This window comes from Patella vulgata, chromosome 6, assembly GCF_932274485.2.
Source record: "Patella vulgata chromosome 6, xgPatVulg1.2, whole genome shotgun sequence".
In the NCBI taxonomy this organism is placed as follows: Eukaryota; Metazoa; Mollusca; class Gastropoda; family Patellidae; genus Patella; species Patella vulgata.
In genome coordinates, this window is record NC_065884.2 from 62716860 (window position 1) to 62788948 (window position 72089).

General features: G+C 36.2%; 3 protein-coding genes across 4 annotated transcripts; 2 read left to right on the plus strand and 1 right to left on the minus strand.

Annotated features, from left to right (window-relative positions):
* Window positions 1-1099: 1099 nt before the first annotated feature.
* LOC126825632 (pescadillo homolog) lies at window positions 1100-14798 on the plus strand. Of its 2 annotated transcripts, XM_056101802.1 has the most exons (16): window positions 1100-1200; window positions 2186-2265; window positions 2420-2573; window positions 2964-3073; window positions 3800-3927; window positions 4415-4458; window positions 5064-5153; window positions 5880-6062; window positions 6784-6870; window positions 7436-7569; window positions 8020-8145; window positions 10032-10216; window positions 11348-11497; window positions 12483-12550; window positions 13058-13225; window positions 14173-14798. In XM_056101802.1, exons 1-16 carry the CDS (start codon window positions 1183-1185, stop codon window positions 14242-14244), a joined length of 1797 nt encoding a protein of 598 aa, XP_055957777.1. In that variant the 5' UTR covers window positions 1100-1182; the 3' UTR covers window positions 14245-14798. The 2 variants fall into 2 exon arrangements, with proteins under 2 accessions (XP_055957777.1, XP_050411313.1); XM_050555356.2 differs by lacking the exon at window positions 14173-14798 and having other exon boundaries at window positions 12483-12549; window positions 13056-13222.
* A 2495-nt stretch (window positions 14799-17293) lies between these two features.
* On the plus strand, window positions 17294-33643 carry LOC126824467 (Fanconi anemia group J protein). Its single transcript, XM_056101788.1, has 19 exons — window positions 17294-17409; window positions 18365-18476; window positions 18968-19015; window positions 20001-20111; window positions 20789-20862; window positions 22180-22376; window positions 22873-22962; window positions 23157-23250; window positions 23780-23902; window positions 24789-24884; window positions 25368-25503; window positions 26782-26828; window positions 28289-28438; window positions 28932-29092; window positions 31080-31122; window positions 31566-31602; window positions 31773-31828; window positions 33068-33205; window positions 33620-33643. The coding sequence occupies exons 1-19, from the start codon at window positions 17308-17310 to the stop codon at window positions 33641-33643; spliced, it is 1839 nt and encodes a 612-aa protein (XP_055957763.1). The 5' UTR covers window positions 17294-17307.
* An 11122-nt stretch (window positions 33644-44765) lies between these two features.
* On the minus strand, window positions 44766-53352 carry LOC126825647 (cell cycle checkpoint protein RAD1). The gene is made up of 8 exons (XM_050555393.2): window positions 53190-53352; window positions 51719-51874; window positions 51241-51335; window positions 49517-49628; window positions 48884-49006; window positions 48248-48312; window positions 47446-47590; window positions 44766-46913 (listed from the first exon to the last, which is right to left on the minus strand). The coding sequence occupies exons 1-8, from the start codon at window positions 53298-53300 to the stop codon at window positions 46872-46874; spliced, it is 849 nt and encodes a 282-aa protein (XP_050411350.1). The 5' UTR covers window positions 53301-53352; the 3' UTR covers window positions 44766-46871.
* Window positions 53353-72089: the final 18737 nt, after the last annotated feature.

A 72089-nucleotide genomic window follows, 5' to 3' on the forward strand; every position in this document is an offset into this window, starting at 1 on the left:
GTGAAAAAATATTTGCTTTCCAGTATTGCAAAGTTTTCTCTACTACAAACATTTCTCTATAGGGACAATTCACGTGATAATAATCTTTTACTTTCTTTTGCATGAATTCGGCGAACCTGTACGTATTGCTTTATTGCCACAATTTCGGGAATCGACCATTATTTGTTTCAACAATTTTCCGGCAATCGAAATTCTGTCTTGAGAAAAAAATACTCTCTATCTAAACCAATATTAATTTACTATCCTATTAAAAAAAAAGTGAGTTTAAGAGAGGTTGGCGGGGTGGGATGGGTATGGTGTTATTTTTTAAAGTTTGTTTGCAAGAGACATACGCGATTTCTGAAATTAAACTACTTTCACGTTTAGGAGGCTACGATCAGTCACTCATACAATAATTGAATTATCTGAATTTATCAATATGTGTCTATTGCTTTTGGCCGTCTGGAAGTGTACAATTATTTTAAAATGCAAAGCCAAAAGGTATGTGGGAAATAGCTTTATTTAACATCCGCTTTAACGTGATATCGCGGTCAAAGCAGTGGCGGATTAAGCTCCACCAAGGCCTGAGGCGGCAGTTGCTGGAGGGCCTATTTAGTTTTTAAAGTTAGAGCCAAGGTAGTTGCTAACATTAAAAACGTAATGTAACTTTATATGCCCATAAATGACGTCACGTGGATACAATATATTAAGCAAGACAACCGAAAACTTACAAGGATTTAACGTACATTGTAGGCCTACGTTTAAAAAATAAGATCAGATCTCCAAACAATAGGGCCTATTTAAAATGGCGTGGGTCTAATTAATTTCGGGTCAGGGCCTATGTTGATTCCCGTTGGGCCTAAACCCCACTCCCTAACATTCATTGTCTATGCGATTTTAATCGTATCAGACAAGTCTAAAAAATTTTTTTTTTACAAAATCTTTGGCCTGAGGCTGCAGCCTCATCAGCCTCACTGATAATCCGCTACTGAGTCAAAGGGTTTGTTAGTTAGTTGTTAGTTGTGTGAGCAAATAAAGGTTTTATATGAAAATCGTATGACGCGCTCTGTTTTCGAATGAGTTTAAACCGGTCTAAGTAATCGAGAACAAAGTCAAGAAACGGAAGTGGTTATCTCCCTTTACAAAAACACGTGTGTTGAAGAAAATAGAAAACAAACCAAAACATAATAAGTTTCTATCAAGATGAAGAGAAAACGAAAGGTTTAATAAGTTATTTAATGACTACATTTAGAAATATATTATCTCCAATGGACTGGCGTGGACGTAGGAAACAAATCGATCTTGGTCTTCGTTGATCTGTATAAAACATCGCCTAAACCATTACCGAATTTTTCATTTCACTTTCACTCAGCGCTAGCATTTCTTCACTTTCAATTTTCAGAAGCAGTTTTGGTTCGATTTTAGCAGAACATAAAAGGCAGAGTTTAACAATAAAAATTGACTTTCCACAATAATAAATACAAATGTGGGATTGGTTTAATTTATCCTTCAGTCCATCATCTATAATTTGCCTTGGTGGAGTCTATTAAAATGGATTTAGAACTTCTGTGTTTCTGATATATATAGTTTTATTGTTTTGATAGATACATTTTTTATCCAGAGCATTACGTAATGCAGCAGAAATGATATCTGAATCTCTGTTGCCGTTTAATGGAAAGGGGTAATGATATTAGCCTTTCAAATTCGTGGTTCTGCGTTGCACCCTCTTCATAAATTACAACTGTAATGGTGTGAAAAATCGTTATTTGACTTACTTAGTTAATTAAAATAATATGAGACAGTGGTGTCTTTTTTATAGTTTGATACTTTGAGTAAGTTACGTTTAAATTGGTGCTGTTGTAAAAATTCATTTTTAAGAATGAGAAAAATGAGTGTGTATGATGATGGGTACATTAAATGGCTCAAATTGAAATAATAGTAGTTAAAATACAATCCACTTCCGATTGACTAGCCTTTTTAAAGGTCTTCATATAGTATTACAGCAGTGAGCTCTGAACATAAGTCTCGTTACAGGGCTAGTATTACAACAGTTCATTAAAACCTGTTGCTAGTATTTTCTAACAAAATGATGAGATTACCGGTTATCTTCCTGAATATAAGGTACATGCTATCTTTCTACCAACTTATGGTTGTTTAAAAGGTTTGTAAATTTAATTTTAACTTTCACATCATTTGAATATTTCAGTACGAATCAGGTTCAGCCACTGCCTTCATCACCAGAAACCAGGCATTAAGAAAATTACAGTTGAGTCTCAAGGATTTCAGGTAAAAACTGGGCATATATTTATTGCCTTATCATTCTAAAGTTTTAAAAGTAGGCTTAATTAAAATGTTTATGGTAAACTCATGCTTCTGTTGCTCTGAATAATCTTCTTTGATTGTTTTTGTAATCTTGTGTCCTGTTTCTTTTCTTTTTTAGGCAGTTATGTATCTTGAAAGGGATCTACCCGCAGGAACCAAAAAAGTTGAAACAAGCGACAAAAGGAAGTGGAATAACTCGGACATTTTATTTTGTTAAAGATATTAACTATCTCTCTCATGAACCATTAATTGTTAAATTCCGTCAAACCAAGGTACATATTTAGTTCAATAGAATAGTGGGATTATAACCCAGTCACATGATTTCCACCAGAGGCACAGGGCTCTAGTTTGTCATATTGGTCAGTCACACAATTTCCACTATAGCTCTCATTTCAGTTATAGTTGATTAACTTGATTAACTGGCAGGGAAATCGACCAGCCTTAGAATTAATATTTCAAATAGTTTAACCTTAAAACACAATAAATATATAGTCTTTATGTGTAAAACACTTAAAATTGGCAAATTCTTTGGAAAAAATGCATCAAACTGGCAAAATTTTGAAATGAAATCTCGGTCTGCTAACTGATGCCATTTGCTGAAAAGCTCTACATACTCCTAACCTTTCAATTAATTAATTAATTCCTTAAAAACTTTGTTTCAGCGATTTATGAAAAGATTAACAAAAGCCATACATAAGAAGAATGATGATGCTGTGGCCAGAATTAAAGCCAGTCGACCTAAATATAAACTAGATCATATTGTTAAAGAAAGGTAGATAAACTCAGTTATTCGTGACATTATATTTAACCCTTTAGTTAAAAAAATATAAAAACACAACACAATTTATATGCAAAACAATCACTGGTTTGTACACAGATTACAATGTTTCCACAAGTCTTCTCTTATTGTTATCAAGCACAAATCCCCTCCGGTTTTCCTCCCACTGCTAAAGACCCCTACGTGCAAGCAAATTAATGAAATAAAATTGAGCCATATGTTAGTCCCGAAATGACCTAGTTTGTGTTGAGTGGATGTTAAACCCCATTCTCTCACTCCCATATAAATTGTGTTGTGTTGAACCAGTTGAAACTAGTGCTTTAAGCATTGCAGAGAATAGTTGTGCCACTGGATTCAGCATAGCGAAGTATACAACTATCAGCCATTCAGAGCCTTACATGTATCTCCTCTATGAGGTGTGGCATGGCGTGAGTGACTGCTAGAGGTTAACGCACACGTTACTGACTTGATTATAACCCCTTTGTGTCTGCATTTCACTTTTTGATAAGTTGTCATGGCCATCATTTGTGGTTGTTGAATTTCTTATGTTGTTGCATAAATACCAGAAATTACATTATGTTTCATCAGTACTTCAATCAAATCAGTGGTGCATTTTCATTGCATCTCAGTATATCCAACCTTAACTGAACCCTCTTCCTTTCTAACGATTGACCTATTATATGTGTGAAATATATTAAATTTAAATATTGTTTATTTCAGATATCCATCATTTATTGATGCTGTTCGTGATTTAGATGATTGTTTAACCATGTGTTTTCTATTCGCTACTCTCCCCACGTCGTTCACTGTTAAAACTAGATCCGTTCAACTCTGTCGTAGGCTCACAGGTAGGCCCAGTATTTATAACAAATCATCAAATATTAATCAGTAGGGAAGTCTGGACGAAGGAGTCTAGTAGCAGTGTAGATGATTATACACAGTAGACAATAACGTCCAGCACATCTCTTGTTGATCAGACCATTAGGGCACTTGCTGAAAAACTTATATCCTTAGTGTTACAGAAAGAGATATATGAGGTTTAATGTCCACTAGACACAAACTAGGTTATTTTGGGACATGGGAACCACTGTAGCTCAGTGGGTAAGATGTGGGCTTGCTGTCCTGGAGGTCCTGGGCAAAATTTCCCTTATAGCACACTGTATGGCGTATACCGGTTCCCTCCTTTAGCAGTAGGAGGGAACTGGATAACCCGGAAAAAAACCTACAAAGTCAGGCAGGTGACGTTACTCTTTGTCACATACAAGCTTGGGTTCAAACATATCAATATCTTTATCTCTCAATTTCTGTTAATAATGATTTATTTTTATTTTACAGTTGAATTTCAACATTTTGTGATAACAAGTCAAGCTCTTAGAAAGGTGAAATATATTTCTTACTTTATTCAATCTTTTTACTGGATGCTACTAGATCTTTTAGAATTACTGGCAAATGTAACAATTGGTTTCTTCGTTTGCAATATTTCATCAAAATACTGAAGAGTTCACATGTAATACTTAATCATTTTAGAACACCAGATACCACTTCTCATTTGAGGAATTCATATAGTATACTTATTCTTTCTAGATCACCTGATACCATTTCTCATTTGAGGAATTCATATAGTATGCTTACTTTTTCCAGAACAGATATCCATTGAGTTTACTTAGTGGGCTTACTCCTTCTAGAACACCAAATACCACTTCTCACTTGAGGAGTTCACATGGTATGCTTACTCTGTCTAGAACACCTGATACCCTCTCATTCGGGGAGTTCATATAGTATGTTTACCCATTCTAGAACATCTAATACCTTCTCATTCAGGGAGTTCACATAGTATGCTTACTCCTTCTAGAACACCAAATACTAATTCTCATTTGAGGAGTTCACATGGTATGCTTATCCATTCTAGAACATCTGATACCACTTCTCATTTGTGTAGGAAATTATTAGATTTAATAAGATAATTTTACGTTATTTATTGCAGGTGTTTATTTCTATAAAAGGTATTTATTATCAAGCTGAAATAATGGGACAGACGATTACCTGGATTGTACCTCATAAAGTTGGTTATCAGGTAATATATTAAATATACATATTATCTAATTCACAATTTGTATTGAATGACCCTTGGAATAGAAAACTGTCTATGTTTTGCTGATAATTAATGATGAATGTCTTGATTCTATTCTTTGGAACATTAAAATAGACCAAAATGGGTCTGTTATTTCTTATCAATTGTGTTCGTTGAAGGGGAGTTACGGTGGTTAAGTGGGTAAGACGCTGTCTCTCTAGCTTAGAGGTTGGGTGTGCGATCCCTGCATTGGCCGAGAAAGTCCATCCCAATTTTCCAGCATGGTTCACCCTTGACAGTGATGCAGAACAAGGACAGCTGTCTAGTCGTTCGGATCGTAGGAAAAACCATGGTTCTGTGTACACATTGCTCACGACCGGGCAAAATTTCCCTCATAGCACACTGTATGGTGTATGTCCGTCTTCATTATCACAGTTTGGAGCAGAACAGCAGGACATTAAACCCCATTTCATTTTATTTCATGTTCGTTGAAATAAGTGAACAGTCCAACCTGAAAGACAGTTGTTTAAGCCTGCATAGTCAATTTTACACGTTTTTTGCAGGATATTGTTTTCTTTGTTAATTACACATGGCGCCCAACGACAAAGTGGTATACATACATGAATTCATAATACCATGATTAAAAGCATGACCCTCAAAAGTTTGATGTGGAACCATAAAGAACGAAATTTTAAATTTGAAACTTAATTTTATGATTTTATCTTTCAGCAACCCAGTGATATAGATTTTAAGATAATGAGAACATTTGTTGATTTTTATACGACGCTTCTTGGATTCACCAACTTCCGCTTATATCATTCATTAAATTTACACTATCCACCACAGCTCCAACTGGCAGGAGCAAAAGACGAGACAGAAACAAAATGTCTGAAATCAGAAGCTACAGAAGAGGTATGGTATAAAAGATTATGTTAATTTTAGAGGCTCAATTGTTGTGGTGAGAGGAGAAAAACAGGGAGAGCAGTATAAATTGTGCACAATAATGTAAAACTTAATTTCTTATTACTTTCTGGTTGTCTAGCGTTCAGGTTCGAATCCAACTGTGGGCCACGATAAAATTCTATTGGGTTGTAAAGTGTATAATTAGACTGTGAAAAAAACTGGATAAGCACTGAAATGGAACAAAAGTATGGGAATCAATGTCTAAGTTCGTCATATGCTCCTGAACGTGTGTTCGTTGATGCAAGGGAAACCATAAATGCATTAATTCAATAAGTTGGAAATCATGAAATATGAAACCTGTTATTAGACTATTAACTTGGACGAGGGAAACCGTAAATGTATTAATTCAAATGAATAGAAAGTCAATAAATGGGAAATATTAAATTCTATTAAATTCCTCATACACGAAGACACTGTTCTATTAAATTCCTCATACACGAAGACACTGTTCTATTAAATTCCTCATACACTAAGACACTGTTCTATTAAATTCCTCATACATGAAGAGACTGTTAAATTCATCATACCTGAAGCTGTTCTATTCTATTAAATTCATCATACATGAAGCTGTTCTATTCAATTCCTTGTACATAAAGACACTATTCTATCAAATTCCTCATACATGAAGCTGTATTATATACGTTATCTTTTTTTCTTTTGTGATTATCAGAGGTTAGCAGCAATGACACAGACGTTAAAAGCCATGGTAACAGATAACATTGAAGACGCAGATGTTGATGAATTTCCTGTTGGTAATGTAAGTTACTTCTTTTTATTGTAAATTCACAAGAAGTCAACCTAACCCTTGTAGTTTTTCTCTGGGGTATAGAGAATTATTAAAATAGCAAACATCACAGTATGTTAGTCCCGAAATAACCTAGTTATGTTTTGCTAGATGTTAAACTTGAGAACCGAGTAACTATGAACCAGGAGCTGTTCAATCCCAGTGTTAGCAGAGACAAATTCTCAGGTTTTTGCAATTGATTTCTCCATGTCATTGCTTCAGGACAAGGGTGAGGGGAGAGTAGGTGTCAGGTAGGGAAAACTTCTGAAGATCCCTTGCATACAGCTGATAGCACGTTAAAGATCCCCGTAGTTGAAAATTTAAAATATAAGTAGGCCCTAACAAATTTCCATTATGGCACAATGTATCGCATATGCCCGTCTACGTTTGCTCGGTTTGTGCAGAAGAGAAAGACGTTATCCCCCTTTCCATTTCATTCTTTGTTTATTAACAGGACGGTCAAAAATTTAAAGATTCTGTTAGGAACTGATGCGTTACAATTTATTAATTTAGTTATTTCTATTTTATTTGTTTACAGCCTGATGATCCAGATTTTATAGAAAAAGCAAAACTCGAATCAGAAAAATTGAACCAGTTCCAGAATTTATTCAAAGGAAAGAAATTTTTCTTAAATCGTGAAATTCCACGGGAATCCATCACATTTATTATCAGGTGGGTCTTTCATTCAAATCCTTAGAACAAATTGAATATTTTACAATATGACTTTATTTCTGTATGTGTTGCTTTCTGTACATTTAACTTGATTGAACTCATGCAATTTATGCAGACTGCTTTATATACACATTTCGATTTTCTCCGGGTCATCTGGTTTCCTCCCGGTGCTAAAGACCTAAAGATCCCTACATGTAAGCGAATTATTGAAATAATATTGAACAATAGGTTAATCCCGAAATGACTTAGTTTGTGTCGAGTGGATGTTAACACCATTTCTCTGTCTCTTTTATTTGCACATTTCAATTACTTGATGCAATCTTCCATCATTTTCTGGATATTTTTCTCTCCTCAGGAATAATATCGTGATTATTATTGAAAACTGGGTAAAATCGGTGGGATGGTTTATCTCAAGTATTTGTGAACAACTTGAACTTTGTTTTTGTACAGGTCATTTGGAGGTGAAGTATCGTGGGATAAATCGTTAGCCGTTGGCGCCTCCTACCAAGAATCAGATGAAAGTATAACACATCAGATAGTAGACAGACCAACAGTAGAGAAACAGTTTTTATCCAGGTAAGTTGTAACCATTGAAGAGGTTAGGAAACTGGACTCATTCATGGAATCTTCAGGAGTTGCTGGGATTTCTAGGACCCAACTAAATGGCAGTTTGAAGTATAACACATGGATCAATATGGCCCAGAACAGTGTTAGGCTACACAAAATAAATGTCTTGTTTCTCGGGCAACTGACAGCTGAAACTGTAGGGGGGGAGGGCGGTTTATTTTTTTTTTTTATCTCATTTCTGGCTAGAGGATGGTGCAAAATAAAATTTGCCTATTGTTGAAAATTGTTGGGGTGGGAGGGCGGCCTTGTATTTTTTTTTTTTTTTAATGAGAAAGTCATTACTTGTCTACGGTTTTGCTTTCAGTTATATATTATACATACTTAGAACATAAATCCAAAAATCAAGTCTACTCAAACACTGAACACTGACTGAAAGGAAAATAATTTTCCATATTTAATTCACGTAATGTAGCTTACTAATGGTAATGGTGACAACCATAATTGAAATTGGTTTAAAATAAAATTCCGTACGACTATTAATAGCCGTCCATAATAACGACAATATTTTAAAGAGTAAGCCTCTGTCAGCATGTGTATCAAAAATAATCATCACGGTAAACGACACTTCGATCTAAATCTAGTATCGCTGGTTTATAATGATTGACCTAATTCCAACCAATGCATGTCACGTGTCATCGGGATTCGTGAAATGACTGTTTCTCAGGATATTTGGTGTGTTTCTCAGCATATTCGGTGTTCTATCTGGGGTTTATATCGAATGACTATTTAAATTTAACTAACAACTCGTCAGTAAAACCATCAAATGTGTAATCCAATTATTATTTTCCGGATTATCAAAACTACCGTTAAACGTGCTAATGACCCAGATTCTGACTAAGGATATGGTGACTATCATCGTATCGTATTCGTAGCCACAAGTTATAATAATTAACCTGTTCTACGATATCTGAATCAGTTTAATACATTTGAATGGATATTCACGAATGGGGCATGTAGATACATGCGGCATATTTTTTTTATGACTTGCTTATCGATGTTCGGGCGGGCGTTACATATTTTTTATTTTTCATCAAGACTAATAAATAGGCCGCAAGCGCAACCAATTTTGCGTGCGGGCGGTGCCCGAGAAACAACTTATTTTAATTGTGTTGCCTTATAGTGAAGACATTTAGTAGGATATATAAGGAACTGACTATAACACAGGTTATATAAGTGGACACTAATGATAGGTTCCACTGTTGGGCAATGTGTTTCGATAGGATTGTCCCTACTGAGTCCATGATCTGGTACGTCAAGATATGTTTGGATAATTTCGATACGATCAACACAATTGCTACGACAGACCACTATTATGATAAGACCTGATAGGATCACCAGGATTACTACACGATTAAAACTACAATTTTCAGTCGTAGCGCGAATCAGGATAGTGGGAAAGTAGCATTACAACAGTGTTATGCTGGCTCGCTAGCCTGGAGGGCGGGTGTTTGATCCCTCCATTGTCCGAGAAAGATCATCCAGATTTTCCGGCGTGGTTTCCCCCATGTCAGTGATGCAGGACGGACGACCTGACAAGGACAGCTGTCTAGTCGTTCAGATGGGACGGAAACCCGATGTCCCGTGTACATATTGTCGTGCACGTAAAAGATCTTTTAACAGTTGGAATTCGATATGAGTAGGCCGTAGTGCCGCTGTCCGGGCAAAATTTCCCTCATAGCACACTGTATTGCATATCCTCGTCTTCATTAGCCCAGTTCGGAGCAAAACAGTAGGACGTTAAACATCATTTCATTTCATTTCCAATGTCTTCATTCCTCCATTATCTTCCTGTAATTTCTGAATATCATGTGGTTTACTTTTGTCTGTTTTTTTAGATATTATATACAGCCTCAGTGGATATTTGATTGTGTTAATTCTCAGATGTTGATACCTGTTGAAGATTATTTCCCTGGTGTTGAACTTCCACCTCATTTATCTCCCTTTGTTAAAGAGAAAGAAGGAGATTACGTACCGGCAGAACGTAAACAACAGATGCGACGACAACAAGGGATAGATTCAGGTAGAGTTTAATAGGGAGTGGGGTTTAAAGTGTTGGGGTGGTGGATGAGGGAATTGGGTTTAAAGGGTTGGGTTAGATGAGGGTCTGAGTTGAGTTGGATAAGGAAGTTGGATTTAAAGTGTTGCGTTGGATGAGGGAGTTGGATTTAAAGTGTTGGCGTGGATGAGGGAGTTGGGTTTAAAGGGTTGGGTTAGATGAGGGTCTTAAAGAGTTGTGTTGGATAAGGGAGTTGGATTTAAAGTTTTGCGTTGGATGAGGGAGTTGGATTTAAAGTGTCAGGTTGGATGAAGGAGTTGGGCTTAAAGTGTTGCATCAAATAAGGGAGTTAGGTCAAAGTGTTGCGTTGGATGAGGGAGTTGGGTTTAAAGTGTCAGGTTGGAGGAGGGAGTTGGGTTTAAATTGTCAGGTTGGATGAAGGAGTTGGGTATAAAGTGTTTGGTTTGGTGAAGGATTTGGTTGGGTTTGGTGTTGTATTGGATGAAGGAGTTAGGTCTAAATGAAGAGTTCGATGAGGGAGTTGTGTTGGATTAGACGAGTTGGGTTTAAACTGTTGGGAATATGGTCACCTGCCTACTCGTGTGAATTAACTCTGGGTTTTAGCCATCCTTTGAAAGGCTCTTGTGAGACTCACCATACAGTTGAATATCTTCTATACTAATATTTGTGACTGTCGTTTGTCTGTCTGTCTGTTCGGGGTTGGCGGCTACACTAGGTCTGCCCCGAGTCTGAAATTTGGGGTATAGGGGTAGCTCGTATTGGGGAGTAACATAGGCCAGGTGGCGTTAGTCTAACACTTCCGGTTTCGGGGTTACGACACCCTTGCGAAGCCGGGCATTCTTCTAGTATATAATATTTGTGACTGTTGTTTGTCTGTTCAGGGTTGGTGGCTACACTAGGGCTGTCCTGAGGCTGAAATTTGGTGTATAGGGGTAGCTCGGACCAGGGAGTAACGTGGGCTAGGTGGCGTTGAACTACCGCTTCCAGAGTTAGGCTACTTTCAACCTGTGCAGTGCCAGGTCATCCGCTAGTTATTTTATATTTAAGAAGATTAGAACAAATTAATTAGGATATTTATTCTTGTGTATGGATTTAAACTGTGTATTTAATTCAAAAATATTGTGTGATCTATAGGTGTGGAAGAAGATGATGGTTTGATGGAGGATGAGGATGATGATGATGAGGATGAAGAAGAAGCTGTTGAAGAGGAGGAGGATGATGATGATGAGGAGGAGGAAGATGAAGAGGAAGATGATAGTGATGAAAATAGTGATGATGAAGAAGGTAATTTGTTTAGTAATAATCTATTCCTAGAAAACCTGATACCACTTCTCAGCTCAGCTATTGTAAATTGGTCATTTTGTCAATCTTGCCTTACAGCATGGTTTTCCCTTGTCAGTTGTGCACATTGGCGTGCACGTAAAAGATCCCTTGGCAGTTGGAATTCAATATAAATAAGAGTATGCGATAGTGCCGCAGCCCGGGCAAAATTTACCTCTTAGCACACTGTATGGCTTATGTCTGTCTTCATTAGTCCAGTCAGAGCAGAACAGTAGGACGTTAAACCCCATTTCTTTTCATTTATCAACCTTACCCAATTTGTTCTCTTTTTCCATTTGTCTGAGTGTTAGAATCATTTGTACTACTCGTTTATTACAAGATTAGTTCCTCAGGTATAGCAAAATGAAATCGATTCAAATTGAGATTAATATCCTATTTTTCTACGTCAACTGGGCTAATTTTGAGTGTGATATGAGGGAAATATTGCTTGGACAGTGGTGTCTACACTCAGTCTTGGGGATCACGTGGCTAAGTGGGTAAGACGCTGGCTCGCTAGCCTGGAGGTCGGGTGTTCAATCCCTGCATTGGCTGAGAAAGTTCATCCAGATTTTCCAGCGTGGTTTCCCCTTGTCAGTGATGCAGGACGGAGGGCCTGACAAGGACAGCTGTCTAGTCGATCGGATGGGAGGAAAAACCGAGGTCCCGTGTACACATTGGCGTGCACGTAAAAGATCCCTTGGCAGTTGGAATTCGATATAAGAGTAGGTCCTAGTGCCGCTGCCCGGGCAAAATTTCCCTCATAGCACACTAAGTCTTAATTGAATTCCAATGGTTAAGGGCTGGACATGTGGGGCCACAGATTAGACACTGTTTCTTGCCAGGTCCTCTAACTGCACTATTGACTGAGGGAAACAACTAGTCTGAAAATCCAATATGATCTTATCTCTACATTGTATATTGTATTTTGGGGAATATTTTTTTTTTCCAGAAGAAACACCTAAAAAGAGTAAGAAGGATGTTAAGAAGCCTGTTAAAACACCAAAACCAGCAAAAAAGGTAAATATACAATTAAACTGCATTATTTGATTAGATTGGGTGGTCGGGTGGTTTAACACGTGCTTTAGATCATACGATCTGTCATTGAGTCAAGTGGGTTGGTTTCAATCCAAAACTTGTATGTGACAAGGAGTAGGGTCACCTGCACAACCATGTGGCTTTTCACCGGGTCCTCTAATTTCCTACCCCCGCTAAAGACCTTTACATATAATAAAGCAAATAATTGAAATAAATAATGACTTAATTTGTGTCAAGTGAACGTTTATGATTAATATCCTTATTTTTTTTTACGCCAGCTGGGCTAATGGAGATGGATATCGCCAGCCAGTGTGATATATGAGGGACATTTTGTCCACACAGCAGCGTTTTATTTTAAGAATAGATTTCAAACCCCATTTTATTTCATTTCTTATGTAAACACAGTACCTTGTCCGGAGATTTCCAGAAAGGTTATTGTAGAATTAAATAATCATTTATTATGAACATGTTTCTTTATATTTTTAACAGCCAAAAGATATGGCCGTTACACCAGGATCGGTTGAGAAAGTCAACGTAAATCGTAAAGTTCAGCAGCAAGAGAAAGAAGAAAAACGATTGGCTGAAATGATGATACCGAAGAAGAAGAAAAGATTGTATGAAACTATCGTAAAATCTCAGACTCGCAGAGATACTAAGGTATGCAATAATAACTCATAGCTAAATAACGTGTATTACACTGATAACTTATAACTCTCACAACATAAAATCTCAGACTCGCAGAGATACTAAGGTATAGAATAATAACTCATAGCTAAATAACATGTAATACGCTGATAACTTATAGCACTCACAACTGAAAATCTCAGATCGTAGAGATGTTAAGGTATGCAATAATAACACATAGCTAAATAACGTGTAATACGCAGATAACTTATAGCACTCACAACTTAAAATCTCAGATCGTAGAGATTCTAAGGTATGCAATAATAACTCATAGCTAAATAACGTGTAATACGCTGATAACTTTTAGCTCTCACAACATAAAATCTCAGATTCGTAGAGATACTAAGGTATGCAATGATAACTCATAGCTAAATAACATGTATTATGCTGACAACTTATAACTCTCACAACATATTTGATGATATTGATGTTACGATACTGTTCGAGCCGGGATTCATTTTAGGAAGTGGGGAATGTAGACCATACTGCCTGTTATCTATGCAAGTCATGGGTTTTATATGGGTACTCCAGTTTCATCCCACTTCGAAAGACCCAGACAAGTCATATGTTAGGCACAAAATGACCTCATTAGTATCGATTGGAGGATCGAGAAATTAAACGCTTGTAAATTGGACACTCATTATAAAATTTGAATGGTCAGCTTTAAACTAGACACAAGAACAAATTAGATAATTTTTGGTGATCTTGAACGATTTTTACAATTTTTTAAACAAAGATTTGATATTGAATGAATGTGAAATAAATTAGTGCTAAATACACAAGATTAAACGATGCCTGGGTTACAGTGATTACAGTCAAGCCAGGACCTTAACCACAGGGCCACTGTGGTTTCTTTACCTGAATACAACTGAATTCTGACCTTTTTCTTAATTTCATGATATTTCTGTTGTATTTTACAGATTCAACAATTGAAAGATAAACGAAAAGTCATCAACAGAAGAAATAAACTTTCTAAAGCGGGTGGGGAATGAAAAAACTGTATTTAAAATCACCAATAAAGTTTTAAAAAACTGTGAAAAACGTTGATAAATTGTGAACTCAATAGTTCCATCAATACCAGAAGTTGTTTTTTTCATGCTGAATACATATATATACAGTCGAGAACATCAAGAACATCGGAACAAGAATATTAGTGATTATTTATGATCCCAACAACAGAAATTGATGGATTTTATATTTTTATCATGAAGAAGTCAAGAATAATACTGGACTATAATTTCCTGGAATACTGGGACTTGAAGGCCACATAAAATTATTGTTTGAATTTAAGAAAGTAGACAATTATAACAATTATTGGGCCTAGAACATAATCCCAGCGTAGTTGGAAATTTAGCCATTTATTTTTTTTTGTTGCCGCACGGCGCACACTATATACATCTCCGAAGAATTGTGTATATTTAAAATTTTGAAAAGAAATGTATTTTGATTGTAAACAGCATAGAAGAATAAATTGTAAATACATGTTCAGTATGTTTTCAATGTTGTGATCAGTATTTCCTGTGTCACCATTAAACATTTACTTCTACTTTTATTTTCTTGTTGCTAAAGGTGGGTTGGGGGTGTTCGAGTGGTCTGAAGCCAGGCCTGTAAATAACTATTTTAGTTGTACCTGACAAAATGTCCGATACTAATGAACTGGTACCAGACATTTTGAACTTTGTGCCTGACGTATTGGGCCATACAAATAAATATTTTGGTTCTTCATCAAAACGGAGATTAGGTGGCCGAAAGGTTGACGCGTGCACGTTGGATCATAAAGTCTGTCATTGAGTCAAATGGCATGGTTTCGATTCCTCGCTTGTGTGTGACAAAGAGTATGGTTGCCTGTCCAACCTCATGGGTTTTCTCATGGAGTCCTCCCACTGCTAAAGCCCCCTGAGCACCAGTGAATTATTAGAATAAAACTGAACCATATGCAAGTCCAGAAATGACCTAGTTTGTGTGTGTGTGAGGGGGGGGGGTATTTTTGTGTTTTTACTTTGAAAAAATGAAATGAAATGGGGTTTAACATCCTACTGTTCTGCTCCGAACTGGGCTAATGAAGACGGGCATATGCCAAACAGTGTGCTATGAGGGACATTATGCCAGGATAGCGGCACTGCGGCCTATTCTTATATCGAATTCCAACTGTCAAGGAATCTTTTATGAGCATACCAATGTGAACACGGGACCTCAGTTTTCCGTACCATCCGAGTGACTAGTCAGCTGTCAGGCCCTCTGTCCTGCATCACTGACATGGGGGAACCACGCCGGAAAATCTGGATGAACTTTCTCGGCCAATGCTGGAATCGAACACCCAAACCTCTAGGCTAGCGAGCCAGTGTCTTGCCCACTTGGCGACCGTGACCCCCCTTTATTTTGAAAGGTACACTTCTCACTTATCTCATCATGTTGTTTGTATCAATGTATAGATACCCAGACCTGTTTATGATTGCCAGTAACATTTATCAGGGTTGGGTACTTGATAAATTAACCTGTATTATAGTCATTCAGATTTTAGAAAGTTGCTTCCTGTCTGGAAAGAATCTTAACAGAAGTGATTGATGAGATAGTTTTTATTTTTTTAAATATTTAAAAACCAAGTCATGCAGTCCTTTTAAAGTGATATGGGTATATTTGAGCACCAAAATATTGTTTATGGCCATATAAATATCATCAAATCAACTGATAAAATACCAATCAGTGCTGGACCAGGAGGGTTGTGGCTTGACAGAGTCTGTGACAGGTGCTTGTGACAATGGTTGTGACAGGTGCCTTCTTGCCTAAAGTGTGCTCTGTCCTTATGTCAAGTGGACTAGTGTCACCTGTCCAACCTCCTGGGGTTTCTTTTGAGCAGCTCTGGGTCTTCTGGTTTTCTCCCACTACTCAAGACCCCTATATGGGCAAAATATAATTGTACCATATGTTAGTCCTGAAATGACCTAGTTTGTGACAAGTGGAGGTTAAACTCTCTCTCTCCCTCTTTAATAGCTAAGGGTGATCACATGATGGGAGGTGGATGAGGGAAATTTTGCCCAGCTTTACCGCAGCATTTCTACCTACTCTTCTTGGATTCCAGTTGCCAAGAGTTCATTTATGTGCAAAGCAATGAGTACATGGGTGGACTAGATAATTTTTACTTGTCAGAAAGTCTGTTCTGCATCACTGAAACCGATGGGCCAGAACATCTTGATTAATAAATAATGTACATTCAAAAATTTCAAGCAGCTGGAGGTCAAAGGTTACATGATTATTTTAATATTACCATTTTAAAAATGAATGTATAGTGTACCTTTGCAAAAATAACACGACTGTATGTGATGTTGGCAGAAAGTTTTTGTAATAAAAAAATCAGTGGGCTTAACCCCACATTTATTTCGTTTCGTTTCCTTAACTAATAAATCCATTCCGAAATTTCTTAACCGGAAGTGAGAATGTCAACGAGAAAAATATGGCGCTAAAAACGAAAGAAAATTATTAGGAAGTAAGGAAAGGGAAAATTACGACCCTGTTGATAGTAGTTTCACAATCCATGATTATTTCCCCCCGTTACTTTGAATGGATACTAGGCAGCGAAACCATTTAACCAAATCTAGGGCCCAATCAAGGCGGAGGACCATCAGAAATCATAACATTGCATTGAGTCAACTGAAACTGAAAGTAGGCCTACTGAAGTCAATGAGTGACTTTTTTTGTCGATAAGTGATATGAAGCTGTTATTACCACCCTAGTGGACATCAACAGCTAGGTAGATGAGTTGATTGTGGGTGCGGTGACTGTGTTGACCAGTCATTGACTGATTGAGTATTGACCTCTCTCTTGCTGAAAAAGTTCGCTCTTGACGCCTTCCGCACTTCCTTTTTTTACAAGTTTTAGTGAGTTCCCGCGTGTGACTGGTATAATGGATGGGGCTGAGACTTCACTTTGCAGCTGTAAGTGTGGTCTGTTGACGTTGTATTTTCCATTTAGAAACTTCCAACACTCGATCAGTTTTTCATTCCAATTCCTGCACATTTATTTCAGATACTGTTGTTATATAGAAAGAAGAAAACATCATGGCGACTGTGAGTGGTCAACATTCAGTATACAAGATTGCTGGGGTGTCTGTTTATTTCCCGTGTAAACCCTACCCCTCACAGTTCAGTATGATGGATAAGGTGGGTGCAATAATATAAAGTAATCTTGGGTTTTCTTAGATCAGAAAATGTTAAATTTTTAATAATTTTATTTTTGTATGTACATTGTACATGTATTAGGCCACAAAAATGAAATGTTTATCTTTGTCTTTACCCATTATACAAGATTAAAAGACTTTCTAATTTAATTTGCATAAATAAATAAAATATACGTCCAGTTAAAATGTTCTCCACTTCACTTTATACTGACATGAAATCATAAAGGCTAGCTGTCTGCCCTCTATAGGCATCTTCAGATATTAATGTATATATACATGCATGCGAAAATTTAATAATCAGTATACGGTATGCAAATGAACAGGCCTGAGAATAATGATTTCAGTTGTTTTAGACACCAATGAATTACAACCTTATATTTTGAATTTATGCCTAACGATGGGTAACATATATTTAAGGTATTAATATAAGAATCCGAACTGTGCCAGACAAATTAACAGGGACCAAATGAGTTGTGTGCGTTGGCAGGTTGTAAATGTATGCCTGCTGATAATGTCTTTGGCAAATACCTTTTCTCCAGGCTTGCTATAAAAAGTATAGTGATGTACATTGTACAGTACAGAGTATACTTCAGAGTACAAATAACACTTCTATTTGCCGTTTAACCTATACAATATAATTATAGATCTGTTTGTACATATACTTGGTATATATTTTTTTAGGTTTTACTAATATTTTAATTACATGAAAGATATCAATTTATTCAATTGCCTGCTCAACATTTTGGGTTGTACTTGTAAAATGCACTACATGTAGAATCCTTACTGGACATTGTTTTGTTATTTGTAAATTTTGGTGTGTTCCTGACAATTGTGGAATCAAATTCACCAAATTTTAACGGAATTTGTAGCTATAGAGAAGTCTTGGTACAATCTTTCTTATGTTATTGGTTCTTATCCTGGTAATTATAATATTACAGATTATAAAAGGTATAGAAAGGGGACAGAACTGTTTATTAGAGAGTCCAACAGGAAGTGGTAAAAGTCTGGCCATGTTGTGTTCTGCGCTCGGATGGCAAGCAGAACAAATTGGTAAATATAATTGTTTACAATCTTCAACAATGCCATCAATTTGACGGATTCAATGTGTTTTCTATACATGCTCAATAAACGGACTTGCAGTACTTACTCTCAAATTTTGCACAAGTTACTGCCTGATATTTTGCAGGCTGTGGTGAACCCACTAAATATCAACCAATCTGTCTAATTTTTTGCAAGAATTTTTTTTTTTTTAAGAATAGGAACAGATTAGAAAATGGATGAGGCCCTCGTACATGTAACTAAATATCATTTTTGCATGGATTGTTTTTTCATCAATAGAAACAGATTAGAAAAAGGGCAAGTGCGTCTGAAAATTTTTTTATACATCGAAGGACAGTCTAAAACTGAAAACGTCCTCGACTTGAAATAAGATATGTTTTTGACCTTGAGTTAATTATTGTTTCAATTCCTTTACCATTCACCATGGAAGAATTCTGATAGCTGATAATTAAGACATACATGGATTGTGTTGTTCTTTTCAGCAAAGAAAGAAAAGGAAGATGAACAAGATGCGTTAGATAATTTAACACGTAAGTAAACATTGGTATATTGACTGCCCTGGTGTCGCATTGTCTTGAAATGCTTGTATTTCTTGTCATTTTGGGGACCTTGTTTTGTGCCTTAGGTCATACAGCTTGTCATTGAGTAGATCGTAAAGTCTGTCATTGAGTATTAGATCATAAAGTCTGTCATTGAGTCGAGTTGGAAGCTAGGATCCTAGGCTTGTACTTGAAAATGAATAGGCTAGGCTGGTCTGTGTAACTTTGTGGGTCTCCAATAGTTTCCTCCCATTACAAAACACCCATGTGTGTAATGGAATAATTGCAATAAAGATATACCATGTTAGTCTCTCTCTCTCCCTTGCTCTCTCTCTCTCTCTCTCTCTCTCTCTTGCTCTCTCTCTCTCTCTTGCTCTCTCTTGCTCTCTCTCTCTCTTGCTCTCTCTCTCTCTCTCTCTCTCTTGCTCTCTCTCTCTTGCCATTTAGATATAGTATTCATGTTATATATAAGTCATTAAGAAGAAGATTTATTACATGTAATGGTACAAATGTTGTCTGTTTTCTACAAGAATATCAGGAATTAAATTATTGTATTTAAACATGATGATAAACCATTGTCTATAACAGTGGAGCTGGAACGCATGAAAAAATAGCGGCACACCTGGCTAAATATATATGAAAAATATCTGAATTTTGCAAAATAAAAACATGGTTAAGTCAGACGGCATACAACCGTAGACAGAGACTCGTCATAGACACATAGAATTGCTCAAACTGAATAAAGAAAAACACAGCATGTACGAACAACAGTGAATACTCAATTGGGATCACATGGTTTTTCACATTTTCTTAGTGTGTCGTTCAAAATTTCATGACAGACTAAGGAAAATCTTGCGGCACACTAGTTCTGGTCTTATAACAACCTGTATTTTTTCTGTAGATTATGCTTACTCTTTCTAGAACACCAGATACAACCTCACATATCTAAAAACCTTTTGTTATTCTTTTGTAACAGGTGAAAGTTGTTGTTGTCAGTGTCATCAAGAATTACCTAAACCAATGAAACCTTCACCACCTGTTCATGAAGCTGTTCCATTTACTCCCCCTACAGATAAAGTAAACATTGGTATGTTTCCCTGTCAGATCTAAAATTTCAAACCCCAGCGATTTTTTGTGTCTGAAATTTCAAACGCAAATCGTTTTTTGTGTCTGAAATTTCAAACGCAAATCATTTTTGGAAAATTGCCCTGTAGGAGTTGTTGCCAATGATTTTAGAGCTAGAACAGACGACTTTGTAGCATGTGTTTTTTTTTAATGGGGGGAAGGTGGGGGGGGGGGGGGGTTACCAATTACTTGGTATTCTTAGTAAGTTGTGCTCTGAAGTATAATTCTTTTTTTTATTTTGAGGGGGGTTGGTTGGTCGAATGATTAGCACGTACGCGTTGTATCATAAGGTCTGTCATTGAGTTAACTAGTGTGGTTTCTATTCTCGGGATGTACATGACAAGGAGTAGGGTCGCCTGTCCAACCTTATGGGTTTTCTCTGGGTCCTCCAGTTTTCTTCCACTGCTAAAGACCCCTATGCGCAAGTGAATTATTGAAATAAAATTGAACCATGTGTTAGTTCTCTCCTCTCTCTTCTGGTTTTCTCCCACTGCTAAATACCCCTACACGCAAACAAATTATGGAAATAAAATTGAACTATGTGTTAGTTCCAAAATGACCTAGTTTGTGTTGAGTGGACGTTAAATCCCATTTCTCTCTCTCTTTTTCTTATTGACATATTATTTTGTATTTATAAAGATAAAGATGATGGTGATGAAGATGATGATTTTAAAGATAATAATACAAGTTATAGGACTCCTACTCTACACAAGGTAAACATTCTAGTCTCTAAATCTAGTCCTTGTATACAAGTTATAGGACTCCTTATATACACATGGTAAACATTATATTCTAGGTTTAATATCTAAATCTAGTCCTTGTATACAAGTTATAGGACTCCTTATATACACATGGTAAACATTATATTCTAGGTTTAATATCTAAATCTAGTCCTTGTATACAAGTTATAGGACTCCTTATATACACATGGTAAACATTATACTCTAGGTTTAATCTATAAATCTAGTCCTTGTAGTCCTTGTAACATATTTGATCTACACTAAATCAAGATCAAGCTACTTCCATAATGAATTCTTGGTTTACTTTAATGTAAGCTTTATTCAATGTGATTGTCTAAAATTATTTTGTCCAAGACAAGGTAACTGTTTATTGACTAAATTAGGTATGCTGAAAACAAAAGTAATTTAATCATTGTCTAATTTTAGTTATAATAGATTAAGCACATGCAATAGAATTTGTTTATGAAATTATCGTCTGAGTGTCTTGTTTAAGTATTGATGGACATTGTGTATGTCATCAGATATACTTATTCTTTCTTTTGAATATTTGATACAAATTATTGCTCCGTTGTATTTGTCACTTTTGAAGAAATAAATGAAATGGGGGTTCAACATACTTCTTTTCTGCACCAACTGGACTAATAAAGACGGCTATAAGCCATGCAGTGTAGCTATTAGGGAAATTTTTTGTCGAGCAACAGCACTACTGCCTACTCTTAATTGGAATTCAAACTGTCAAGGGCTCTTTTAGAGCCTTATTTTTTTGTCCCATATAAACGACTGGATGCTGTTCAGTGCAAAGCCCTCCAACCTGCACCACTGTCCATGGAGAGACAGAAAATTACCAACATCCCACGTAATCAATCCCAACATATTAATATTATAGATTAGATAAAGAGCTGGCAGTTCTCACTATAAAAGTTAAAAACTAGATAATGTAAAGGGAATTTGATGAAGATTTCAGTCAAATTGATCCACTCTGAATCATGATTTTAGAGATTGGATTTTCGGCCTAGCCTCGATCATCATTACTAAAGTCGGTACGATAAAAAACATAGTCTCGTTTATCCATTTCATGATTAAATTATGAATGAAAGTTAAGCAGCAAATGGGATCCTAATCCAGTAAATATCGCAGGCTAGCGTTGACATCAAGAGTTAATTATGGTCTGGATAAGTTAATTAATGTCTAAATAATAATTTGGATAACATTTCAGGTCTAAAGAAAGACCTGCAATAGGCAGATTTAGCTCTTACATAATGTATGGTTAATTGAGTTACTCTTTTTTAGGACCTTAAAAAACTACGTAAACATGTATCTATTAGTTACGAAGATGATTACACACCAGTTAAACAGGGAGATAACTCTACAGTAGTTAAACAGGGAGGTAACTCTACGACGTGTTGTGGGGACGCTGTTCAAGAGCAAACAGTGACAGAGGCCAATGATTGTGGTTGCTGTTGGAAAAATACAGCCCCAAGAACCAGGTAAATACCAATTTCAAATATCTGCATATTTGGGAAAGGATTTTAGATTGACGTACCTTATTAACACTTTCATAGCTAAATAAGAAGATTACTGTTTTTACGTGGGGTTATAAGTACGGAAATCTTCTGTTTTGTAACATGGTCACAACAAACAGCCACTAATATATTTGGGCAAGGTTTGACGAGTATTCGCTCGAAGTTATCAATCTAATGCAACGATACAAAATATCCGAAAAAACGTACATGACAAGGGACTTGTTATTGGTATGATGAGAATATTGTTTCTGCATCACAAATTTACCCTTCAATCTGTTAGTTTATTACTCTATCCAGCTATTAAATGCCTCAAAAATATTATGAATAACATGTTATTTGGATATACACTGATCTTTATATTTATTCATATACCACATTTCATAACACATACTTGAATATATCTAGAAGTCACATATCCATATAACTGTGTTAGTTACAAAATGATTTATTGATATTTCAGAGTACCTAAGATTTATTTTGGTACAAGAACACATAAACAAGTTTCACAGATTGTTAGAGAATTAAAGAAAACAGCTTATCATGATGTCAGGTAGGATACATGTTTAATACAATAACAGCTTATGTTGATGTCAGTTACTCCTTTTCACGTAATAGCAGGGAATCGAAACCTTGCCTCTTGACTCAATGACATACCTAGTGATGCAACAGACACGCGATAACCACTCGCGGTCTCTCCCTCCCCCCGTGTAAATAGGTGTATATTACTAAAATGTTGTATTTCAGAATGACCATATTAGGAAGTAGAGAATATACATGTATTCATCCAGCTGTATCAAGATCGTCCAATAAGAATGAAGGATGTGCAGAACTATTGAAGGTAGGCAGACTTTCTATATAGAGATTTCTGAGAAATGACACTTTTACCATTGTAGCTCATTTAAGAAACCGCCCGTCAACAACAGAACTTGTATATTTTTAAGTGGGGGAGGGGGGGGCAGTAGTTTCTAATGGTTCAATTACTAAAGGGTTAATGATCCTTGTGACCATTAAAGATGCATAATAATCCTCCACACTTACAAGTGCATCATCTACTGATCAAAATTGGAGAAAGAACAACTCGCTTCACATCAAAAGACTACCCCAAACTTTAAAGGAAACCAGAACATCAGAGTCCTTTAAATCATGCCTGAAGACTCGCTTATTTAATTGTCAATACTAAAGGCCAGTGCCATGGAGTAGAACAGTTCTAGATGAGAGGCGCTATATAAATTCATTATTATTATTGATGTCGATTTATTCTGACCATTAATGCGCTGTTGTGGCAACGGCAACATTTTAGACCCCACGTGTTAAAGGATTTCTGTCTATTTTGACTGAATATTATTAAATTTTATTATGTTTATCAGGGTCCTGGTTGCAGAAATTATGATAGAACCAAACGAATGGAATCACAGAGAACAATAAAAACAATGGGATTAGACTCCGCCTGGGATTTAGAAGATCTGGTTGGATTGTGTAAAACTGCTACGGTAAGGGACATTATTGAAATGGTCAAATCTACTTTTACTGTAGGTATATACACTGTAACCTGGATATCATTCAGTCTTGTGTATTTAACACTAATTTCTTTCAATATCAAATCTCCGTTTAAAAACTTGTAAAAATCATTTAAAATCACCAAAAATCATCTAATTTGTACTTGTGTCCAGTTTAAAGCTGAATGATTAATTTTGATAATGAGTGTCCAATTTTCAAGTATTTAATTTCCTGACCACTGTTCAAAAATTAATCATTATACATCAATAGTCAATTGGGTTGTTTGTATTTTAACAATGATCGAGAAATTAAACAAAGATTTGATATTGAATGAACGTGAAAGAAATTAGTGCTAAATGCGCAAGATTAAATGATACCCAGATTACAGTGATAACTGTAATGGAAAATCTATACTAAAATTTGTGACTGTCATTGGTTTGTCTATCTGTTCATTTTAAGCAGCTACACTAGGGCTGTCCCGAGGCTGACATTTGTTGTATAGGGGTAGCTTGGACCGGGAAGTAACATGGGGTTTAATGTCCTACTGTTCTGCTCCAACTGGGCTAATGAAGACGGGCATACGCCATACAGTGTGCTTTAAGGGAAATTTTGCCTGATCAGTGGCACTACGGCCTACTATTATATCGAATTCCAACCGCCAAAGAATCTTTTACATGCACACCAATATTGGATCCCGATTTTTTGTCTCATCCAAATGACAAGACAGTTGTCCTTGTCAGGCCCTCCGTTCTGCACCACTGACAAGGAGAAACCACGCCGGAAAATCCCAATGAACTTTCCCGGCCAATGCAGTTTGGATCTGTATTTTGATCAGTTCGATCAAGTAATAAATTTCTTGAATATTTTATCTTTTTTCAGGCATGTCCTTATTTTTTAAGCCGTGGATTGAAAGCGCAATCAGAGTTGATCATCTGTCCATATAACTATCTTATTGATCCTCTTATACGAGACAGTGTAAGTAATTATATATATAACTATCTTATACGAGACAGTGTAAGTAATTATATGCTCAGTAAATGGGTTCATCTGTTTTTTGTGTGTCATTTTTCTTTTCAATTTAAAAAGACTGCTAAGTAGTTTAGTTATTAGATTAAAGGAGCCCAAACTCTGTACACATTTGTGTTCAAGCATAAATATCCTTATCAGTTATATTCTGCTGAGATCCAACATTGATTTGCAACTTAGAACGTGCTATGGGCACTATATCTCTTAAAAGATCACACTCAATGATAATATGTCATTATTGACATTACAGGAATGGCTGCAAATTATCTAATAACATATCACAATATATTAAACTAGTGCAGTACATGATTACAATATATTGTAAACAATTTTGCATATATTTATGAACTTTTTAGATCAAATATTGGAATAAAAATATTTAACATATAAATTTAACTTGGTTTAAAAGTTTTGTTTATTTAATGTTGATAGATGGAGCTGAATTTAAAAGACCAGATAATGATTTTAGATGAGGCCCACAATATAGAAGATTCGTCTCGAGAAGCTGCCAGTCAAACTGTTCATTTAGAAACTCTGGAAAAGATGATTCGGGACATAGATACACTTGGTAAGGATTCACTTGGATTAAACATACATTATGCAAGAGCTAAATCTGCCTATTGCAGGTCTTTCTTTAGGCCTTTAACATACATTATGCAAGAGCTAAATCTGCCTTTTCTGTTATGTCTTTATTTAAGCTTCAGATGTTATAGAAATTATTAATTAGACCTTTATTTACATGACAAGCTCAAAATCCACTCTATAGACCTTCGGATGGCTTGGATACAACATGGATTTAGACAGTCGTCCATTTAAAATTAAATCAAGAAATGGCCAACTAAGCTAACGTTTACCTTTAGTCACTGACGTCACTGCCGGAAATTTCCAATGAAAGGCCTGCCAAGCGAGGGTACCATAGTCATTGAGAATGTTACTTGATAATCAAGGATATGTGGGTGGAGTTATTGTCTGTCAATCAAACGATCATGGATTTAGACAGTCGTCCATTTAAAATTAAATCAAGAAATGGCCAACCAAGCTAACGTTTACCTTTAGTCACTGACGTCACTGCCGGAAATTTCCAATGAAAGGCCTGCCAAGCGAGGGTACCATAGTCATTGAGAATGTTACTTGATAATCAAGGATATGTGGGTGGAGTTATTGTCTGTCAGTCAAACGATCGGCAATTCTCGTAGACGGTGCGGACACATTTGATGCCTATTTCTAGTCCAAACTTCCAACAGTGACAACTGCGTTCAGAATAAAGTAATTTGACTGAAATTTTTAATATTTACTTTTTTGATCATCTATTTTTTGAATTATTATAGCAAGAATGGCCAACTCTTTATTAAACTCTTAACTAATGTATCTTTAAAGAGATGATTTAATTAGCTCAATCCCTCAAAAGGTGGCAATCATGTAAGCAGCGCAAAGAAATAAAATGGGGTTTAATGTCCTACTAATATCTGGACGAACCGGACTAATGAAGATTGGCATAGGCCATGTGGTGTGCTATAAGGGAAATTTTGCACAGACAGTAGTGTTTCCGTCTAGTCAGGGGGGTTGGGTGGCCGAATGGTTAACACGTGCACATGAAATCACAAGGTCTGTCATTGATTCAAGTGGTGTGGTTTTCGATTCCCCGCTTGTACGTGACAAGGAGTAGGGTCACCTGTACAACGTTGTGGTTTTCTCAAGGCACTCTGGTTTCCTCCCACTGCTAAAGACCCCAACACACTAGCGAATTATTGAAATAAAATTGAACCATATGTTAGTCCCGAAATGGCCTAGTTTGTGTGTGTGTGTTATTGATTTATTACAATAAATTGTTGATTTGTTTTTTCAGTTGAATTAAATGTTAAAGTTGGTGACCATTTGAAATTAAAGAATATGGTAAGTAAATTTTGTTAACAGTAGTAGGCATTAATGTTACATCTGAAACAATAGTAGGGGAAAAATTTGTTTTAAGGCAGGACACTACCTAAGAATTTTACATTGATAACAGAAACTTGCCATTTAGTGTAATATTAGTATATGATGTCCCAAATCAGATTTGATAATTTGAGCGCAAAATGTTTATTTGTTGTCATGGAAATGGTGGCCATTTTGGATTTTTTTATATATTCACGGTGGCTATGTTAGGAAATCAAAATCTTCAACAATTTTATTGAAACAAACTATTTGTGATTTGGAATAACATATATAGGCATTAAAGAGTGCAATAAGGCATAAATTTTACTATTTGAATGTTAATAAAGAACATTATGCATCCCACATAAAACAAGTGGGTGTGGCCGAACACACCACTAAAAGGATTTTGTACTATAAAATGTCCAAATGTATAACAAACACTTTGAAAATCACCTTATTGCAAACAGTAGCTATAGCACTAATCGTATTCCAAAGATGAGACCATTATCTCTCATAGATTTTGAGAATTTGATTTTCTAAGACCTGATATGGGTGAAAAATTGAGTACGGAAAAAAGCAAGTTAAAAGTTAAAAATTTGATTTACCTATACAAATGACTAAATATTTAACACTATATAATATAAAGGCTGGACACGACTTGAAAAATCAACAAATTTTAATTATTTTGGGCAATTTTAGCTGATATCAAAATTTGACAGATCAATCTATACAGAGTGTTTTGTAAGGTAGTGTCCTGCCTTAACTGCATTTTTATGGACAATTGTGGTCTTTATATGAGATCTCCTGTTTTTTTGGTGAAGCTCCATAGATCATTGGTGGATAACATGCTGTATAAGTGTTCATAATATTAAAGTAATGGTTCGTGAATTGCATTTTGTCTTGAATCATTAGAAATTCAACTTTCACAACACTGTAGTTTGTAAGAAATGAAATGAAATGGGGTTTAACATCCTACTGTTCTGCTCCGAACTGGGCTAATAAAAACGGGCATATGCCATACAGTGTGCTATGAGGGAAATTTTTCCCGGACAGCGGCACTATGGCCTACTCTTATATCAAATTTCAACTGTCATGGGATCTTTGATGTGCACGCCAATGGGTACACAGGACCTTGGTTTTTCGTCCCATCTGAATGACTAGACAACTGTCCTTGTCAGGCCCCCCCGTCCTGCATCACTGATAAGGGGGAATCATGCCGGAAAATCTGGATGAACTCTCTCGGCCAATACAGGGATCGAATACCCGACCTCCAGGCTAGCAAGCCAGTGACTTACCCACTTAGCCACCTTGATCCCCAAGTTTGTAAGAGCTTCCTATATTGCATAAATCATGCTTACAGACTTTAATAATAATAATCATTGTAATTGATTGTCTGACTGATTGATTGTAAATGATGTGTTCAAATTTTTGTTTTGTTTTAGGCAGTGTCACTGATAGATTTCATCAACAGGAATTCGTTAAACTTGGAACAGAAAGATTTTGAACAATCGTCTAAAATCTGGTCTGGTTTTGATATTGTAGCTCAGCTAGAGTCAATCGACATGGGACCAAAAGACTTTCCAGAATTGATTGTGAGTTCTATTTTGTTTACTTTGACCTACCAAGGCCTGTCTAGGATCTCACATCCTAATTCTGTCTGAAAATCTGTTCTAAAGGCTAGCTCACATCCCGCCATATGTGCTACTAGGGGTAGTCTATGGAGGAAATTTTATTAAACCCGTGTATGAAACTTACATGTCACTTGCGTGTGTTTGGCAGCGTAGAAGATAGCAGACTTGCTGTAGAGGCTTTTGGTCCCACACACATACAAAATTTTCACCATGTTTCTTGCGGTTGGTTTGCAAGTTACCAAACCCGACAACCCATGCGTGTCAGAAAAAAACCCCCTGTTAATTGCATTGTGTATTTTGTAATTTTGTAATTTAGCTCTTGAATAATGTATGTTTAAGTTTTCTCTATTGTAAATTAATATTAACAGATAGACCTTTTTAGCTACCCTAGATATGGGTACGTTTTGATTTTGAATTTGATCAGTTATATTATGGAGTTGTTTATTTATTATAGAGTGCTTTAGCGAGAGTTTCTGAACCAGTGGATGATGAAATGAAACAAAGAATGGGACATGATGGGAAGTTACCCAACTCAGCTATGTCATGTATAGAACAGATATTTCTAGTATGTAAGAACATGTACCAGAATGACATGAAATTTGTAGAGGATTACAGGTACTATATTCAGATCGATTTCAGTTCTTTGTTTTATGTTGACCGTTTGGCATCTGTATTGTAATGTCTGAAAATACAGCTCACACTATCACCTCACAACGCCAAGGGTACACCAATTAAAGACCGTATATGCTAGGTGTTCTGCATGTTCCCGAAGCAACATGAGTTTTACAAGATCTTGACTCAATTCCCAAACTTATAGCTACGTTATCTCCCTTTAATGCAGACAAGTGAACAATAGCGTCCAATCAGAGGTTGTGACACAAACACACTGTAATCACGACAGAAACCTTGACATTGAACGCACTTAAACTTTGCAATTCGATTATCACAGGTAGACATTTTAGCTGGAAAGCTTGAAATTCGCGATGATCGAGGAATCTGATAGACCTCCAGCTGGGTCAGCAGCAAATCGAAATTAGTACCGATATATGCAGTGTATTACATGAAGGGCTTGATAAGAGGATGTACAGAGTTCAAGCCATCTGTTGAAGATGGGTGTTCTGAGGAGGTCTAAGGAGCAGTAGTTTGGTCAGTTTTTAAAACTGAGCTACAAAATTCAATTTAATAAAGGTCACTTCTCTCATATTTGATCAAGGAAGTGAGTGTTATCAGTAGGAGAGAGAGTTTAACGTCCACTCAACACAAACTAGGTAATTTTGGGACTAGGGGTCTTTAGCAGTGGGAGGAAACCGGAGGTTGGACAGGCGACCCTACTCCTTGTCATGTTCAACACCCCGCCAGTTGAATTATCAGTAGGAAACAGGAGCTAAAGGCAAAGGGTTAACTTTTGTAAAAATAATAACTTATGTATTAATAAAAATAACATTTGTATTAATAATAACATTTGTATTAATAATAATAACATTTGTATTAATAATAATAACATTTGTATTAATAATAATAACATTTGTATAAATAATAATAAATAATTTAATCAATACAGTGTGTATGATAATAATAAGATTATTTAAAATACAGATGTGACGTCATCCTTTGATGTTGGCATACCATTATTTCAAATAATGGTATACTAGTTGAAATATTGAACCCGTGTGATGTATTTCATTGCAAAGCATGTGCGAGTGTCTGTATTTTAAGTAGGGCTGGGTATCGATAGTGATTTTTACTATCGATAATCGGCAATGAAATGTCGGTCGATAATCGATAGTATCGAAAACAAACTTATTTTCACAGTCGTCATCAAGACTGGATACAGTGTAAGTTCAAAGTTCAAAACCATACGAAGTTGCGAAAGATCGTTTGCTCCTGTCTAAGGAGATTTATTTGGAGAACATTAATAAAACTTGTTATATCACGTATATATACGTAAATTGATATTGTTTATTATTAAAATAATGCAGCCGTGGTTCCGAATGAAGAAATATCGTAAATAATTATGTTAAGGGACCAAAATGAACTTGTTCCGATTCAAAACATTGCGTACGTGCGCGCGAAAATATCAATATGGCAGACGAATTCTGAAGCTTGCAAAGGGAAATAACTTTAACTTTATTTACACATCCGGGTATCTCCGATTTAGCGATATTCAACAATAATTTCTTCCAAACTAAAATAACGTTTCAATGAGAGTGAATTTATGAAAACGGCTGTTCAATAAGCAGTCACAATTTTGTTATGTGTTACATTGATACTTGATAGTAATTAAAGTGAGCGGTGTATTATGATTAACTGAAAGAAAACATTGACATTTCAGACGCAAGAAAAATAGACGAAGAGCGATAATCGATAGTAACCCACCGCTATCGATAGTACTTTTCTGGGCCGTCCAATCGATTTATATCGATATTTTACCCAGCCCTAATTTTAAGTTGTTTAATGATCTAGTGCAAGACATTGCGTAATATATAGATAAAGTACTCAGGCAATATCAGTATATATCTTAATGTCTCTCACTCGAGCATTAAACTACACTTATTTCCTATATGTTTTCATTATATTAATAGAGTTTTGGTAATATTTTCAGGGTTTCTTTGTTAAAATCAACAACATATTCTAACATAGCTACAGTAAGTCTTTAAATTTATCTCTTAATAAGTATTTATAAAAACATGTCAAAATTTTGTCTGTTTTTATCTGTCTTTGAAAGATTTTAGTTTTTAGGCCAAAGCAATTGAACGATAGTTCTTTAGGGTCTTGAAAAAAGCTAACTCATATCATTATTCTTTGCCGGAGTACCCGAGAAAACCCATGAGGTTTGATAGACGGCCCAACTCCTTATCACGTACAAGCAGGAATTGAAACAACGCTACTTCACTCATTGACAGACCTTATGAATTAATGTGCATGTACCATATTAATATCCATGTTTTACAACATTCACTGCTCGACTCTATAGAATATTCACTAATTCTAAATAAGGAGTCACCAATTTGGGGGGTCACTTTAGAGATAATCATTAATTTATATAAAACACTTATTATTTGACATCTTCTTTATTCTGTATTTGTAGAACGGCAAGTGGTTGAACCCTAAACAAAGACGAGGACGTAAGTACTTTAACTCTTTGTAATGTACTTTTTTTTAAGGGTCTCGTGGTATTCGGGAGAGGTGGGGGTGTTGACCAGATTGAATTCTTTTCTGGATCTTTCAGTTGAGTTTTCTAATGTGATGAGTGTAATGAATACAACTTGTATATACAACTCTTTATATTTTATAGATAGAGTACCAGTTGTTACATATACACTTAATTTCTGGTGTATGAGTCCAGCTGTTGTAAGTATATAGTTCTTTTATAACACTTGATCAAGGGCATTTCACAGTAATCAAAGTACTGTGTTAATGGGATGTTAAAGATGGGTTCCCGCGTTCAAACTGAGTGATTTAATCGTATATATGGACTAAAAACATAATCAAACTAATTAATTTGTCATAATTTTGCTTCAAATCCTTCACAAACATTGCAATTGTGAAGGAATGTCCTGCTATAAAAATTTGATCAAACCAGGTCATGTTAACATCACGTGACTTACCTCTCTTAGAAGTCAAAGGAGAATTCATTGCATACATAAGACGATGTTATCTTTAATCGCTTACTATTTATTACAAATATCGAATCCTAATTAAATTCTCGGATTATCTACTACCCGCGTGTTTTTCCGTCATTTTTATCTCAGAAAATGTAGTTTATCAACTTGTTCATCAAGCGCTCAATGTTCGCGTGTGACCTTTGACATCACGCGTGCAGAAATTCCTAATCGTCAGGCTGTTGATTAGGGAAACCCTTACATTTTTGTCCTGTATACGTTCCATGAGTGTTTTTCGGGAAATCCAGTATTTTTCTAGTAAAATTGGATATCTCTACTTTCCATATATACCAAAATGACCATACTTTTATTGGAAATAACCACCCGATAAATACTTTTCTGGGAACCCATATTTAAGCTTGCCATTCCATTTTTAAATAGAGTGGATCAGTCCTGGTCCAAATCTTTGAAACCAGAACTGGTTCCCATACACTTCCTAATATTCTTGCTTTTGGTACTGTTCTTCAAAAAAAAAATCTTAGGCTCTACATGAAAATTGACATGCTTGTTCTTTGGACAATTTAGCAGTGATTGACCGACTTCGAATGGTGCTGACTCAACCAGGAGATACAAGGTTCGATCCTGGGGTTGATCGAGAAAGTACTTATGGTTTCTTTCCAGAGATAGGTACCATTGTGCAGGACAGAAAGCCTGGCAAAGAAATAAGATCCTTCCTTTCAGCACGATCCCTTGGCAGCTGGAATTCGATATAAAAGGAGGCCGCAGCGCCCATGTCGGGACAGACTTTCCTTCATAGCACACTGTATGGTCTTCATTAGCCCAATTGGAGAAAAACAGTAGGACGTTAAACCCCATTACATTTCATTTCTGCAACAACTATGAAACTTCAGACTTGTCATTTAATTCAATACTCAAGGTTTGATTGTTTAATAAACAAAATGCTGATTAAATTGATTTTGTATTACAGGCGTTCTCTAGTTTAAGTGATTGTCGTTGTATTGTGTTAAGTAGCGGAACTCTATCACCTATGACATCGTTTCAATCAGAACTTGGTCTACCGTTTCCTATTCAACTAGAAGCCAGTCACGTCATCAAAGATAATCAGGTTTGATTTTATTTTCGTAGCCTTTGATAGTTGAGGCATTGATCTTGGAATAGAATGCCTTGTGTGTGATTTTATTTAATTAGGTCAATGATTCTCAAACTTGACTGCTAGGGGAGGAAGTCAAATTTTAAGGGCAGGATTTTAGCCAGGACAATGTAATCAAATGTAATTCCAATATACACAACTATAAAGCCTGTTTTCCGCGTACACGTTTTCTCTGTGCATTAGACCGACTTCTTGATGGCGAAAACACATACATGTTTGGGACTATTCAGTTTTTAATTTTTGAAAAGCTTGCGAATCGAAATATGATCCATTGACATAAAAATTTCTTTATTTTTTCATTTGATTGCAATTAAGTAATTGTTGGGAGGAATGTGAACTTGAGAACCATTTTATTTTAGTATATTAAAGGTCTGGGTAGGGGCTGTATTATAGTATACTGTATATTAAAGGTCTGGGTAGGGGCTGTATTATAGTATACTGTATATTAAAGGTCTGGGTAGGAGCTGTATTATAGTATAATGTATATTATAGGTCTGGGTAGGAGCTGTATTATAATATAATGTATGTTGTAGGTCTGGGTAGGGGCTGTATTATAGTATACTGTATATTAAAGGTCTGGGTAGGAGCTGTATTATAGTATAATGTATATTAAAGGTCTGGGTAGGAGCTGTATTATAGTATACATGTAATGTATATTATAGGTCTGGGTAGGAGCTGTATTATAATATAATGTATATTATAGGTCTGGGTAGGGGCTGTATTATAATATAATGTATATTATAGGTCTGGGTAGGGGCTGTATTATAATATAATGTATATTATAGGTCTGGGATGGGGCTGTATTATAATATAATGTATATTATAGGTCTGGGTAGGAGCTGTATTATAATATACTGTATACTGTAGGTCTGGGTAGGGGTTGTATTATAATATACTGTATATTATAGGTCTGGGTAGGAGCTGTATTATAATATAATGTATATTATAGGTCTGGGTAGGGGCTGTATTATAATATAATGTATATTATAGGTCTGGGTAGGGGCTGTATTATAATATAATGTATATTATAGGTCTGGGCAGGGGCTGTATTATAATATATTGTATATTGTAGGGCTGGGTAGGGGCTGTATTATAATATACTGTATATTATAGGTCTGGGTAGGGGCTGTATTATAATATAATGTTTCTTGTAGGTCTGGGTAGGGGCTGTATTATAATATACTGTATATTATAGGTCTGGGTAGGGGCTGTATTATAATATAATGTATATTATAGGTCTGGGTAGGAGCTGTAGGACAAGGACCAACAGGTACATCATTACAAGCTGTTTACAGAAATCTAGAAACTTTCAACTTTCAAGATGAACTTGGACAACTTGTTTTAAAAGTTTGTCAGGTAAAAACATGTTATAAGTTTGTACACAGTTCAACTTCCTATTACAGGTGTGTTACTGCCTGTAAATTTACTAGGATTGAATTTCTGTAAAACCAGTTGTCTGTTTTCGATGCTCAACATGGTGAACATATAAATTATTTTTGTTTAATACCCAGGATGTTTACATAATAAATGGTTAAATTATCTTTTGTGTTTTGCATAGATTTTAATCCATCATTTCTCTTTTAATATATTTATTTATATTATTTCAGACAGTACCACATGGTGTATTGTGTTTTCTTCCATCATATAAAGTTCTAGAAAAGCTTACACAAAGATGGAAGGTGGGTATTAAAAGTTTCTGTCGTGGCCACGAGGGGTGTGTGGCCCAATCGTTTAACGTGTGTATGTTGAATCATAAAGTCTGTCATTGAGTCAACTGGCGTGGTTTCAATTCACTGCTGGTATGTGACAAGGGGTAGGGTCACCTGTCCAACCTTGTGGATTTTTTCTGTGTCCACTCACTTCTAAAGATCCCTTCTGTGCGAGCAAATTATTGAAATAAAATTGAACTATATGATAGTCCTGAAATTACCTAGTTTCACTTATTTTTTACTTTGAAAAGGGTCCGTTTTACTGACCCGAAATAGACCTGGGATAATTTCTGAATCATTTCCCTTTTTATTCAAATCTTTTTCTTACGGCCTTGTTAAGTTATTGATATTGAACTGAAACGTTAAAGTTGATCATCATATGGATCTTGATTGGGCAGGACACTGTTTTCTCAGTTACATTGTGATATTTGATTTTATTTATGTGTATAAATGTATTATTGTATTTAGTAGGTCTTGTAAATGTTTGAACCAATATAATTTAGTTTGTGCTGTCATCCAATAAAATACTATTTCTTTATTTATGTTTCTGATCCTTCATACATTTTAATTTTATATTTGTAAAGACAACAGGATTATGGTATAAAATTAGAAACAGTAAAAAGATTGTATGTGAACCGAGAGGGAAAGATAAAGATGATTTTGAAGATTTGATGAAATATTTTTATAAAGCTATAGAAGAAGGTTCAGATTGTAAGTAGGACAATATAGATAATAGGAACCTCCGACTCAACAATTTAAAAAAATTTATATTCATATGCAATTAAGTGTGAATTGTTTTCATATGTTTAAGTACTAACAGCAAAACACTGGTTGACAATGCATAATGAATGAGTTATTTAATTTATTGTGGGTTTATTATGCAATTTTGATAATCAATAATTATTTTCTGTTCATTAGAAATCTCATTCTTTTAGATGAAATTTAAGATATGTGTCTTACTTTTTTGAACCAACAGGGCTATTGAAGATGGGCATACAATGTATGGTGTGTTATAAGGGAAATATTTCCCTAACAGCAGCACTACATCCTTCTAGAATAGCTTGAAGAAATTTCTTGGCATACACTCTTGTGTGAAGTGAATACGATATACATGTAATTTTTTTGATTGAATGTATCTTTAAAAATGTATTTTGATATTATAGTTGAGGACAGTGATGAGGACGGAAATTGTGAAACTACAGGAGCATTATTTTTTGCTGTTTGTCGAGGGAAGGTCAGCGAAGGATTAGATTTTGCAGATAATTTTGCTCGAGCTGTGATAAGTGTAAGTTTATCATTAAAACCAAAGTAGATGTTTATTATAGTTTGTGAAATAATGTAATTTAATCATTCCACGCCAAAGAATATTGAAGTTTTATTTTATTTACCATATCCTAATTTTGAAATTAATACTTTATATTATATTTACAATTAGGGATACCATTTTCTAATTTTAATAATAAAATCTTTATTATATTTATAGATAGGGATACCATACCATATCCTAGTTTTTATATTAGAACTTTATATTTTCAGATAGGGATACCATACCATATTCTAATTTTAATATTAAAACTTTATATTTACAGGTAGGGATACCATATCCTTACTTTAATATTAAAACTTTATTTCATATTTACAGGTAGGGATACCATATCCTAATTTTAAAGATTTACAAGTGGAATTGAAACGTAAATATAATGATCGTTATAAAAACAGTAAAGGTTTATTGTCTGGTGGAGACTGGTACGAGATTCAGGCTTTCCGTGCTTTAAATCAAGCTCTTGGTAGATGTATCAGACATAGGTCAGTAATTATTTTAATTATTTATTTTTAATTTCTCAATTAATGTACTGTGACAAGCTATAGGCACAGTCTATTTCAAACTTAATAATTGATAGGCCATGTCAATTCAACCAAGAGACGACCATCATCCCATGTAAAATCAACCTAGAGTAGACACTAAACAACCATCATTCCTTGTGAATTGAACCAAGAGTAGACACTAAACAACCATCATTCCTTGTGAATTGAACCAAGAGTAGACACTTAACAACCATCATTCCTTGTGAATTGAACCAAGAGTAGACACTAAACAACCATCATTTCTTGTGAATTGAACCAAGAGTAGACACTAAACAACCATCATTCCTTGTGAATTGAACCAAGAGTAGACACTAAACAACCATCATTCCTTGTGAATTGAACCAAGAGTAGACACTTAACAACCATCATTCCTTGTGAATTCAACCTAGAGTAGACACTTAGAAAGATTCTTTGCATGTCAAATCAAATGTGAGAAAACCATTGTTGAGGAATTTGATGAAATTCGGTATTCAGATGTATATATCTGAGTATATCATATTGTTTCTTTTAACCTAAGTTAGGATTATTAATGTTTTGTATATTTTTGATGTAATTGTTTGTTATAACCTAAGTATTAATGTTTTGTATATTTTAGATGTGATTGTTTGTTACGATTATTAATGTTTTGTATATTTTAGACGTGATTGTTTGTTAAGATTATTAATGTTTTGTATATTTTAGACATGATTTTATTTTAAGATTATTAATGTTTTGTATATTTTAGACGTGATTGGGGTAGTTTAATTCTAGTGGATGATAGATTTGTTAAAAATGGACAGAAATATTGTAAAGGTAAAGTAGATCATTTTATGGACATTTTAATTCTTGTTCTAGAGGGAAGGAAACAATTACTAACCCATAATAAACAGATAGGTCTATCTAAGTGGGTGAGAAATAAAGATTGTTATTTAAATTGTAGGTCTATCTAAGTGGGTGAGAAATAAAGATTGTTATTTAAATTGTAGGTCTATCTAAGTGGGTGAGAAATAAAGATTGTTATTTAAATTGTAGGTCTATCTAAGTGGGTGAGAAATAAAGATTGTTATTTAAATTATAGGTCTATCTAAGTGGGTGAGAAATAAAGATTGTTATTTAAATTATAGGTCTATCTAAGTGGGTGAGAAATAAAGATTGTTATTTAAATTATAGGTCTATCTAAGTGGGTGAGAAATAAAGATTGTTATTTAAATTATAGGTCTATCTAAGTGGGTGAGAAATAAAGATTGTTATTTAAATTGTAGGTCTATCTAAGTGAATGAGAAATAAAGATAGTTATTTTTATTGTAGGTTTATTGAAGTGAATGAGAAATAAGATTATTGTTATTTTAATTGTAGGTTTATCTAAATAAGATTATTGTTTTTGTTATTGTAGGTTTATCTAAGTGGGTGAGAAATAAAGTTCAAACATTTCATGATTTTACGAGTGGTATGACTAGCCTGAACAACTTCGTACAAGACAGAATTAAAAATCATGAAACTGAACAGGGGTTAGTACGATTAAAACTCATTGTCCAAGGGGGACGGCACCACACACAAACAATTACACAAGACAAGCATAGTTGATCATTTCTAATGTGTTACGCTGCAGATCTGATTGTGAATTACAGATTAGTCATTTATGATTTTGATCTCACAAACCTCAAGCTGAGGTTGAGTGGGATATTGGATTACAGATTTGTCATCTATGCAATCAGGATTTGGATCCTACAAGGAGTAGGGTCCCTGCAGAGGTTGGGTGTGATCTTGGTTTACAGATTCGTGATCTCAGAAGTGTGATTTTGATTTCACAAAGAGGACGGTCGTTGCCTAATGTCATGTGTTTTCTCTGGGTACTCTGGATTCCTCCCACTTCCATGACATGCACATCAATAATATGAAGATGTATTTTAGTCTCATAATGGTCTATTGGTGTTAAACCCTGTTACTCTTTAGTAATTACTGATCCATGTAAAGGAGGGTTGGGTAGCCGAATGGTTAGCCCATGCGCCATGTATCATAAGGTCTGTCATTGAGTCAACTGGCGTGGTTTCGATTCAACGGTTGTATGTGATAAGGAGTAGGGTCGCCTGTCCAGCCTCTTGGGTTTTTTCCGGGGCCTCCGGTTTTCTCCCACTGCTAAAGACCCCTACGCACAAAGGAATTATTGAAATAAAATTGAACCATATGTTAGTCATGAAATGACCTGGTTTGTGTTGAGTGGACTTAAGCCTCATATCTCTCTCTCTCTCTCTCTCTCTCTGTGTATCCTTGTAAAATATTTGAACCCATTTCCGATTTTTCTATCAAAAGCATTCAAACTAAATTTATAATGTCTTTACTTTTTTATTTTAGAGCAGGAACTTCTTTTATATCAAGTACCCCTACAACACCTGGTGGTCAGAAACCAGATGTATCACTTCTCAGTCCCAAAACACCTGGTACAGAATCTAAGCCTCAAATGTCATTGTATTCGTATAATCGCGACAGCGTCAGCACAACAAATGGTTCACTCACTGGACGAGAAGATAACTCGAAAATTAGTCCTGGAGTATCAAACGCAAAAAATCTCGCATCGATATTTAAGCTGAACTATACACCAGTCAAGAAAGAGTCCAAAACGCAAACTCCAATTATGATGAATTCACAAATTTTAGACCAACAGAAATCAAACCTACCTACGGTCTCCAACAAAATGATTCTTCTGAACAACCCCATTGGAAGTCAAGTTGCCCAATCCGTAACAGCAACAGGACAAGTTGTCCAGCCTGCGGTAATGACAGGACAGGCCGCTAAGTCTGGTACAAAGATTGTAAATGTCCCAAACGTAAATGGACAATTAGTGATGCTGCCGCAATCAGGGAAACAGACAATAAATGTCGCTAACATTGGCGGCAAAATGGTTGTTGAGCCGAAAGCCAATCAGACTAGTTTACTTCAAGGACCAACTGCGTTCGTTGATAAAATACAAGGCTCAGGCATGAACGTTGCAGAAACAGTGGAGGTTGTTAGCAATGGAGGGACGAACCAATCAGATTCCAATACAGGCTCGAGAAACAATCCAATTGTTATAGACAATAATTTGAAAGCCAATAATTCCTTTCGATTCTGTAAAATTCCAGAATCAAAAAAATTAGTTTTGCATTCCAAATCTGAAATTCCTGAAAATACTGCAGTCTCCAGTGCAAATATCGAATCTAAAAAATGTGAAACTTCTGTTACCCATGGCGAACCGAAAGCAGAAATATTAGGAACGCCACCGTTATTTGATTCTGAAAAAGAAATGGTTGATTCTCAAGTGGACTATAACACAGAAAATAAATCATCGTCCATCCGAAAACCCCTCTTTAAAAAAAAATCTGGGATTAACCCTGAATTGAAAAATAAGGAAAATTCAGAAAGTTTACAGGAGGAAGATCTTTTTGATTCTGAGTTAAAATCCGTCCCTGCAACAAGAAATACTCGAAGAGGCCGAGGTAGATTGTCTCTTTCTAATGTTAAAACAGACACTGAGGTAAAAAATGAAGTAAAAGTAGGAAAGAAGACAAAACCAGAGAATAAAACTGAAGTAAAAGTAGAGGAAAGTGTTTTAGAAAAAGCGAAAGTAGAACCTGAAAGTGTGGATAATTTGAGTATTAGAAGAAGTAGTAGAATGAAGAGAAGACGGTCCAGTGGTAATGTCCGTCATGCTGCAAAAAAGAAAAGTAAAGGTGTTGAGTTTTTAGAAGACACTGATGAAGATTCTCCTATTAAAAAACAGGTAAAATTATCATTTTCATCAAATCATCATATTCATCAAATTATCATATTCATCAAATTATCATATTCAACCAATGATCCATCCCATCAAATTATCATACTCATCAAATTATCATATTCATTAAATGATCCATCCCATCAAATTATCCCTCTCAAATCATCCTTTCCATCCAATCATCCTTCCCATCCAATCAACCTTCCCATTCCCATCCAATCATCCTTTCCATCCAATCATCTTTTCCATCCAATCATCATTCCCATCAAATCATTGCTCCCATCAAATCATTGCTGCATCAAATCATAATTCCCATTAAATCATCATTCTCATCAAATCGTCATGCCCATCCAAACATTATTCCCATTAAATCATTCTCATCAAATTGTCATGCTCATCAAATCATTATACATGTACATGTACCAATCAATTCATCACTACCATCAAATTCTCATTCCCATCAATTCACAAAGTGACTATATTTTATGTTACAGAAGAGTGATGATATAAAGACAGTCGATATTACTTGCTGTGGTTGTGGTCTTCATTTATTAAACAATATAACTGGTTAGTCTTGTCTATCTATTATTTACTAAACAATATAACTGGTTAGTTTCGTCTATTATTTACTAAACAATATAACTGGTTAGTCTCGTCTATTATTTACTAAACAATATAACTGGTTAGTCTATTATTCTATATATCTGGTGGCAGGCTGATTGGTCCAAGACTTGTCATATATACAAAATGAAGCGACTGGGATAATGAAGACGTGCATACTGCATACACCATTCAGTGTGCTGTGAGGGATCTCTAGTTTAGCGAGCCAATGTCTTACTTGCTGAGCCACTGTGTAGTATCAGTTTCCACCTGGCAACGTGCCACCAAAGTTACCACAGAGTACCAAAGGCACCACTATGCCACCAAAATTGCCACCCAGTACCAATAGCGCCACATGCCACCAAAGTTCCCAATGACATTACAGTCCTCACATGCCATTGAGTGCCCAGCAACATTGCCACCAGTCTCAATGTACCCCTCTAGTTCCCAGTCCAGTACCACTACAGTTACATGCCACGTCAGTCCACATCTCATCTTTCACCGTTCCTCACACTAGCCTTGTCGCACATAATTGAAATGTTTCTTATTTTTGTTAGATCATGAAAGGAGAATGCGGGTTCCACCTTTTTTTCCGATGACCGATGGCTGTAAAAACTGTGAAATTATATTTGTACCTAAATCGGAGGAGAGTGATACTTTAAAACCTTTATCTACACAGCTTGGTACAGGTAAAACACATTTCGCAGATTTATTAGCTGGTCTCCAAAAATTCCACATTCTGATTCTGTCATACATACGAATAATCCGATCTGTATCTGATCAGGCACCACAGTGTCTTAATTTTCAAGGATGATTTCCCTAGTCGAGGGCAAGGATGCAGGGCCAAGATGTAATGCATTATATTTAGAAATGAAATGAAATGGGGTTTAATGTCCTACTGTTCTGCTCCGAACTGGGCTAATGAAGACGGGCATACGCCATACAGTGTGCTATGAGGGAAATTTTACCCGGGCAGCGGTACTACAGCCTACTCTTATATCGAATTCCAACTGTTAAGGGATCATTTACGTGCACGTCAATGTGTACACGGGACCTCAGTTTTTCGTCCCATCCGAACGACTAGACAGCTGTCCTTGTCAGGCCCTCCATCCTGCATCACTGACAAGGGGGAACCATGCCGGAAAATCTGGATGAACTTTCCCGGCCAATGCAGGGATGGAACACCCGACATCTAGGCTAACGAGCTTGCGTCTTACCCACTCAGCCACCGTGACCCCCCCCATTATATGTAGAGGTATAATAATAATTCCAGGGGGACTGCACTACACACAATTACCCAAGACAAACTGACAGACAGGATACAATATACAGACACCTCAAGCAACAAACGTACATATCAGATCACATGAATGGATTCGGGGGCTAGCATCAATTGTACAAATAGGATGATAATGTTTATTTTTTTTTCCCGCCAACTGGAATATTTTATCTGCCAAAAATGTGTGATAAAAAAGACAAACATGCAACAATTTTATTTCTCAGTAGGGCCTATTATAAAACAATTACTGATATAATTACAATATGCAACAACTTAAAAAATCTTTCTTTACATAATACATTAGCCCAGTTTTGAGATAATTTACTCAGATCACATTTTTCTATTTGTTGGCTTTAGTCTATATGTACACTGTATTGCACAATTTATTTTCAGTATTTACACATTAATTCTCATCCAAGGATAGCCAGTTTTCTAACACTTTATGTTTTGCGTGTACAATAGGCCTATTGTTATTTTCAGGTACTGTAAAGGTATCAGAATCTGAATCCCTGATATAAATTTCAATCTTATTTGTAAGAGATTCTAAAAATTGTACTCGTCATTCACTTTAGAGCATTTTGGCGGCCCTAATATGAAGCAAATGGTATACCATTTTCTCGCTCGAGAATCGTCGCTATTTGACACGTACTTACTTTTCCGACCAATGGTGATAATATAATTTGAAATAAAAATATCCGATTAGGCATGCTTGCATATTTTACATACCGTATAAAGCCACAGTAAACGGAATTCAACTATCAAAATATTTAATTCTCTTTGGAAAGAACTGTCGGTCATTTTGATTGTTTCCATTTTTTTTGTTGTAAGATGAAAGGAAACATCAAATAATCACCACTTGGATTAATTATTAGGAGTAAATAATGACTTGAGATAAGTTTTACATATACTGTTGGCAAATATCAATAATCATTAATCCAAGACAATTGTTAAGTATTACTCATTGACACGATCCCGATTGATTAACATATAGTATGCCGCCACATGATTGACACTTAATGTAATGGTTAATCTATATAGGATATATACGATCAGAATTTTAAGATCTTTTGCCACCAGTTCTCAAAAAGAATCGCCAGTACCCTAAAATTTTATCGGCAAAATCAAATTTTAATCGCCACTTCCATATTTTTATCGCAAATTGCGATTTTGGCGTTGGACAGTGTGAGCCCTGGTCCAATGCACTGTACTGAAGTGATACAGGCTTCACTCAGAATGAAAAACTAATAATAAGGGACGCAACTCAAGAAAAAGGGAAGTATATTATGTAGTATATTGTTTTTATAGGCCAACAGTTGAATAGTTTATGGTGTAAAGAAGAGAAAGTCTGTGTAGAATTTTTAACGTGTATAAATTGTTATCCTGCTGGTAGTACGCAACAGACGTTTGGTTGTCAGGTAGTTTACAATGATCCACAATCATCCTATCATGTTGGTCAGGTAATTATTATAAAACTGTAAAACAGTATGTCGTTTTATTCCGAGGATATAGATTACATCAGGAATAGCCTGTAAAGTAGGTGAGAGGGGCTTGGGTAACCGAATGGATTAACGTGTTAGTCCCAAAATGACCCACTTTGTGTTCGGTGGACATTAAACCCTATTTTTCTCTCTCTTAAAGTACATATAGGCAGTGATATTTTTCTTATCTTAACATTGAGGCACCACCATTACAAATTCCAAGTGTCAATCACTCTTTACTAGATACTGTTCATTGGTGGGGGGTTGGATGGCCGATGGTTTGTGCGTGTGCGCTGTATCGTAAGATCTATCAATGAGTCAACTGGCAAGGTTTCGATTCCCCGGTTGTACGTGGCAAGGAGTAGGGTCGTCTGTGGGTTTTCTCCGGGTCCTACGGTTTCCTCCCACTGCTAAACACCTCTACACAGAAGTGAATTATTGAAATAAAATTGAACCATATTATGTTAGACCTAGTTTGTGTTGAGTGGACATTAAACTCCATTTCTCTCTCTCACTGTTCATTGCCAGGTCCTCCCCCCCTGAAACACCAACAACCAGAAACCATGCTGAGACTTTCTCGACCAGTACCTCCTGGTTGGCCAGGATCTTACTCACACAGCCACCCCTGTTCCAACACTAAGGGAAAAACACACTGGGAAATGCCAGTGTCTCACTAAGTCAGAGAGGCTCTCTTAAGGCAATGACAAAGAGCCTCAACTAGTTGTATATTAAGAAGAAATAGCCAATATACATCAATTTCTATCATTTAACTGTGTAATAGTTTTGTGTTATTTTGTATTTTTTCAGATGTGGTTATTGTCAGATAAAATCAAGCTAACGAACGATACATAAAGAAACAGTTTATTGTTTAACATTATCAATAAATAATTATTACATAAAAACATTGACCCAGCATAATGACATATTCACAGCATGGGTGTCTATACAATGTACATTTGTTTATGATGATCTTAAAGCTTTTTGTACCATTAGACCATAAGGTGCGATTGCGATTCCCAGCTTGCACTTGTACGTGACAAGGAGTAAGGTCGTTGGTCCAACCTTGTGAGTTTTATCCCCACCACTGCGAAAGGCCAAGCAAATTATTGAAAATGAAATTGAACCATAACCCAAAATTAGAGTTAGTTTGTGTCGAATGGACATTAAACCCTATTTCGCTCTGTCTCTCTCTTTGCATAAATTTTTGATAAACCCTAACATGGGCCATGTTTACTGATTAATTGAATGAAACTATTAATAAAAAGGTGCTTGTCAAAAAACACTCCTAGATCAAAATTCGAGATCTCCAAGTTCTCCATGGAAGTCAATCCAGCACCTTCAAACGCAATAATTGAGACATGTCTTGATTTTAGGCATACACGCAAGCACATAAGGCACCTGTCACAAACATTGTCAAACACAAATTCAGGTTTCGTCTCCTGAAGCAATGGCCCGAGAAATCCCTCTCTACCCATTGCTGGATTGGCATCTGATACTTGAGCTTTTGAGGAAGTGTGTCTATTCTTCCCATTCAATCAAATCTATCCCAAGTACAGCAACATGACAGCCCTTTGTTTAATCTGGGGGTCTTCCCTAAAACTTTGGACAGTGATTTAAGGTATTAAAAAATGGTGAAAGTCTTGTTCATCTCCATACAGTATTGTTTACATTGTATCAGAGTTGATAGCCTTGTTTGTCACACAATTAGTTTTTCTGAAATATTCCACTACGCACTGTTTAATTGGGCATAATAGAAAAATGCGAGTCATGACGTAACGTTATGTAAACATATTTGGTCCAATGTGGAGCTATGTTTAAAGCATAATCATATTGTTAGGCAGTTAGCTATTGGTTGTTAATTGGACTATTGACCAGTCATAATTTGGAACGAAAATTTGCTTCCATTAAAGCAGTGTTTAGTGGGATTAGCTCTTAATCAAACGAAACACGGCAGGGAATATGTGTGATAATTTCCTTTGTCCAGACTTAGTATATATATATACATGTTTTGTGATAATTTGTGTCTGACAATGTCTATAACAGTGCCTTACGTCCAAGCTTACATACATGTTTGATAGAATGTTATTAAAGCATATTGTTAAGATTTTCTCTATAAAAATTTGTTTTTCTTTATCATGTTATACATATAGTATAATTGTAAATGCCAAATATAATTAATTAGTGCTTATTAATTGATTTCATTTATGTAGATTTTTTACATAAATAAAAGGAATATACGAAAAGTGATTCTTGTCTTGTGTACAAAGCCATCAGACTGGGACTTTCTATACCTGATAGGTTTTTTTCTTTAGTTGGAAAATACTGATTAACTCCAAAAATCCCTTCAGGGGATCTTAAGCTGCCATATTCCAATTACAGAATTGATTCCTAACAATAAATAAAAGTAACACTACAAGATAGAGTTTCCGGAAAAAACAATTTCTGGTCATTTCGATATCTGTCCATACCTCTCAATTAGCAGGAACAATTATTGTTGGGAGCTCGGAGAGGTCAGACATTCCCATGTGGGTCATACACCGTAAAGCTTGGGGGGGGGGGGGGTAGGTTTCCATATTCCAGTATTCTCTATACACAAATTTTCTATATGGAAATAAACAACACTGGAGAGGTCAGATATTCCCATGTGGGTATACGCCCTAAGGCTTGAGGTAGGTTTCCATACGGAAATAAACACCACCATTATTATTGAATCCAAACTGGCTAACAGAAGATATTGTTTATCATGATTTAAACTGGACTTGACCTCAGAATACTATCACGATATTTTAAAATTTTTCAACTTCTGTGCCTGATACTTTAGCCTTCTGTTAGATTAATGTCTTGGTTCATCATCTGTTAGATGGTGGTGATGATATTAATGTCTTGGTTCATCATCTGTTAGATGGTGGTGATGATATTAATGTCTTGGTTCATCATCTGTTAGATGGTGGTGATGATATTAATGTCCTGGATCATCATCTAATTCTTCATCAGGAGCACACTAAAATAACCAGAATAACTCCATTATATCATGGGTGGTATCATTATCATAGAGAAATATTCTATTTGTATTGGGTTGAAGATTTCAGAATCTGTTTACCGACTCAAGTATGCAACAGCTGAATAGATTACATGATTCAAAAGTAACAATGTCTCTGTCACATCTTTTGGAACATAATAATGATGCTTCTAATTGAGGTAGAATGGGCAAACTTGGGTGTAATAATTAACTTATTGTAATTGAGCCGAAAATAGACCGATTTATGATATCCATAGGCCAGTTCATTGTTTTATCAATCGACTTTTTCAAACATCAAGTGTCTGAAGCCCACTAAAAACAGCCATTACCTTGACTAGTACGTTCAATAATGGGCATTTTTTGCACAGTTTAAACAGAGTGATAAGCAATTTGATAGGTGATAATCGTTAATACAGAACATGGTTTAATATTTGTGAAAACAGCTATTGTCACATTTTTTATGATTTGAAAGTCTAGTGGTGCTCTGAAAAACTCAAAAGGTAGAGGTACTTACGTAAAACTCTACGAAGCAAACTTGATTATCTTCATTTTTAATCATATATTGAAGCGAGAGGAAACCACGATTATCAGTTCGTATTGAAATACGTGTTGATAGACCTAAAGCTTTCACAGTTGGCTTTAATAAGGAGATTTTATATCTGTAAGAAATAATGAATGAATGGAGTTTAACATCCTATTCTGCACCAGCCAGGCTAATGAAGACGGAAATTCACCATACAGTGTGCTATCAGAGGAAAGTGGGGGTTGGGTGACCGAATGGTCAACGCGTGTGCGTTGGATCATAAGGTCTGCCATTGAATCAAGTGGCATGGTTTCGATTCCCCGCTTGTACGTGACAAGGAGTAGGGTCACCTATCTAACCAGGGGATTTCTCCGGGTCCTGGTTTCCTCCCACTGCTAAATACCCCTACGCACAAGCCCAGACAGAAATTGAATTCCAACTTTCTAGGGTTCTTTAAATTGGACCTAGGGTTTTTTTTTATGTCCCATCCAAACAACTAGACACAGTTTCTTGTCAGGCTCTTCAAATTGCACCACTTACAGAGAAACAATGGGGAAAATCCAGAGAAACTTTCTCACCAACCGGAATCGAACCCCAGACCTAATGATTTAAGTGAGCCAACACCTTGCTCCAATACAACATATATATGATACACAGACACACTCCTACAAGCCTTAAACATATAGAATAGCAAAGGTAAAACAACATACAAGGTTGTATTTCATGTCCCATCCTAACAACTAGACACTTTTCAATCCCAGACAGACACAATATCAATAAGAAGATGACCTACCTGTTTGTTTGTGTTTTTGTACATTGAAATGATTCAACCATATCAGATTCTTTAGAAAAATCAGACTGAAAAATAACAAAATGTAATCCTTCCCTCATTTTATTCTCATGTAAAAACATTCAAATATATATATAAATATCATGAATATTCATGTTAACAGTAGAACATTCTACAAGATTTCTTATCACACTAATATCCAACCTCATGGGTTTTCTCTTAGTCCTTCGGTTTCCTCCCACTACGCAAAAGCAAATTATTGATATAAAATTGAACTAATTACACTAATAAGGTTCATGGGAAGTCAGAAAGTCAAGTCTGGGAATCTATCAATTTTCAAATTTGGATTCCCCTCATAGATGGCACAGGACATGCGCCTAATGGAGTGTACCCAAAAAATTGAGTTTACAGCTAGTTACAGAAACCTTGACAGTTTTCATATCAAGAAAATAGTAGACAGCCCAGTGAGTGCATGGCGTATAACTGTCTTCATTAGCGTGGTTGGTGTAGCAAGACATAAACCCCATTTAATATTATTTCAAACCTAAATAGCCAATATATGCCCCTTATTTGTCCTCTGTATTGTGAGGATTTAAAATTCACCCCAACCCTAACCCCAGTAACCCTATATAAAAATACCTGTGTGCTGCCTGAATTACCAAAAGTCGAGAGTTGAAAATACGGGGCATCTGGAGACATTAATATCTGTAATATTTCACTGGTCATATCTAATTCACTAAATACTTCTTTTAAACATTCTGACTAAAATATAAATAAACATTTTGAACAATTTTAATTAATCAGTTTTTTCATGTTGTAGCATTGAAACCTTTCAATAGGTGGGCCTTTGTCATAGGCATAGGGGGCCAATTTCTGTTGGTGGGGTTAAGGCTATTTGTTCGAAAATTTTCCTTGTCATCTGAATTTTCAGAATAAATCAATCATTAACAAAAACGCATCTTCTACAAAGCTGTGAGGGTTGTTTACTTTAAATTAATTACCCAATAATATGAATTTACAATATATTAAGTAAAAAACAATTTAATGTTCCCCATTCTTTGATGTTTGAGTGCGAAAAACGGAAATACATTGCCTGAAAAATGGACGGTTCACCGAATCTGGTGGGTGCTGCATGGCCTTTGTATTGTGGCACTTATCAGCAAAAGTAGAAGAATGTTTTGCACCTAATCCTTCTACTATAGCTACAGGAAATTACAAATGGAACTTGTTTTGTTTTTTTCACAAGCCAAATAAAATCTGTATAATTCTAACCTTCATTATGATTTTATTGATTACATTTGTGCTACAGAAATCAAAGTCCAGCACCTCATCTGGTTCTAAAGTTTTAATACTACAATCAGTTACAACACTGTCTTCTTCTAATCTGTAAACATGGAAAAGGTGATTTTCAGATTTTGAGATTATAACTACATGTATACATTTGATTTTGAATTAGAACTCACCATTCTTCTTACAAAACTTTTTAAGAATCTAAATCGGATGAAAAGTTTTGTCATTCACAAGATTATAGAAAGTAAAACAACTTGAGAAATATAAACACAAATTAACTAAACATGCATTATGCAAGAGCTAAATCTGATTATTGCAAGTCTTAATTTAGGCTTCAGATGTTATAGAAATTATAAATTAGATCTTTATTTAAACAACAAGACCAAAATCAACTCTGTAGACCCACGGATGGCTCGGCTACAGCTCAGATTTAAATAGGATTTCACTAATTGATTAAATCAAATAAGGGTTAACCTGATGAAAATACGTCAGTTAGATCGAGGCTAAATGATAGAGTGTACTTAGCGAGGCCGCTGTAAAGCGTTTCCGTATGCCACTGAAAACTTTACTTGATAATCGAGATATGTAGGTGGAGTTAACGCCTGTCAATCAAACGTTCAGCGAAGGTGAAGACACATTTCGCTACCATTTCTAGGCAAATATTACAACGATGATAACTATGTTCAGAATAAAGTAATTTGACTGATTTTTTCAATATATTCTTCTTTCATCATCTACTTTTGAACTGTTATAGCAAGAATGGCCAACTCTCTATAAAAATCTCCCATAATGTATCTTTAAGTTTGAGAATGCTTTGTGTAACATAATACATAAACTCGTTTTATTAGAAATATACTTTAATGCTGGATAACATATTTACAGGTACATATGGTAAAATCTATCTGGCTCTTGTCCCTAGGTCTGCGATGACCTTATTTCCGGGGTCCAAGGGCAGACCCCTTGCCTCATGGTCTGAGGATAAGTTCTCTACGTCTCTCTCTGCCCTCGTCTTCTCTTGTTTTCCAAACTAGGCTTATTTATATCGGCTATGGTATGCCATAGTTAATACCATTAGTAATCAGAACAATGAGACTTAATTATTAAGATTCACACATCCTATCTCTAGACAATATGTGTTAATGCTTGTTACCTAAATCTTATATCATAATATACTTGTCGGCTAAACATTGTTTGAACAACCCATCACATCTTACATAATACTATGTCATCAATCCCCACACATACAAATTAAATCTAACATGTACATGTACAACAAATAGTGCAATTGCTTACATTGAATGTAAAATAAACCATTATCAAAATACCCAACAGTATTTTGTAACATTTGTGAACTCGGGGTCAGATCCTGTATTCAATCTTGGTGTTAGCCGAGAATGTTCATCAGGATTTTCCAGCGTTGTTCCCCCTCATCAGTGGTGCAGGATGAAGGGCCTGGCAAGGGACAACTTATACTCATTCAGATGGGATGGAAAATCAAGTTCCTGTGTACATGTAAAAGAACCCTTGACAGTTGGAATTTAAAATAAAAGTAGTGTCGCTGTTCGGACCAAACTTAACTCATAGCACACTGTGACTGTATGGGGTATGGCGGAGCAGAACAGTAAGATGCTAAACTCCATTTTAATTTGTATTTCATGACTACCTGGGGTTTAGAATGAAACGTGATAAAGTATAAAATTACGTACATGAGTAATAATGGCTGACCGTAACCAGCATAACACATCTTTAAACTAGTAGTGACACCTGGTACACTACTGTTACCAAATATAGTCAAACATTCCTGTAAAAATAAAACAACATTTTATATAATCAATAGATAGTGGTAAAATAACAGATTTAAACAATATATAAAAAATGTTTTCCAGCAAATACTTTAAAAGAAATGAAATGGGGCGTCAACCTCGTGGGTTTTCTCCGGGCCCTCAAGTTCCCTCCCACTGCTAAAGACCCCTACACTCAAGCGAATTGTTGAAATAAAATTGAACCATGTGTTGGTCCCAAAATGACCTAGTTTGTGTCGAGTGGAGTGGACGTTAAACTCCATTTCTCTCTCTCTCTTAAACTATTGGTATGTATTATCTCCCTAAGAAAGATCTTCTGGGAAGATTTAGATCTTTAAATATAATGGTACAATAGGAAGTTGTTGAAAGTGTTAAAACTTACCAATAAAACCGTAAGATTTATCTTAAAGATGGTCTGTTCTTCCTTGATGGTAAATTCATGAAAAATGGCTTCCTGTATAAAGGCATTGGCTTGAACACACTTAGCATCTTCTGTTGTGACCTTTAACCCCATCGGACTGGCAAAAATTGTAGCTGTCTGTAAAGATCATTTAAGTTTAGGAAGTGAAGACAGACAAAATAATTTTATGCTGAGAACTTTGGTTTTTGACCATAAAGCACAAGAAATTTAAAATATATTTGAAAATTGGTATAATGTAAAAAAACTGTCATGTTCATTGAAAGAGAGAGAGAGAGAAATGGGGTTTAACGTCCACTCGACACAAACTAGGTCATTTCGGGACTAACATATTGTTCAATCCTTTTTCAATAATTCGCTTGCGCGTAGGGGTCTTTAGCAGTGGGAGGAAACCGAAGAACCCGGAGAAAACGCACGAGGTTGGACAGGCGACCCTACTCCTTGTCACGTACAACCGGGGATTCGAAACCACGCCAGTTGACTCAATGACAGACTTAATGATACAGCGCACACGTGCTAACCACTAAGCCATCCAACCCCCCTGTTCGTTGAAAACATCTGAGGTGAACAAAATACATCATAATTGGACCGACTGACAAGATTTTAAAGTGAGAACCCTGGTATGACGGTCCTCATATTGTTTATTTTTATAAATTATTCAAATTACCAGTATCTAGTTTCTTTCTGTCTATATATTTTCTTTTTTTCATTTTGAGTGAAGCCTCTAGCAGATGCTTACGGCTGGCTCCTGGATCCATTCACTTGAATTTATATTTGAAATTGTTGTTGATATTTTGCGATGCCTGTGCAGTTCGTCTTGTCGACAGGTTTGTCTTATTGGTTTTGTGAATATGCAATTGGAATCATGCGGTTTTTCGCATTTTATTAGTGTGCACTGCTGTCCAAACTAGGTCATTTCGGGACTAACACATGGTTCAATTTTATTTCAAGAATTCGCATGTGCGTAGGGGTCTTTAGCAGTGGGAGGAAACCGGAGGACCTGGAGAAAACCCACGAGGTTGGACAGGCGACCCTACTCCTTGTCACGTACAACCGGGGAATCGAAACCCCGCCAGTTGACTCAATGACAGACCGTATGATACCACGTGCGCGTGCTAACCATTTGGCCACCCAACCCCCCCACACTGGTTGAGAATCATTGCTCTAGACCAAAAGACTTAGCCATCTCAACATTCTTGCACCTGGTAATATGTAAAACATCTATTTAATTAAGATTGCACGAATAACATCACTTAAAATACAAAAAAAACCCTCAATCATTGTTTTCTTCTGACTTGAGTCAAGACCGAGTGGCTTTCATCATGGACCTTATAGTTATAATTTTATAAGGTCCATGCTTTCATTCATTACACTTCTTTATTTATTTATTTTATTCAGACAGATATTTCTTTTGACACATGATATTTATACTTACATCTTTAAAATGAATGGCTTTGAGTATTGTTGAAACATGTCTGGCGTTGTCTAATTTAGCGACCATTAAATACTGGCTGTCATTATCAGCTTGTTGTGTCGACAAACTCATTTTTACACCTTATTTCAACTCTCTCAACGAGTAAGTTCACTTTTTGCCGCCATGTTAGGATTTTTAGATCAATTGTAACTTTATTAATAAAAGTTTACCAAAGGGAAATAATCCTCAAAGAATAGCAGACGATTTTGCATGCAATGGCCTGTTCAAACGAAATGAGGCGTGAAAATTAGGCCAATTCCTAATAAGTAATACATTCTCCGTGGTGACTAAATATAAATATAGCAGACTTATGTGGGTCCCGGTTTTCTATACGGTACGGTAAGTTGAAAAATAATGTTATTACTAATTGCGACAAAGCAGGTAACAGTAAGAAAAGAAAAGACAAAAAAAAAAAAAAAAATGAAAAACTAATTAAAAGTTCTTAATTGATTAATTTTTTAATTACATTTTTTAAATTTGTCTTCTAAAACAGCAGAAATTCTGTGGTGCCCCCCTCTCGTGATACCCTTTTTTGCATAATGATTAGACTTGACTGATCATTGGGATTGGCAGGGTAAAAGAGGCTGATGCCTAGAGTCCGGGCTCCGAAGGGGTCCGGCGATTTGGTGACAATTGAAGACCCATTTTTGCCAAAACCCGTGACGGAGGGCCTGACAAGGACAGCTGTCTAGTCGTTCAGATGGGACGAAAAACAGAGGTCTCGTGTATACATTGAGTGCGCATAAAAGATCAATTGGCAGTTGGAATTCGATATTATAAGAGTAGGTCATAGTGCCGCTGCCCGGACAAAATTTTCCCCCATAGCACTCTAGGCTATATGATGTATGCCCGTCTTCATTAGCCCAGTAGGACGTTAAACCCCATTTAATTTCATTTCCAAAACCCGTGAAACAAAGTGGCCTTTTTTTATATGAGTTTTTTTTATTTAATTAGTAGGTAGGAGGATTAAAAGGGGCATCATCAGTCAGAAAAAATTGATATCAATGATTCAACGCTGGGTGGGTTGGCAGCGGGAAGTTGACATTAGAAATATTTCCATATCCCGAAACCCGAAATAGTATTTCTGGTTGACAGGTAGCGGTCTTGTTAATTGTCCAATATTTCCGCCGGGCCCTGGTTTCTTAACCATCCGGCTCGCGCGACAACAAGAATTGCGAACTGATGTCATCGGACCCGGACTGGACCGTGTGTGCCAATGTGCCAATGTCACTTGTGGCCCCCTGGCAGTGACCCCCCTTCCCACTGGCCCATCTCTACGATAGGTTTTTCTGGGTGAAATAAACTGTTGATGGTTAAGAAAATTTGGGACCCTATAGACCATTTTGACGAGGATTTTTTTAGGGGCTCTTTTTTTTAGACAAGTGACCTTTTGTTTGGTCATCCCCTTTCAGAGCCTAATAGTTAGTGGGTCCCCTGCTGGCCCTGGCATATGGGCCTATAACAGTTTTCGCCTTCAGTGCTGCGATCATCTTTCCAGCAGCCAATGATGTAGGATAACGAATGTAATAGGTATACCTTCTAGGGCTATGACATCGCATTGACCGTGACTATATGTTTCACCATTTTAGTTTGTTTTGTTTAGGTTCTGATATCTTTTTTTTTTAACTAGGGCTCTGCTTGGAATCAAATAAGTGGGTCTAAGGTTGTCTTTTATTCACCGTAGTGGGGATATACTCCACAGACCACCATTTCAGGTTGAAATTTCAAAACATTTCAAGGGAGTAAACCCCTGGACCCCTCAACCGCGGGAAGAGCCCCCCCCCCCCCCATCTTGTCACTGGAGCCCGGCAGCTAGGGACCGGCGACCTCATGATCCATCACTGTTAATGGTTATGCCTAATCAAGCCCTCTGCACTTGGTCAGAGGAAGCGTCTGTTTGGAGACCGTTCCGAGGCGACATTAATAACTGTATATAGGCTACATCTGCAACGTTTTGCATAAAATAATAGGAGTGAAAAACTCACAAACAGATTAATGTTCATGTAGGCTACATGTAATTATTTACGTGAGACTTAATGCTGTTTTTTCTTTGGGGTAAGAAATTCAACAATTTAAATCCAACAAATGATACGTTTAATATAGGCTACTACAGAGAGATTAGTTCTTAAAATAACTTTGTGCAATTAAATTGAAGAATAGCCTACGGCAGGCATATTTACTTATGGTTTGTATTCTGGACACATTGATGGTGTAATCTTGTGAAAAAAAAGAAAAATATTCTTAATTGAATGTCCATTTTCAACATTTAATAAATTCAGATCCACAAAAGGTTTTTAGAATTATAGATAGGCTATTATGTTGATGCTGAATGTTTTAGCTTATTTATCCTCTCTGGGTAAACAGTGAACAGGATGTATGTATCTTATGTGATTTATAAAACAAAAATTAGTTTGCAATGAATGAAATGGATAACGTCTAGTCTACCGGGATATAATGAAGACGGGCATATGCCATACAATGTACTATAGGGAGATTTTGCCCGAACAGCGATTGAATTTACGCGCACACCAATATGTACACGGGACTCCGGTTTTCGCTCTTTTCGAGCGGATAGACGCCGCTCTATGTCAGACCATTTGCTCCTTTCCTCGGGCATGCAAGGGGAAACCACGATAGAAAATCCCAAGGAACTTTCTCGTCAGCAGCGGGATCGAACCCGCGGCCTCATAGTTAGCTGGCCACCGCCTTACTCACTGGACCACACATGCATGAAATATCACCCTCGGGGGAAGCGAACGCTACATCAGTTGTTTGGGTTTACTGCTAGCTTATGACCTTTCATATGAGTTTTTGGACACGTAACCTAATTTATATTCGTAATACCCAAGACTTTATTCAATCTGATTAAAATACAGATCTATATTTCGTTTCGTTTTTTTTATATACTTTCGATGGCCTTACACTACATGAAGATCTGACCAGTTGTATTGTAAGGTCGCGTCAGGGGTCGTACAAGCGGATTTAACCCTATGACGTCATCCATTGATTAATCAACCAACGTTGACGTTTCTAGTGGTTTACCCACAGTTTCGTGCATCGCACGCCAAAAAGTCGCCGTAACAAATGGTTTCATTGGCTAATCCCTCACGCTATCCAGAACGCAGGTTATATAAAAACTCTTCTAGATCCTAGTGTAGTACAGACAAATAAAACGATATTCCGAACTATAAAAAACGAAACGAAATAGGATCTGTGTTTTAATCAGATTGGACTTTATTGATTGCACCCGAACCACTAGAAGCTATACCTTAAGTCTACTGGAAAGGGGAAACCTCCCTGGATAATTCCGATAAAATCTTTCGGCCAAACCAGATTTCTTAGTTAATCAGCCATAATCAGTCAATACTCGCTGAGACTCCGCCCCTCCAAACAAGCGGGTGTGGATATTAAATCTCTCGGAAATTTCTTGTGCCCTATCTCTGGGTCCCATCCCTATAACGGTTTCAGCTCACCCATAACAAGCTGTGAAGGGAAAAAAGAGAGAGAGAGAAATGGGGTTTAACGTCCACTCGACACAGACTAGGACATTTCGGGACTAGAAAGGATAAAAGACTAACACCATTTCATATTAATTTTAATCACAGTTTAAAAGATAATTCAAAAAATATAAAAGAGTCATGCTTGACTGCTTAACCAATGAAGTTTTTAAAAAATATAAACATTTCAGTACATAGTTGTAGGAGTTGCAGTAGCTGGGGGTTTGACAGCTGCGTCCACATTAGTGATATCGCAGATACTATAAATATATGAGTATTAATCCAGTTTTAGGGTAAAGGGATGGTATCTTTATCTGGTGTTTATAAGAAAATAAAGGTTATAAACCGGGAAGAAAGGAAAACTTGCAGAAGTTGACACAGAACTAAAAGTTAGCACGCTCGTCTCAAAATGACCATAATGGTTCTTTTTTTTGGCATTACAAATTCTTTCCTCGTAATACAAACAGGGCTTATCCGGTTCAGTCTAAATATTAAGGCCACTTGCAGATTTCGTCAAGGTCAAGGGATGTAAACAGTGCTAGCGCTAACCCTAATCCACAATAACCCTGGACGAAATCTGCAGGTAGCCTTTACATTTAGATCTGATCGGGCCAATCCTTTGAACTCAATGCCGAGGGTATCCCTTATTCAAAGCGCAACATCTTGAATCTACAGTATATAGACAATGACAAATAAACTAAACAAATGATAAAATATGGACTAATAATAGATATAAACAAATAATAAATATAAACAAATAATAAATATAGTCAAATATAGACAATGCCTTGACTACGTAAAAGTTTGAAGAACATAATTGCGTTCCAGCTTTAGCGGCAGGTGTTATCACAATGTCCGATAAAAACACTTCTTTATTTTGTCATAGATATATAGGCCTATACCTTCGCAGTCATAGGCACAACAATATGCGCATCACAGATTTTAGAACCAGCTTCTAGTTCAAAGTTGAAAAAGTCACCTTTTTTTAAGTTCACGAATGAATGAGATTAGATACAAATAACAATATTTAAAAGTTGCACACACCAACTGTGCTTAAATTGTACCTAATCGCAATTTGTCGAGTTTAAGTTGTCACTAAATATAGATTAATCTTTCGGTTGCATGGAATGATATTGACGTCTGGTTGTTGTAGATCAGTAGAGAAGTCGTTTACACCCAGCCTGATTTCATCCTCTTGAGTAACTTGTATCACTGATCGACCTGCAATAAATACAATATTATCAAAACGTAACTTAAACATACATTATGCAAGAGCTAAATCTGCCTATAGCAGGTCTTTCTTTAGGCCTGAAATGTTATCTAAATTCTAAATAATCAACTCACGATGAGATATTTACTGGATTAGGAACCGATTTGCTGCCAACTTTTATTCATGATTAAATCATGAAATGGATAATCGAGACTATGTTTTTTTTATATCGTACCGACTTTAGTAATGATGATAGAGGCTAGGCCGAAAATCCAATCGCTAAATTCTCGGTTCAGAGTGGATCAATTTGACTGAAATTTTCAGCAAATTCCCTTTACATTATTTAGTTCTGAACTATTATAGTGAGAACTGTCAGCTATTTATCTAATCTCCGATAATGTATCTTTACCGAAACTTGAACTGGATGTGTCACATGCCATTTTTGTTTTCATGGTTAAGTATCAATTGTCAGGAAGGGATAGTGGTGTAGCTGGGCAGGGTTGGTACAAGGTACAGTTGTGAAGGCACAAACTTTTCTTCGAGCCTATCTTCCCCATGCTACTAAAACTCGCATGAAAATCATTGGCGAGCGGTCGAAAAAATTCAAGGGGGCATAAAAACACTAAACCTATGACACAAATCGGGTATCAACACAAACTATAGTAATTGTTATCCATAATAGTGTTTTATTTGGTCATGGAATCGTATACTGTGTGTTTCGGTGATAATTAGTAATAGGTAGCCTGATACCAGAACACTAAAGTTATAATCACCGATGGAAAGAATATGTCAATATGATGATATAAACAAGCCAGCTCCTTATTGAAGTCCGATTTAAAATAGAAACGTCTTTGATGTTTGGTTACCGTGTAGGGGCCTCCTCAAGACAAAAATGGAAAAGGAAAACTTGATGGCCACAAACTAATTCCTCCCCGTGAACACAGTACTTTCAACGCTGACCAATATAACCTACTTAGGTGGCTGACATTAATTCCAAACAACCAATCAATCCTGTAGTCCACGGAGCCGCGGTAGGTCGTCGCGGGATATACAAACTCGACCTTCCCGAAAAAAATTTAAAAATTGAACAGCCGCAGATGCATGTTTCTACTATTCTACCCCATGAGTCAAGCAACTTCAAAATTATCCAATGGTTTCGCAACCCAATCCCCACTCCATGCCGACCTGAATTCCAATCATTCAATTAGACTGTTGGAGCTGCATTCACAAATAATAACCAATGCCCGAAAAATGTCTGGCTCGTATACGCCTATATCCGAGCACACCATTGCGTAATATATTGATAACAAGGCTCGGGGCTAACGCCCTCCTGTGGTATCAGTATGTTAACTAATACCTCGTTCTCGACATTTAATTCCCAATGGTGTAGGGCGGACAAAAGTTCCCACATAGTATGGCGCATGTCCAATCCGATTAAAACACAGATCCTATTTCGTTTCGTTTTTTAGATTTATAAGTTTAGTTTTACTTATCTTTACTACACTAGGATCTGGAAGAGTCGTTATATAACTCGCGTTCTAGTTGACGTGAGTGATTAGCCAATGCAACGGTTTGTTGCAGCGAGTTATTGGCGTGCGATGCACGGACCTGTGGGTATCCTACAAGAGACATCAACGTTGATTGGCTAATCAAATGCCTGACATCATAGGGTCAAAAGCCGCTCGTATGACCCCTGACACGGCCTCAGATCTTCAGGCAGAAGAGGCTATCGAAAGTATGAAAAAACGAAATGAATTATAGATCTGTATTTCATTCAGATTGGCGCACGTCCGTCTTCATCAGCCCAGTCGGTGCAGAACAATAGGAATTTAAACCCCATTTCATTTCATTTCTCGACCTTTAAACTGTACAATGGATGCAATAATCACTTTGTGTGGGGTTAGCTTAACTTAGGCCGTGAAACATTAGATATTTCCGAACTTTAATGTTTACCAACTTACCTTGACTGAGTAATAGGAATATAATTTCCAAATAAGGGATTCCAACTTTTGATAAGCCATTTTGCAACCAAATCACTGTCATACGCGGAATCTTTGTGGGAATTTCTCTTAGTCTCGTGAGATAATTGATTGTATATTTTCTTTAGTAAGACTGATGAATTTGTTAATCTATGAATTAGAGGCGAGTTCCAATCATTCGTGGCCTCTCGTTGGTACCCTGACGATCTTTTGAAATATCCGGTGTCAACCATACCCACACAATTGGCGTAACTGTTCCACTCTCCCTCGATTCGTTTAAAAAGATCAAAATTAGCATTTTCTAAAATTCCCAATAATCTGTTCACATCTCGACCTGGAATAGAAATAAAAAATAATTAATAGAAGTTTAATCACAGGAAAACATTTAAGTATGGGCAGTGGCAAGTAATTTGGGCGAAAGTAAGTGCTTGCAGCTGCGGAGCTCATTTGGAACATCGATGACGAGTCCTCAGGTTTACACGCAACCACGGTCTGTTTTAGTAAAATGGCTATACTTTTATTTCTAATTAACCGCGATAGTCGCCAGTAAGCCAGTACGACCACATAGTACGACCAAAACAAAACATAAACCCGTACCGATATCGTAAAGCTGCCTATAATTTTGGCTAGATTTGATCTATTTGATTATTATTGGACAATACAAACTATTCATTGTTTAAGATCTGAATGCAAGTCAAATTCAAAAACAAATTTTCGAAAAGAGATCGACTTTTGGGATTAGACGGCTGAAAAAAATCATTGAATCGTATTAGAATTGGTTCGTCGTTATTTCTATTTTTCAGACAATATCTGATACAAGAGTTAAATCTGCCTATTGCAGGTCTTTCTTTAGGCCTGAAATGCTATATAAATTATTAACAAAACAAGACCATAATCAACTCTCCGTGGCATCGGATACTCCAGATTTTAACTAGATTAGAACGGTTCGCCATTTAAAAATTTAATTTTAAAATGGGAAAGCGAGGCTAAGTCTCGAATATAACCACAATGCACACATCTTGTCAAAAATACGAACAGTGATAAATTGGCTAAGAATGAAGTAATTTGAATGAAATTTTCAATATTTTCATTTTACATCATCTATTTTTTGAACTATTATTGCAAAAATGGTCAGCTCTTTATCTAAATCTTAGATAATGTATCTTTAACATATTAAGAAAATATAATAATATATTAACGGTAGATGATCTCCTGGCTTGGATTAACTGTAACAATATTGTAGTTTACATGGACTGACGACCAAGTACTTCAAATAATGAAAATTCCTTTTAAAAAGTGTACATTGTTGTAGAATTGAGTGGGATTATATAGAAACAGGGCATATAATTCAGTCTGTAGATAATTTACTATACTATAGTATAGTTGGTTAAAGAAGAGTCATTTCCCACATGTACTCCTACAGATTACACTATAAGATACTATATAGGAAAACAATTAAATGTTTAGATTCTTTAGAGCGGCTTTAGAATTGGAGTTCATTATACTTCCGTTTTCTAAAGAACCCATCTGTCTCCACAAGTCAGTTGTGTAATAATATACAGTCGTCCAAGATATTGTGTAAAAAAAATGTATTTTGTTCTATTTGACAGACGAGCATACTGTAGGTTTTTTGTGTTGAATTTAGATGTGTATATGTATGAATATCACTTCGTGATGGATGTTATTGTTTGATCTGTGAAATTGAGAAGGCATTAAAGGGCATCTTCTTTGATTGGCATTTATTAATTGAACATATTTACACAAGGTAAAATTTTATGGATACACAATTACCGAGTTTAATACTTAGCGACGTTTCGACGTGGATACTATCGACTTTATCAAGCGAATGATAAAGACGAGAGTATCCTCGTCGAAACATCGCTTAGTATTTAAACTCGGTAATTGCGTATCCATAAAATTTTACCTTGCATTAAAGGGCAGTATGCTAATTAATACTAATTCTAAAAAAAAACAAAAAGAAAAAACGAAAGTGAGTTGTGGGTCATCTGGGGAGAACAGTATTTTTATTTAAAATGCGAGTCTGTACATCAGAATTCCAGAGAGTGGAGGAATAAGATGCGCTGTTGGTAATCACAGTAACTTCAGTTATTTGGTGCTGGCATATTCGACATCCCCAGAAAACTCTATATAATTCCTATAGACAAGCACAGAAATAATCAATAGGATCTTCACATCTTCACTGAATATTAACATTAAAAATGCTTTCCTGCATACAAACTGTAGGATTTGATGATATATTTGGACTGAAGACATATTGAAACTAATTTATCCACCAAACGTTTGCTTCAAATCTTTCTCAAAACATTTTACTAGTTCAAAAAAAACAACTACCCCATGACGCAAGAATCTATTTTAAGAAGCCGTGACATGACTGGCAGAGAATCCAATTTTAGCGTATATATTTTTGGCTAGTCGCTGTCCAGATATAAATATCAAAATTCTTGTATTATCCTCTGCAAACTTCTTTTCCCGTCGTTTAATCGTAGAATCTATTGGACGTAGGGGCATTATGGGAGATTAGATATAAAGAGCTCACAGTTTTCACTATAATAGTTAAAAACTAGATAATATAAAGGGAATTTGCTGAAAATTTCAGTCAAATTGACCTACTCTGAACCGAGAAATTAGCTTTTGATTTTTAGGCCTAGTCTCGATCATCATTACTAAAGTCAGTACGAGAAAAAAAACATAGTCTCAATTATCTATTTTTGGATTAAATGACCAATGAGCGTTTAGCAGCAAATCGGGTTCAATACAGTTAATATCGCAGACTTGCGAGAGTTGATTATGGTCTGGATAAGTTAATTAATGTCTAATTAATAATTAAATCAGATAATATTTCAGTCCTAAAGAAGACCTGCAATTGGCAGATTTAGCTCTTGCATAATGTATGTTTAAGCCATTATTTCAACACATAAAAAGTGGCCCTTGCGTCTATCGAGGAGACGGGAAATCTAGTATTTTTTCTAGTGGAATTGAGTGTCTCTAGAAATATGACTCACATTTATTGGAAATAACTACACTTTCGCGGAAGTGTATCGTTGTAGGCGACGAGTGCGCTTTAAACAACATTTTTATATACTGTATTTTAATCTAATTGTACGATCTATTTCGAAATAAAAAAAAATGATAATTGGCCTAAATAAGTTCAAATTAAATACATTCACGGGGGAGCAACAGGAAATCTTAAATTTAATCTGGCGCTATTTTAATCAGACTATTTTAACGTTGATAGTAACTGACACATGCGTATAATTCTAGTTTACCAAAGGTATCCATTTCTTATTCCCCTACCCCTAAATGTTAACTCAACTCAAAAAACATGAAACAGAAACAAACTGAAACCTTAGAAATTTAAAGAATGATGTTTATTTTCACAGTGGAAATGAACTATTCCTGCACCGACCAGGTCAATGAAGGCATACATGGGTCAACGACCTGCAGTGTGGTATGGTGAAAAACTTTCCCCGACAGAGACGTTTCTAATAAGTTTCACAGAGGTATTGTGAAAGCCTTCTTGCAACTCTGTATAAGATGACTTCTACATGTGACGTCGCATCACTTCCGGGCGGAATGACGCATTTTACTCATACCCATTTACACTAAATACGAAATAGTTTTTATCCAAAAACACTTCAAACACCTGTATTTATTTTTCTATTACTTAAAACAAACATGTTCTAGAATTTAATTTGCAGAAGGAAAAAAAGTTAATATTGATGGCTATTTAATCCGCACCGATGTCATCCCTTTCAGTGACTGTGGCGGTCTAGCAAATATTCACTGCTTATCTGTGTGATGTTTCCGCTTACTTGTTAACGATTCCCTATTGTCAAACAGTTGTTCTTTTACGTGCACCCTAACCAGAAGCGCGGTGACCCATGATTTTGCATGAGAAACAATATCACATCCGCACCCTCCCCAAACAAAAAAAAATTTGTGTGCGGGGGAGGGGGATGGGACCCTCCCAGTGCCGCCGAGTAATATTGGACTGTGTGGAACATTTGTAGCATATCTGACCCACGGTATGTTTATCACTGGTTGAGCATTATAATTATGATTATAATATTGAAAACCACATTGAACCCGTGATTTTTTGCCATTTTCGAGGGGGTGCAAAAACTCAAGGGGGCGCTAAAAACTCAAAACTATTGCGCCCCTGTTACTTAGCCCCAGATCCGGGCATACAGTTCCCCGCCAATGACAAGCTACATAAAAGACTGACTTTCTGATTGCTCACATCTCGTGGTAGTAAAGATAAGGCCAGGTCCCTGTGGACAAGATCATGCACATCCATGGAAATGTGAAGTGTACTGAAAAGAGCATGATGACGTTAGGGAACACACGAGATTAAGAACGTCTCCGTGGTCATAACATTGTAATAATGACTGACTTTAGATTTATTGGTAGGATCTGCTAATTACAGTTCTAGTCACTAATTGTCCGTGGGAATTGATAATTAAATAATATTGTCAACGATATCTAATAATGCTAACAGGGCAATCACACCAATCTCTAGGTCTGCAGTTACCACACGAACCTGGTTGACAGATCAGATATTTTAATTCCTAAATCGAGTTTTCAGAAATATTTACTAGGCTTCCATTTAATAAAATTGAAAATATCTAAATAGTCTTTCTGTGTATGAACGATGTCCGCCGATATGGAACCCGATTTTTGAATATGGCGACCATGGTTGGATGGCCGAATGGTTAGCGTGTGCCCGCTGTATTATAAGGTCTGTCATTGAGTCAACTGGCGTGGTTTCGATTCCCCGGTTGTACGTGAAAAGGAGTAGGGTCGCCTGTCCAACCCCATGGGTTTTCTCCGGGTCCTCCGGCTTCCTTCCACTATTGAACCATATGTTAGTCCCGAAATGACCTAAATTGTTTCGAGTGGAAGTTTCCGGTTTCCTCCCACTGCTAAAGACCCCTACGCGCAAGCGAATTATTGAAATAAAATTAAACCATATGTTAGTCCCGAAATGACCTAGTTTGTGTCGAGTGGACGTTAAACCCCATTTCTCTCTCTCTCTCTCTCTCTCTCTCTCTCGAGTGGAAGTTAAACCCCATTCCTCTCTGCAAACTAGGGTCCCGTAATTCGATCTCGATGTTCAATTTAAACAGTTTAGCACATCACAATGGCGATTAACAGACACATTACCATTGGCCTATTGCTAATAAAATGTAAATTAAAGAAAGCCAGTGGGCACCCTGGTGTCATTAGTGTATTCATGATAAATTACTTCCATCTATCAAAATATTTAATAAGATTATTTGAATCTACGGGAGATTAGAGATCAGTTATATCGTGGGACGTAATAGTAATATCATAATCTAATTGTCTGTCTGTAATATCTACTAATAGTTTTTGTAATGTTTATATTAAAAAAAATAATCCCGGTTGATTAACTGCTATTTTTGTATTGGTATATCTTAAACTTCACCACGGATTTCCACTGGTTTTTATTCCGGTTCCATTATATATGCTTATTTTTTAAAAAATGCAATGTTTGCACTACTGGGCTAATGAAGACGGTCATTCGACCTGTAGTATGCCATAAACGAAAGTTTGCCCAGATCTCGATTTTCGTCCCATCCGAAGGACTGAACACCGTTCCTCGCCATTCCTCCTGTCCTGCACTGCACTGACAAGTCAAACCCATGCTAGAAAATCCCGATCTTTTGGTTAGTGATTCCAGCGTCTTACCAACTGAGCTACCGTGGCTCTTATTATATGCTTTCCACACACTGCTTCAATGGCAGACGAGAACAGTGTGTATAGTCCTTCTGATATGACAAAAAATATAAGAAGTTGAGTAAGATTAAAGTTAACCGTATTAGAAACGAATAGAATGAGGTTTACAGCCCCATCAACATCATCACGTTTGTAGCGCGAGTGAGAGTAGAATTTTGCACGGGCAGCGACATCAAGAGTATGTTTCATTGAATTGAAGTTGATCGATTCGTTATCAGTTCAGCGTCTCTTATGGTTATTTCATCTCAGATTCTTCACTTTTTTAACATCACCCTACATAACCTTCAGTGAATAAAACCAGGGCCTTAAGTCCTTAAATAATTTGGCTTGGGGTCGACTACATTTAATAAAGATACCATCGAAGACGCGTTATTATTCACAATTTTTCAAGCAGTAAGGCTAGGAAAAAGCAATTTTAGGCATCATACAGTAATATACACGTGTGTCAATTAAATTATATGTCTCAGTCATTTTGTTCTCAAAAATGAAATGAAATGTGTGCTATGTGGGAAATTTTGCCCGGGCAGGGGCACTATGGCCTACTCTTACATACAGTTCTCTAATTTAGATTCGAATTTATAACCGGCAAATTTATTTAACAAAAAAAAAAGAGATTAGCTTTTCTGCAGTTTTCGTATATTAAAAGTACTCTTACCTGTGACACGTGACAAGGATATGAAGCCTCGTAATGGATTTTCACCACACGGGTGCGCCGGTACTACGTGAAATAAACACACATAGACAAGGAAAACACGACACAAGTCTTCTTTCTTTACCATCCTTCTTAAAAATAATATACCTGAAAATATAAATATAAAACACGTGTCTTTATAGAACATTTGATACCATTTCTCATTATAGGAGTTCACACAGTGCTTACTCTTTCTAGAACAACAGATACCACCTCACATATTATCCGAGAGAGCGAGCGAGCGAGAGAGAGAGAGAGAGAGAGAGAGAGAGAGAGAGAGGGGGTTAAAGGAGCTAAATCGCTAATATTTTGGACCTAGAAATTGGCACAAATGAGTCGCAACACATATAATAATGTAATATGAATTTATATAAACTGATTTACATTCAATCGTGTCCGTTTTACTGTGAATTGTCATCAGTTATGTTCGGCGAAATACGCCAGAAGTCTCAACCGCAAGACAGTTTCTAGCGTCTGGTTATTCCAGTCAACACCGATATTATTTATTGCGCATGCTCTCCAAATAAGAATATGATATCACCGTTTGACATGACTTGTGGAATATGTCAAGCATCATTCTTTGAGCACCTTGTTGCAAATGGCGCTGAAACGCATTATGGTACACGATTCGTGTACCAATGGTAAAATGTTTATTTTGTCTTAAATATTGGATATCAGAAGCCCATCTTTTCCAGGTAAGATCACAACACCAATGCTGATTTAAATTGCCAAAAAAAATCGTGTTTTCAATGTCGAAGATTTTGGATGATATTGAGTTACGGACTTAGCTACTTTAACGTCCACTCGGAACAAACTAGGTCATTTCGAGACTAACATATAGTTCAATTTTATTTCAGTAATTCGCCAGCACACAGGGGTCTTTAGCAGTTGGAAGAAACTGGAGAAGCCTACTCTTTGTCACTTAAAAGCGGGAAATCGAAATCATGCCACTTGACTGATCTTTCAAACGTGAATACGTTAACCATTCAGCCACCCAAGCCCCCTTACCCTATACCACCTCTCTTTAAAGGCGTTTACATAACATATATTTTAGAATTCTATTTAATCTAAACTTATGTATTTGGACGAAGACGATTGTCTGGAAGAACAGTTGATGGCGGAAAAACATATAGACGTATGACTGGCAGACACACGTTAAATATAAATTTGAATTCATTTTAGGTAAATAGTGACTTCTGCCTAGACTCATTTGTCATAGGGGCAAAACTTATAAATAAATCTTTAGACTTGAAATGATAAATGGTTGTTTAATTTTCGCTTTGTCACCACCCACTGTCAAGGCGGCTTTATTCGTGACTAAAGCCCAACACGGTATTTGCGATGAACTGCAATCGGCGTGCACACATTGATCAGCAGTGAATATTCGCTATGCCACTAATATCACAGAGTGGGATGACATCGGTGTTAAAGAGCTCGCAAAATTAAAGCGGCATCGTGCAAGATTAGATACACAGTTGAAAGTTTCCGTTATAAAAGATAAAAAATAGATAATGTAAAGAGAATATGCTGAAAATTTCAGTCAAAGTATTTTAATCTGAGCCGAGAAATCCTCTTTTCAATAACACCGTAGCCTCGATTGTCATTATTACCTTTGTTACGATAAAAAACAAAGTCTCTATTATCCATTTTTACGGTTAATCATCAACCGCCGTTAAACCGCAGATTGGATTCAATTCTGTTGACAATCGGACCCATTAGGTGACATGGATAGTTGATATATGGTCTTGTCATGTTAATAAATATCTAATTTATAGTTTAACATTTAAAGTTACAATTTCATATTTTCTAAGAAAGTCAAAACATAATTATTTCTATGTCTTTTGCTCAATAGGTTGTCAACTCACTATTATACGATCATAGGTTATCTTTCTCACACTTAAAACTCTTCACACCGGAAATAATAAAACAATTACCTCCCAATTACCTCCCTTGTTTCCTATTCCCCACCATGGAATAACTATCTTCAAACGTTTGAATTTGAAGTTGAAAATGATATTTTTGCCAATTTCTCAACTGGCAATAGTGAATTATAGGATTAATAGGATTATTCTTTAACAAGGTAGGACTGTTTATAGATACCATCTATTTTAAGGCTTTATTTTAACACATTTTAAAAATATAACAAAAAATATGAAATTGTAACTTTAAGGCCTACAGAAAGACCTGCAATAGACAGATTTAGCCCTTGCATAGTGCCTGTTTAACTTTTTTCCTTCTGCAAATTAAATCTAGAGCATTGCTTTGAAGGAATAGAACAAGTACAATCGTACTATGGACCAGGGCCCGAGTTCACAAAGCATTCGCAGACTTAGAATTTACTCAAAATTGTTCGCCTTATTTTAACTAAAATATAGTCCTTCATTAAATTTTTGCTATTTATTGTATCGAATACATCAATAAGAAAATCTGTGCAAAGTTTTGTGATTCTGGATCAAAGATATTTCTCTTAAATAGTGATTGAAAGTTGAGTAAATTCTTAACTTAAGCCTGAGAATGCTTTGTGAACTCGGGGCCAGGTACTGAACATATTGTTGGATGAAATTCAAAATATCTAATTCACCAAATCGACGCAGAATTGTTCAAGGAAGAAGCATGCCAATTGCCATGTCAATCGGACTTTACGGATCCTTTACGGTTCGAAGAGTGTCACCAGAAGAAGAAGAACAAGATGAATAGCGGTTAGCGACCCGTTCCAGGTCCAAAAATAAATAAAGGCGTTCGAAGTATATCTGGATAAAAAATATATCCTATTTAGTGGAAATGAGCATATACTGTAAAATGATTAAAAGGCACCATTATTCCCGAACCAGTTTCCCGAACATTTCGACGATGGTTCGTATTGTTAATGAATCAGTAACTGATATAATATATATAGTTTTTAGTCTTTCACTGTCCAATTACTAAATGTCTCTCTGAAGTCGAATCGAATAGAACTTTAAAGACAATTTCCATATTAATATATGACAAAAAATAGAGAGAAATGGGGTTTAGCGTCCACTCGACACAAACTAGGTTATTTCGGGACTAACACATGGTTCAATTTTATTTCATCAATTCGCTTGCGCGTAGGGGTCTTTAGCAGGAAAACGGAAGACCCGGAGAAAACCCACGAGGTTGGACAGGCAACACTACTCGTTGTCACGTTCAAGCGGAGAATCGAAACCATACCACTTGACTCAATGACAGACCTTAAAATGCAACGCGCTGCGTTATCCATTCGGCCGCCCAACCTCCCCAATATGACAAAAACAGATTCGTATACTTCTGAGGTGTTCATGAAGACTTCGTGGGTTTTTGATTGTTAAATCTCTTCAAATATTGGTTACGGTTTACAGATAGTTGCCCACCCCCACCACATCAGAAAATAAAACCCACCAGTCTGACTGATGGGTAAGATTGCATAAGATTGCATAGGACTCACTGATACAATAAATATCCTACACCGACCGATACCTGAAGTCTAAAGCCCTACTTTTCATGTCATTTTAAATATTGTAAAGTGTTCATTATTTATTTCGTGGCATTTCTAGCTTAATTACTGAGTAACCTCAGTAAAGTTCTATGCACTTAAATGAACGGTCATTTAGGTGCATAGAACTTTATGACCTCTGCTGGTTTTGATAATATATGATGTTGACGTTTCAACTCTGTATAAACTTCTGTTAAGGCACGGACTGACTACGATCTTATTAAACATCTAATTAATTCAACATGTCCATTATAAGCTACACATGATCTGTGTATAACAATCAGCAGAACTTCAAAGGAAATACGCAGTGCACTTACTGATACCATAATCTGATTAATAAACAATACCATATATGATGATCACTTTTGTCCCATTTTCCCTAATTGTTGGACGCTATATAAGCAGGAGTTTACTGACAGTAAGTCAGACTTGGAATAGAGCTCCTCCCTATTTATGTCTATTTCATGTTCTTAATAAAGGTCTTATCAATTATGCTGATCTTCTGTTATCTGTAGTGTTACAAAATGGGGTAACCGTGAACTCGGATATTTTTAAATAGCTTTAACTTGTTTAAAGTCTGATCAAAGACTGGATTTAAAATCAAAAAGTGAAATAAAAGTGTTTTGTTTTGTAGATCTAAAGAGACAACCTGAATTAAACACAGCGATGAAATAATTCTGAAGTTTTTAAACCTAATTTGATATCAGACTTGTTTAATCTCTGTGTTTAATTTAAACAACAAGAAATAAGTCTGATATTAAATTAGTTTTTAAAACCCCAGACTAACCTAATGTGTCTGTAACGTTTAATTTTAGGGATTTATCTACAAAGGCTATTATTTTAACACCGATGATTTTCACTGTAAACGTATCCTTGACCGGGCGGTACGGTGGCACAGTGAGTAAGGCGCAGACTAAATAAACCCCGGGGGTCCCGGGTCCCATTCCTGGGTTTGCCGAGACGAGAAAGTACCTCAGGTATCTAGTCGTTCGAATGGGACAAAAATTTGAAGTCCCATGTACACGTTTACAGATAGAGTTTGAAATAAACGTGGGTCGTAGCTTCCCGGGCAACATTTCCCTCATAGCATACTGATTGGCGTGAGCCTGTCTTCACTATCCCGGTTGGTGTAGAACAGTAGGGTGTTAAACCTCAGATCATTTACGGCCTACTCGTACTTCGAATTCCAACTACGAAGTAGTCCTTTACGTGCCCTACAACGTGGACACAGAACCCCAGTTTATCGTCCCATCCGAACGATGTTCCTGCACCACTAACAACAGCAAACGATGCGAAACATCGGGGCAACACCGAGAGGCTTAATTTGTGGATTTTGAGTCTTTAATTTAATATTTTATGGTTACTACATAAATACTTTCAGATAGGAGGGTTGAATAGATGACCCAATTATACATGAGACACAGGTTCATGTTCTCCGTCATAATCTCTGTGATCGTCATTTTAAGAATTGTTCATCCCTCGCTAAATATAATATCAGTCCAAAAAAAATGGTTCAATTTCGTTCCATATTTACAGAAATTTGTGGAATTGAAATTTCATAGATCTATGCTGTTCGCCATAATGTAAAATGCCCGTCGCCATTTTGTTTCCCGCTAAAATTTATTGATTGGCCTGTTTTAAATCCGATTAAATCCAAGACGGGACATTCTCTAACGAAGGTATTTTCTTAAATAAGACCACACCCATCTGATGTCGTGTTCTTTGGAACACCTGTACAAAAAATCTACTTTCTTCGGGGGAAAAAAGACTTAATAATAAACCAAAAGTACTTGGTTGTGCAGTTCAAAAGCTTTAAATTCCAAATATGTAAGTTTTGACATTTTAAACAAAACATCTTTCAAGTGATTCGAGTGGATATTCTAATTATCAAGATCCTGGATAGAACCACGGTGGCTAAGTGAGTAAGACGCTGGCTCGCTAGCCTGGAGGTCGCGGGTTCGATTCCAGTGTTGGTGGAGAGAATTATTAGGAATTTTGCACATATTAATGGTGCGGGAAGGAGGACGTGACAGGGACAGCTGTCTAGTCGTTCGGATGGGACGACAACCCGAGTTCTCGTTTACACATTGGTGTGCACGTAAAAGGTCTATTGGTAGTTAGAATTCGATATAAGAGTAGGCCGTAGCCCGCCGTCCGGGCAAAGCTTTTAAACTTAGAATGGATGTTTATATTAAACTGTACGCCAAATTTGTAAC

Excerpts from the sequence above, each read along its gene's own strand:
- LOC126824467 (XM_056101788.1), top strand. The coding sequence starts at position 17,308 with ATGGCGACTGTGAGTGGTCAACATTCAGTATACAAGATTGCTGGGGTG. Across the intron at positions 17,410-18,364 it reads AGTTCAGTATGATGGATAAG|ATTATAAAAGGTATAGAAAG; the intron begins GTGGGTGCAATA and ends ATAATATTACAG. Across the intron at positions 33,206-33,619 it reads ACGTCATCAAAGATAATCAG|GTCTGGGTAGGGGCTGTATT; the intron begins GTTTGATTTTAT and ends AGTATATTAAAG.
- LOC126825647 (XM_050555393.2), bottom strand. The coding sequence starts at position 53,300 with ATGAGTTTGTCGACACAACAAGCTGATAATGACAGCCAGTATTTAATG. Across the intron at positions 51,875-53,189 it reads AAGCCATTCATTTTAAAGAT|ACAGCTACAATTTTTGCCAG; the intron begins GTAAGTATAAAT and ends TGATCTTTACAG. Across the intron at positions 51,336-51,718 it reads TAAATCTTACGGTTTTATTG|GAATGTTTGACTATATTTGG; the intron begins GTAAGTTTTAAC and ends TTATTTTTACAG.
- LOC126825632 (XM_056101802.1), top strand. Across the intron at positions 8,146-10,031 it reads GAGAAACAGTTTTTATCCAG|ATATTATATACAGCCTCAGT; the intron begins GTAAGTTGTAAC and ends CTGTTTTTTTAG. Across the intron at positions 11,498-12,482 it reads AAATAGTGATGATGAAGAAG|AAGAAACACCTAAAAAGAGT; the intron begins GTAATTTGTTTA and ends TTTTTTTTCCAG.